The 72,089-nt window shown below is 37.7% G+C and overlaps 3 protein-coding genes across 6 annotated transcripts; all 3 read right to left on the reverse strand.

Annotated features, from left to right (window-relative positions):
* Positions 1-23,817: 23,817 nt before the first annotated feature.
* Positions 23,818-26,260, reverse strand: LOC113752035. The gene is made up of 3 exons (XM_027296178.1): positions 25,543-26,260; positions 24,994-25,483; positions 23,818-24,739 (listed from the first exon to the last, which is right to left on the reverse strand). The coding sequence occupies exons 1-3, from the start codon at positions 26,258-26,260 to the stop codon at positions 23,818-23,820; spliced, it is 2,130 nt and encodes a 709-aa protein (XP_027151979.1).
* A 5,451-nt stretch (positions 26,261-31,711) lies between these two features.
* Positions 31,712-32,680, reverse strand: LOC113752036. Its single transcript, XM_027296179.1, has 3 exons — positions 32,573-32,680; positions 32,375-32,449; positions 31,712-32,230 (listed from the first exon to the last, which is right to left on the reverse strand). Exons 1-3 carry the CDS (start codon positions 32,678-32,680, stop codon positions 31,712-31,714), a joined length of 702 nt encoding a protein of 233 aa, XP_027151980.1.
* A 23,110-nt stretch (positions 32,681-55,790) lies between these two features.
* LOC113754536 lies at positions 55,791-61,955 on the reverse strand. 4 transcript variants are annotated; one of them, XM_027298986.1, is made up of 14 exons: positions 61,867-61,955; positions 61,684-61,757; positions 61,540-61,585; positions 61,379-61,428; positions 60,631-60,807; positions 60,362-60,500; positions 59,672-60,003; positions 59,471-59,590; positions 59,268-59,395; positions 59,066-59,163; positions 58,878-58,969; positions 58,069-58,202; positions 57,475-57,573; positions 55,943-56,026 (listed from the first exon to the last, which is right to left on the reverse strand). In XM_027298986.1, the coding sequence occupies exons 1-13, from the start codon at positions 61,895-61,897 to the stop codon at positions 57,501-57,503; spliced, it is 1,494 nt and encodes a 497-aa protein (XP_027154787.1). In that variant the 5' UTR covers positions 61,898-61,955; the 3' UTR covers positions 55,943-56,026; positions 57,475-57,500. The 4 variants fall into 4 exon arrangements, with proteins under 4 accessions (XP_027154788.1, XP_027154785.1, XP_027154786.1 ...); XM_027298987.1 differs by lacking the exon at positions 57,475-57,573 and having other exon boundaries at positions 55,791-56,026; positions 59,268-59,359; XM_027298984.1 differs by lacking the exon at positions 57,475-57,573 and having other exon boundaries at positions 55,791-56,026.
* Between the last annotated feature and the right edge of the window lie 10,134 nt (positions 61,956-72,089).

Below are 72,089 nucleotides of genomic sequence, written 5' to 3' on the forward strand. Positions count from 1 at the left end.
TTCAAAATGCCAACAAGGGTCAACGTAGGATGGTCTTCGAACCTGGAGATTGGGTGTGGATTCACATGAGAAAGGAAAGATTCCCAGCTCAAAGGCATAACAAGCTCTCTCCAAGGGGGATGGACCGTTTCAAGTTGTGGAGCGCATCAATGATAATGCCTACAAACTTGATCTTCCAAGTGAGTATGGTGTGCATGCTACATTTAATGTTGCTAATTTGAGTCCGTATCTTGTAGATAATGAGTTTGATTTGGGGACAAATTGCCTTCAAGAGGAAGGGAATGATGATGGAACTATGGCTGATCGTGCTCCTAGAGGATTGGATGTTTCAACTTCAAGTGATGCTCAACGTGTTCCAAGTGGTCCAATGACATGGGCATGAGCTAAGAAGTTTAGAGAGTCGTTCCAAGGCGTAGTGGGAGATGCAAGTGGCATTCAAGATCTTGAGCATGAAGATTCAACAATTGTTATTTTTTTTTCTCAAAATTTTGTCTATTATTGAATGTTAAAAACGTCACTTAAAGAAACTTTATTTATAGCCTTACAACCAAAACCCTACTTTGACTTGGAAAGACTAAACATGACCTAGTTTCCTTTTTTTCCAAATTCTCCTTTTTTTTAACACAGAACATAACGAAAACTACCCATACCCAACCTATCTAACGTACATAATCCCCTAGCATCCCGGGGCATCGACTCGAAAGACAAAAATAACTGGAAACACCCAGTACTACAACCATGATTAGCCAAACTATCCACAATAGAGTTCGCTTCTCTAAAACAATGGCTAAACGAAGCCACCATATTTGCCAATGACCTAATCTCCCTCACATACAATCTCAAAAACAAGACATGACATACTCACCCCTTAGCATTGCCACCAACACTTGAGAGTCCAACTCAACCATAATCTGGGAGAAACCAAACATCTTGCAAAGCCATAATCCCAAAAGTAGCGTTTTCGTCTCAGCCACCATAGATGACACCGTTCCAAAGCAATCAAAAAATGCAAAAATGCATTTACTAGCAGAATCTCTAACAATACCTCCCCTACCTCCTCGTCCAGGATTCCCCTTCGTAGTACCATTCGTGTTCAACTTCACATACAACACTGGCGGCAAAGTCACCAAGAAGAAAAGCAACGTCGGACTAAAACCTAGAACCTAACAGAACAACTTAGCCCAACAACCTCCATGAAACTGAACTTGAGGAAATGTAGCAAGAAATATCAAGCAAATCTTCTCAGAAGTAGAGTCGCACACTTGTTTCACCATTAACAATCTAGAACCAAAGCGAGCTGCATTTCTATTCTTCCATAGATTCCAAAAAATTAGTAAAGGAACCAATGTAAATACCCACCTTGCGAACTTATTACGAGCCCTAAGAATCCACCAAGAAAAACAATGACTGCGAATGCAAGGTGAGTCATTAGAAATCCCTATTCTTTTCTGGAAAAAGTACCAAACACCACTAGCAATCTCTCCTGAAACAAAAATATGATTCAAAGGCTCTTGTGCCGACTGTAAACAACAATGGCAACGTGGGGACCAACAACATTGAATTTATACAAGATAACATCCATCGGCAACCTTCCTTTAAATAATCGAATTAAGAAAATCGAGATCTTAATAGGGAGACCTCGCTGCCAAATGTTTCCCAATAAACACGATTTCGACCGTGGCACCCGACACAAATCATATGCTGTAGCTATAGTAAAATCACCAAAATGGGACAACGGCCATTATATCACATCCAGTTCTACTCCAAAACAGAAATGTCGATCCCTCATCTCCTCTAGCACCTCCTCAGGGGCCACTGCAGACAGAGCTAACCAATCGAGATGACCAACCACAATAAAAGTATTAAATGGAATACGTGAAGCCCGATCAGGAAATCTCCAAGCCAAAGGTCCAAAACCTAACCAATTATCCCACCAAAACTGCACACGGCTTGACAATATATCCCAAAAAACATGCAACTCAACTAGAGATCTAACCAAGAGCATCCTGCGCCAAACAGGTGAAGCAATATACCCACGCTTAATCAAATTAGGATGACTGGACAGATAGTTTTTAGACTTCAAAAACTCTGCCCAAAGTGACCCACCACACCGGAACCTCCACCATAATTTACATGAAAATGCATTTACTAATGCTTACAGGTCCCTAAAACCAGCACCACCCTCTCTCATCAGTGCACAAAGCTCTCCCCAAGAGAACTAGTGATACTTAGGGCCATACTCCCCATGTCCCCATAAAAAACTTGAGAAAAGTTTTTTAATCTGAGCCAACACTCCCTTGGGTGGCGCCAATACTGCCAGTAAATGTAGAGGGAAAGATGCAAGTATATGTTTAATTAAAATAATCCGTGCACTCATAGAAAGCATTCGATTTATCCATCCTGTCACCTGGTATCCAATTTTATCCACCAACTCTGAATAATAATGCTTTAGATTCCTCCCTACAAACAAAGGACAGCCAAGATACCTAATGGGAAACTATTTGCAGACAAACCCGTAAGTTTACCCACCACTGGTTTCCCTCCCAGAGAAGCCTTTGAGAGCAGAGCACAAAGCAACTTTTGGCCACATTAACTAATTGTCTAGACATGCTCTGGTATTGTTGAACGATGTCCAAAACCTTTTTAATCGACTTTTTTCCAGCATCAAAGAAAATGAGGATATCATCTGCATAACTCAAATGCATGACCTGAGAACAGCCCACAGGGGTAGAGAACGGGACAAACTCCGGCATGCCTAACAACCTATCCAAACTCTGGGATAACACCTCAGCTCTAATAATAAATAGTGCAGGGGATAGCGGATCACCCTGGCGAATCCCACGAGATGATGAGAAGAAACCACACGTGTGAGGATTCGCAAATTCTCTTTATTTTAAATTTCTATTACTAGCTTATTTAAATATTTATTTGCCTGTTTGCTCCGAATATTTTATTTTGACCCTTTTAGACCCAATTTCATGGAACTATGACTTGTTTATATTTTTAAAATGACTTGTTACAAAATTTAAATTTTTGGAAAGCTCGTTTAGAGTGAATAGTGGATGCGCGTTTGGAGACAATAATCGATTCGAGAATACAATAAGTTTGGAAAATTGGAGACTTGTACATTAGTCTTGAAATAGGTATTTTTATGTTTAAGTATTCAATTATTAGTTAGTGATACTATCGTTATAAGAATTTCTTGGAAATTCCACTTTATCGCGCACAAATCGGAGGTACGCGTTTTCACGCGCGCGATTAATTGAGGGACTTTAGACCTTTATTTTTAAACTATTAAGAGTGAATAATAATAACATGAATGGAAGTACATTAGAAGTTTAGTGCACAAGTGAAACAAACTCGAAAGGAATCGAGCACGCGCGCGGAGAGAGTTGACTTTTGAGACAATTTGAACCACACACTTAAGCTTCTCAAGGAAGCTTCATTTTCAGCACAACTCTCTCTCTCTCTTCACTCAAGACAGCCAACCAACAAGGAGGAAGAAACCACCAAAATTCTTCTTCATTTCATCACTCAAAACTCACCCAAATCATCTCAAATTTTACACACAACTTGCAAATCACTTGGTGATCAAGCTAAGCTAGGAAAGGAGCTTCATCTCACGGTTTTTCTTGAGTTTAAAGTGACCGAAATTTTCTGCCTTAATCATCTAAGAAGGTATACAACGATCAACCTCTTAATTCTTGATTTATGGAAGTTATATTGCACTTATGAGCTCATAGATTCACATGGGTAGCTTTATATTGTTGGAAATCTTGTGAGTGGGCTCTATGAAATCCCACATTGGCTTGATGAACTGATTTGATGAGATTTGATGTTATTTATGTTGGATTAGTGCTTAATCTAGTGAAAATAAGTTGTTTTGTGGAAGAAGTGAAAAGGAAATTTTTACCGTTTCTGCCCCTGCCATTGCCGTGCACTTTGGTGCACATTTTTGTGGTCCAATTGACTTGTTTTTGATGTAAATGTGTAATATAGGTTGTGTATAAAGTTTCCTCAAAAATTTACGTGATTTGGATGGGTGAATATTGAGATTTCAAAAATTTGCCAAAGCTGGAAACGGGTGTCCAGAATGCTCTGGCAGTGTTTTTGTTTCGGCCATAACTTTTTACTCCGACGATGAAATCGAGGCCGTTTGCGGCACTAGAAACTAGACATTTCTAGTTTTCCAATGGTATAAAATGCATGCCCTAATTCCACCTGAGTGAGCCGTACCAACCTTGTAAAGTTGCCTGTTCTGTTTCTCGTCTGTACTGGAAGCCCTGTTCTGAGCCGCGACTTAATGCTCAAATATGAGCTAGTTGTGGACAGAATTTTAAAACGATTCCTCTAAGAAATTGTAGCCTTATTAATGTAATTTTCAACGCCACTGACCACACTCAATTCCGAGTTGAATTGAGTGAGATGTGGCCGAATTTCAGAATCGTCTTCGTGAAAGAAAACCCTTATTCTGGACTGATCTATAGCTAATCTTGATTTGGGACTTGTTATTCGAAATACTTGGTGTTAATCATCTATCAAACATATTTTGGATGTTTCCTAGACTTTGTCCTCATAAATGAATCATGTTCGAGGAATTTTCATTGGCCAAATGTTTGAGAAAAGGAAAACTAAAGTACAAGGCAGATTTGCCTTGGAAATTCTTGGAACTTCCATGGTTTTGTTAACTGACTTCCCGTGCGAGTTTTTACATGAAAATTTACAGAAAAATAGCTCTTAGATGGTAGTGTAATACTGCTAACTTTGGTGCCATTCCAAGTTCATTTAGATGCTCAACTAAATTATCAAAGCTCAAGCTTTAAACCTGGAAAACCCCTGTTTGAGGAGGAAATTTTAGTGACTTTGAGCCACTATATCTTGGTGCTCAAAACTCCAATTCTTGTTCCGCTTATTGTGTTGAAAACTTTGATTGTAACTCTAATTGAGTTCTAAATTTCAGAGGCTAGTTCGAATTGTGTGAATTTTACCGAATTTCCAAACCTTGCCGAAAATCAGCCCAAATCTGTTTTGGCATTCCAAAACAGCCAATTTGAGCCACATTTTGAATGTCATCCATTTAGAATCATGGAAAAGTGTTTTCTAGAAAATTTTAGTTCTTTGGAAGTAGTTTCCAACGGTACCAAATTTTCCAATTTTGGACTTTCGGAGAGTGAGTTATGATTTTTCCAAAAATGCCCCTAAATTCGATAATTCCTACCCTTTTGAAAAATTTTCGCGTGGGAACCATTTTCAAAGAATCCGGCTGTATATCTGGCCAGTTCTTGGCCAGATAGTTGGCTAGATTGGTGGTGAAATTTGAAAAAAAAATTGGGATGCTCTCTGCCTCAAATCCGGCCGGATATCCGGCCAGTTCTTGGCTGGATTGTGACGTGTCATGTCCAGTTTGGTTTCGATCGTTCGTTTGGAAAAGGATTTACATGATTTCATACCTACTTACTTCCATCTAATGAATTTAAGGATGAACATCAGATTTTCTTGTGTTCTTGAACCCACTTTAAAGCCTTGATTTACAAGAAATTTTATGTTCGTCTTCACGATATTTTCTAGATTGTACAAGTGTGCGATCTTCCGTGATAATTGGGGTTTATAAGTGATAGTTTATTATCAATTACTCAGGCACCCAAGAGGACCTTCAAGAGGATCCCACAGTGGACGCCTGAACCTTCAAGTGGACACACTTCCTTTTTTTCTTGTATTGGTGAGTGTCAAGTGTATGAGTACTTGATACATGCTTAACTATTATAGATGATTAGAGATTTTGAAAATGGAGTTGAGTGTGTACTTTACCGCACTCGTTCTCATTTGAAATGAATGAACCATGAATGACTTGATTGAATGAATTGAATGATTGAAATATATTGAATGCTTGAATGAAATGAAATGATATGCTATGGCTGCATACGTCACTGGAATGAATCTCCTCAACTCACAATTGAACATGGGGGACGCCCAACTCTCACTGGCCAACCTTGGACTCGAGCCGGCATGGGCTTGGTCGGGCTCCTTGGTGAACCACGAGAATACGTAAGCTTGACCTATTGAGAGGTCTTGCTTGGCATACTCGAGCACTATCGCCTAAAAAAAATGATAGGCGGGCCCGGTGCAGGGGTATGTAATGGTGAGCGGGGACATGATAAGTATGACTCTAAGGACTATAACCTACCCGATTGACGGAGTGTCAATTCGTGGAGGTTCTTGATCTTGCAAGTGGAAAATAGCTCCTAAGAGCTCCTATATCCTTGAATTGTTTCTGTTTACTTTTCTTGCTCGAATTGTCATTTATTTGAATATTATTGTTTTATTCGTTAATTGGGATTGTTACTTGGACAATGTGCTTGCATGTGTGTTCTTAGCCTCACGAGCGATTGCTCACCCCGTAGATTTGTTTTCCTTGACAGGAATGGGCATGGAGTAAGACTCGAAGAAACCCATGGGATGTACTTTTGTAATAGGATTTCCAATGGAACTGACTAGACATCTTGGTTGTTGTATATTTTGGGGAAATGATGTATCTTTTGAGAACCCGACATAAGGATTGGATGATTGTTATATATTGTTAAGTTTGAACGTTTCCGCATTTGCTTGCTTTACATCGTGGTAATGGCTAGTATCGTATTAAGCTTGAATGGAAATTGTATCGAGTCCTGGCGAGAGCTGAGCAGGCGTCCCGCGGATACCCTTTGGTTCGCCTTAGGGAGAAGTGGGGGCGTCACAACACGGCCGTCCATTCATAAGAATTGAGAACCGCGGTGAAGATATGAAGTGCCAAACCATGTCCAACCAAGTCTCTCCAAAACCAAAAGCTTGCATAACCTTAATAAGGTAAAACCAAGACGTACGATCATATGCCTTTGTCATGTCCAATTTTAAAATCACATTCGACCCCCTGAACTTTCGATTAAGTTCAGAACATAATTCTTGTGCCAAAAGAAAATTATCTGATACGAATCTCCCCTTAACAAAAGCACTTTGTTGAGAAGAGATAATTTTTGGGAGAACCCTTTCTTACCGAACAGCCAATAGCTTTGCAATAATCTTATATACAAAATTACATAAACTGATGGGCCGAAAATCAAAAAATGAAGATGGCAAAGCTACCTTAGGGATAAGAGACACAAAGGTTCCTGTAAACAAAACAGGAAGGTCAGCTCCCACCAAAAAATCTTGTACAGCTTTAACTACATCCTCCGATATAATCTCCCAAACGGCAGTGAAGAAATAGCCATTGCAACCATCTGGTGTAGCGGCACTATCCCCATTCATAGAAAAACCATAGATCTCACTTCCTTGCAATTAGGGATTTCCTCCAACCCAAGATTATCTGAAAGCAAGACCATCGAAGGGATAATCTCCCAAAGTTGGGAATTAACAGCAACCGAAACACTAGGATCAGAAAGCAACTGCCAAAAAAACTCCACACCAGCTGCATCAATATCATCTGGATCCTCCAACCACTCTTTGGTTGATGAACGAATCCAATAGATGTACGACTGAACCCTTTGCTCCTGGACCGTAGAGTGGAAAAATTTAGAATTTGCATCCCCTTCTTTTAACCATTTCATCCTAGACTTCTGTCTCCAATACTTTGCCTCCTATTTAACCACTAACTTAAGCCGTGCCTGAGCTTTTGATAATTCATTTCGAGCTTGCGAGGATCGACTTTGTTTTAGAACAATATCTTTCAAACGAACCTCCTCCTCCAAGTCTCGGACTCTATCAAAAATGTCCCCAAACACCAATTTATTCCACTCAGATAATGCAACCTTGACCGACCTCAACTTACAACACAGGACCTGAATAGGCCATTGATGCAAACATGAAGAACTAGTGCCCTTCCAAAAGAGTTGCAATCTGTCCAATTCGCATTGGTCCCTTTGCTCCAGCTTATTGAGTCAAATGCAGAGTAGTTTCATTAATAATTTTCGTAGCTATTGAAGTCGTTTGTTTAGGGTTATTAAGCTAGGGTTTATTTGTCATTTATCTTTCTGTTTAGTTGTTAATTTTCAACGTAATAATTCGGCCAGCAATATCCTTGTTTTAGCCAAATTCTAGTCATTAGTTTTAGGGTTAGTTAAGTCCAAATAGTATTAGGGTTTGAGTCATTGTAAGGCTATAAATAACCTAGTCTTTTCCAATGTTAAGTCCAAATAGTATTAAGGTTTGAGTCTTTTCCAATGTTTTTGGTCAATGAGAATTTTACAAAAATTATGTGAGTTTATTCACTTTCTCTCTCCAAGAGAGCCTTTCTTTAATACTTGAGAGTACTTGAGAGTATTCAATCTTGGCTTATCAAGCAAGAATCGCACCTATTTGTGGCACCATTCTACCAAACATCACAAGTTCCTTTAATCACTTTTTGAGGGTTAATCTGTTTGTTGGACTACGAGTTCCTCCAATCGCGGTTGGGTTTGTATCATCTGGTAATCAGAGCTAGTTGACAATTTCCAGGTTATATCCTTCTTGTTCTTGTGTCTCTTTGTGTCGTTCTTGATTCTAAAAAAAAATCGTACTGTTCATCGCTACTATTCATCGTTACTGTTCATTCTGAAATTACTGTTCACTCGTAAAATTTTTAGTTTTTTTTAGTCGCCAATCTTTCTCATATTGTTGTTTTGTTTGTGTCTAGAGTCAAAATTTCTGGTTGTGTCCTCCACCCGTGATTGACCTTGAAATTCTTGAACCTTCTTGAATTCTTGGGGTAAAACTTGAAGAATCTTGGGCTGCAAACCTCAATCTTGAAGTTCATGGAAAAAAAAGAAAAGAAAAGGGTTCTTGAAACTCTTGAATGAGTTCTTGAACAATCTTGAAGAAGCTTGAATTTTTTATCACCAATCTTGAATTCTTGCATTCTTGAAGGTTTGCCCTTACGTGATTAGCAAAAAGAAAAATTTCGTTCTTGAACTTCCAAGAAAATAACTTCAAGGGGGGCTAGGGTTTGAGTTTCCAAATTCAATTGCAACTCCTAAAACCAAAGTAGTCTTGAACCGAATTGGAAGTGGTTTCCTAAATTACCTAAAAGCTTCCAAAAATCGCTGGAGTGGTTGAACACCTAATTTCCAGCAAAGTAACAGTCCAAAAAGGGGTCAAACACCTCCCAAGTCAGCCAAGGAAGTTTCCCAAAAGGTTGGGCAAATCCTTGTCCAACTAGGTTTTCGTTTGGTCATTGTTTCCATTGATATTTTTGCTTGGATTTCAAGCTGATCAAATCCGTGTGTTTAGATTGAAATTCCAGCCATGCTAGGACCATCTTTCCGGCCTTATAATGTGTTCATTGAGTCACAAAAGAGTCCAAATCAAGTTGGGTCTAGTTAAGGGTTTCCTAATTCAATTTGGAGTCTTGGTTTCCAAAATTTTAGCTTGCTGAATCTAAATTCCAGTCCAATTTCTAGCAGCTTGGGAGTTATTTAGAGCCTTTTCTAAGTTTCTAAACTTCCGCAATTCATGAGTTTTGTGCCTTCATTGAGTCTACCAAATCTGGTTTGTTGAACCCATTAAATTCTGAAATTTCAGCAACTAAAAGGCAGTTCCTTACATACTCTCTTTATTCCATTTTTAGTCTTTATTTCCAGCTTTAACCAACCCCAAATTAGTCCAAATCAATCTTGGAGTCAAAGAGTCTATAAGTTTCCTAAGTTGAGTCACTAGTTTCCTAATTTGAGTCTTCCTTGTCTAAGTCAATTTTTTCAAATTCTTGAGTTGTCTTTAGCGAACAGAATCTGTTATTTTTTTCCAGCATACTTAGTGTCTTATTTTGAATTATTATTTAGTTCATCTCACCCCAAACTTCCAACATTCATCCGCCACCTTCTTGTGTGATTTCTTGGTGAAAGGTTTGATTGAATCTCATTGAGAAAATTCTGATTTCTTCAAGAGAGGTGATCAAGTGACTTGAGAAGTGATTGGTGAGATCATTAGAGTGTCATAAGCTTGAGTGATACACGAGAATAGAGTGTACATACGTGAGCTTGTGTGTTGAGAGGAAAATTCTTTTCTCTGTGAACCATCTTTGTAGGTCACGTAATCATACCTAGTGGAGTTGCATCTTGCTCATACAAACAAGAATTCTTAGAGAATGAGCCTCTCAAGAGGAGAGGTTCCAAGCGAACTACTTCCAAGTACTTTAGTTCCATGCAATCTAGTTCACAACATGAGTTTCGTTCACCCCGGGAGGAGATGGACTGTTACCGTGCTTTGTGTGCATATGAAAGGTATAAACGTGCTTGTGATGAGTATGAGAAGGAGCAAAGAAGTTTGTGTCAAGCATCTAAATCTAGGTCTTCATCAAGCAAATGAGCTTCATTTAAAGAGTATTGTGACAATCGAGTCATGGAGTCGAAAATTTCTCGAATTGAGTCAAAGCCTCGTGAATCGAAGGATGATTTTCGAAGTCGGACTAAAGAAATTTGTTGATTCTATGATGGGAGAAATTAGCCAAGTGATGAATTCATACTTTGAGCAACTTAATCAAGTGTCAACCGGTGGTAATAAAGGAAAAATTCATTCCAGTCTCTCGTTGATTGAAGAACCACATATGAACAAGTTGCAGTTGAGCCATGAACATGAGCTAGACAAAGAAAATCAACACTCAAGTGCAATAAGTGAACAATGGGCCGAGAAGAATGGAGTGGGCAAAGTCAGGAATAATTTGGCCTTAGTGAAGAGTAAAGAGGGAGAGTTGGCCATGTTTACAAAAGTTGAAAGTGTGAACATTTTGTTTTCTAACCGGCTAACATGTGTTTTGTTTTGTATCTCCTCTTTTGTGCAGATTAAACAAAGTCAAGTACAGTTGGTCATGTCATATTCCATTCCGAAGTCACTTGGACACTTTACGAGTTTCCATGAAGTTTGTGTGATAGCCCCACCTTTCCCTAGGGCGTACCCTAAGGATTACCGAACTGCCTGCCCATATCTCGGCAGGACTACTGAGCCGATAACACGCCTAACAAACCATAAGATGCAATAGGACTTCGATTAAACGCTCCAACGAATACAAGAAAAGTTCATGAAGGCCATAGAGACGTACAATCTCAGGCAAATACACTTAAAATACATGATTAAACACTTATAGATATACACTGGAATTTTTTAACAAGTTAACTTGAAATACAAGCCATAATATCCATACTTTATCAAAATACAATTAGGGTTTACTATTAAAGAGGAGCTTAATCAAAAGAATATCTATACTAGCTCGACTCTTTCTTCCACAAATCATGATCCCAAAATATTGTTCCCTGTAAGGAAAACAAAGGTAATGGGGGTAAGCTTTCGCTCAATGAGGTACCAACAGGTCAAGCAATTAGGAATCACGGAAGTACACTTGTGATCAACCACATAGAGATATCAAATAAAGAGAAAGGAACACCACAGTTAAACAGGAAGTGAAAAGATACAGATGGCTCTCAAGTGCCAATCTCCTTTTTTGTCTTACTTGATCCAACCCATTGACCCTCCGTCAACGTTTAAGGAAATGACCATGATCGTAGACCCCACTTTACACCAAATACCGTCCACCAAACATCCCCCTTACCGGGCCCGAATGCCTCAAGTAGAAACAGGAATGGTAATACTCGAGTATACCGATTAGTCAAGAAGATAACACTCCACTCGACAAATCAGGAGACCCAGGGTTCGTTACCTAATTGACCAGACCCTTGCCGGCTCGACTCGAGTAACTAGCCACAGGGTTTGAGTTCAAAAGTCACAGCAAGATCGTTAGATACAAGCCTCCAAATGACATCAAATCATGCACAAGTAATAGATTCAAATGTATACAGCAACCAGTCAAACAGGCGAGAGAAATGAGTGTGATAAAGTACAACCTTGTTTCGTCCAGAATAACAGAAGTCACAGTTATTCAAGTCACAAATTGCAAGTACAAGTAAACTAGTTATGCAACAAGTCATGCAAGTGGTACACTCACCAGTTCAAGCAAAAAGGACTTCAAAAGTTTCCTCCCGAGGTATGCCCTTGATCATCGGCACGTCCTAGAACAACCAAGGAAAAACAATTGAGACTCGACTCCAAAACCTAGTGAACAGAATTCACAATTGAGACTCGACTACGAGTCATATGCCTATCCAAGTGAACTACTAGTGCAAAGATACAAAAAATGCGATTTTGGGGCGAAAAGGAAACATGTGGACCTAGGGACACGAACAACCCAAAAGCCTTTCATTTCTATCCAAAAATCAACTCAAATTTGAAGGAAACAAGTATCCCCAAAAATTGGACAGCACTTCCCCGCAATTTCCTTACTTTTCCATCCTACAATCAATCACCAATCTCATCTCAAATAACCTCAATTGCACATGCAAATCATAAGCTATAAAACACACTTAATTAAGGCCACAATACCCTTCACATAAAGCCAATTAGTAGCTCCAAAAACCAACCACAATCAAATTAGAAAACCCTAAGCTGAAATTTATGCACACAAGCTAGAAATTTCTTTAGGCAAGTTAAACTAGCCTATAAAACCTCAATATTTCACATAGCAAAACTATCAAAACATGGACAACCCTCAAGCATCACATATGAGCAGAAAATTCACCATAAAAACTGAAAATTTCCATAACACCACTTCAAATCCATAATATTTCTCATAAAACTACATATTTTGCAACCCTAAACCACAAGTATGGTAGTATTATAAGCAAAAAGGGATTTCTTGGCAAAGTTACAATGTAACCTCAAGAAAGATGGTAACTTAGTGCTTTTCCCTCCAAAATCACTCCACCAACACCTTGAAATCTACCTTAGTTAGCACTTTTATGGAGTATTTTGCAAAACTAACGGTTGAAACTCAAGATTCAAGCTTGAAATTGAAGTGTAAAATGAAGTTTTCTCTCCTTGTTTTGCTCTTCAAGTTTCGGCCAAGCTAGGGAGGAAGATGAAGAAAATTTGGTCAATTTTTTGTTTAGTAAAGTTAAGTAAGACTTGGTTAAAGTCCAACTTCCAACTGGTTCGCGACACTTGGCCTTCCTAAGGTTTATGCTCATCTTCTTGTCTTCCAATGGTTAATCTATCTAGTTAATTTCTAATTATCTCTTAGTACTTTGTAAAATAATATCCCTTTATGCAAAACTTCACCTAGTCGTCAAAATTTATCGCACTTACCACACTAGTGGGTCCCACGTCCATAATAGGTTACTAACGTAACATAAACTAACTTAAACCAGGAAAATGATTTAAAAACTATACTCACTTATAAAAATATCTAGAAAATTAAGGTAATAAAATAAAATAAAGAAAATGCATGGGAGAAAATAAATTAAAAGCATATAACATAAGAAAATTTTTCGGGTCCTCACAATTTGTCTTCTAGGAGCTAAATCTCTTTGGTATCAATTCATGGAACAATGTCAATTCAAACTTGTCCACACCATTGGAGGATTGATTCGAGCACATCTTAAAAGGGAAATTCTAGATTTTACTTCTTGTTCTTTACCTATGGTTCATTCCATCATTTTTGCCTTATTTGGAGCATGTTACTAGTCCTAATTCTTGTCGTTCTTATGTAGATTTTGATGAGAAGTGTAAAGAACCAGCACTGGATTCTCAAGTTGAATCAATTGGTGGAAGGAATATTGAAGTGTCAAAAAGAGTTTTCACATTTAAATCTTGTTCTACACTGTGATGACCTAGAAATTTATTTTTCTCACCTCCCAACTATTTGCATTTTTTATTTAAATTATATTTTTATAAAGTTTGCATTCATTTAGTGATTTACTTGTTAATTGATAAATGAGTTTCTTTTACTTGTTTCTTTTAACTTTCGAGTGATTAATTTCTTAAAAATTGTTAATTTCATGAATTATTAGCGAATTTGGCCAAAACCCTGGAAGGATGTGAGGGCTCTAAAAATTTTACTAATTTTTTTAAAGGTAAATAATAATGATTAAAATATTTATATTATGTGCTTTTGCTAAATTCTTGGTATTCTCATTTATTAAAATGTCAATTTCCAACTAGAGCATGTAGAGACTTTAAACATAAAGAAAAATGATAGGATAATGTTGGTTGAGAGAAATCCAGTTTTGGATAAGACGTCGCATGAGAAGGCGACACAAAAGCGAGTAGGTGAGGTGGTCCCCTACCACACTTAAAAGGAAGAAACTAGACTTGAGAGTTCATTCTCCCTTTTTCCTTTGAGCCAACCAAAATTTTAGAGAGAGAGGGAGACTTGAGAGCTCTGCATTTCCTCCTCCATCTTGCTCTTGAAGATCACTTAAGAACCTATCACCCACCACAATTTTTCCTCTTCTTTTCCTTCTCTTCTTGTTGAAGGAGAGAGAGAAAGTCGAGAGAGAGAGAGAGACACCATCCATCTTGCTCCTTATGGATTTGTGGAAGAAATCACCCAATCAACCTAGAAGATTTGACCTTTCTTGAGGAAATTTGAAGGGTGAAGCTTGGAAAAAAATTTTGAGGTTGAATCACACTAGATCTAATTAGATCTTGAGGTAAGCACCAAAAATCACCCTTAATCTTTAATTTCTAGCCATGGGTATGTTAGATTAACTTGATTTAAGTAAGATCTATGGTAGATCCAGTAAATTTCTTGAAATTATATCTCTAGATGTTCTAGTGGTTAAAATGCTAGACGAGCTCTTAATTTGTTGGTTGGATTTGCTTCGAAATTGTCTTTAGATGACCAAGGGCTAATGATTGATGAAGCCCATATGGATTTGAGTGAGTTTTGTTGACTAAATGGTAGTTTTGTTAGTGAAAATGGAAGAAATCCCCATTCCCACCAAGTGTTTGATCTTTGGTTGAGGGTTGTTTATATGCAAATTTTTATGGTTTTTCTTGTTAATAATCTTGGCTAAATATTGTTTGATATGTTCATGGATTTGTTATGGGAAAATTGGGAAGATTTGATGGGAAAAATATTTGGAAAGTTCTTGTTAGAAAGTTTGCAAAATGGACTGAAACTTTGGGTGCATTTTCAGTCAACTTGTCAGATTTTCTGGTATTATTTGAAAATGAATTAGAGCCTAAATTTTATACCGTTGGAAAGTCCTTTGAATCTAGTTTCAATGCAACCAACGGCATTCGATTTCGATTTTTCTACATTGAGTTATAGTCGTTTTCCCGAAGCTGCTCAAAAGCCCTGTTATGTCAGAATTGTTGAGACGAAACTTATTATCTTTCTTTACGTGTTTATAGGAGTAATTGAAGACCGTGTTACCGATCCTAACTTGGATTCAGAGCTTTGATATATTGGTGAGTTTCCATACATGTTATATGTCTTGAATTTGTACACGTGACATTAATGTGAACTTGATATTACGATTGAGATGTATAGTGTTTTGAATGAGGTGATGATATATTTATCACACTCGTCATCCCTTTCTTGAATAATCTTGTACTTGCTTGAACTTAAGTGATCGTATTTGTGTTTGTACTTATGCTTGACTTGTAAGTGCTAAGTGGCAGCATGTACCACACTCAATCGGAGTGGGAGGTGCCTCTCATACCGTCTCAATGCCTCTATCTTGATTAAGTCAATTGGAGTGTCATCTCGTCGACCCTAGTGCTGAGCGGCAGCATGTAATACACTCAATCCGAGTGGGAGGTGCCTCTCATACCGTCTCAGTGCCCCTACCTTGATTAAGTCAATTGAAGTGTCATCTCGTCGACCTTAGTGCTGAGCGGCAGCATGTAATACACTCAATCCGAGTGGGAGGTGCCTCTCATACCGTCTCAGTACCTCTCTCTTGATTAAGTCGATTGGAGTGTTATCTCGTCGACCCTAATGCTGAGCGGCAGCATGTACCACACTCAATCCGAGTGGAAGGTGCCTCTCATACCATCTCAGTACCTCTATACTCGAGTATTACCACCACTATTTCTATTTGGAGTGCGGGCCCGGTAGGGGGAGTCGTTGGAAAGAGAATGGAGTTAAGTAGTGCTTTATTGGACTGGTTACATTACATTGAAAGTCAATGGAGTGTCGACTACGTGAAATAAGATCAACCTTCGTGGAAATTAGCTCTTGAGAGCCACCTGTATCCTACCCCTTGATATTGTTAATCTCTTTTTATTTGTGTTGAATTTGTGAACTTGAAGTGTAATTTGAACTGTTTTATGTGTATGCATGCCTTTTTGGGAACTTACTGGGCATTAGCTCATTCTTTCAAATTTGTTTTCCTTAACAGGAATTGAGAACCCGAGTGAAGCCGCTGTCAGTTAGGGTGTGATCTTGTTTCTTCTGTATTATCTTTTGGGTTGTTAAATTTTGAATTCGATATTTTACAAGCTTGTAAGATGAATTTTGATAGTATCTTTAGTACGTTGGATCGTATTTTATTAGTTGGGTTGTAAGTTGAAATTAGTTATGATATAAGCTGTGAAATTGTTATTTTACGTACGTTGGAAGTATTTTATTCGATTGTATGAGTGAGTCCTGGCGCGTGCTAGGCAGGCAGCCTGCCGAACCCTTTGGTTCGCCCTGGGAAAAGGTGGGGCTGTCACAGATGGTATTAGAGCTTTAGGGTTTAGATCTTTGTAGTGTATCCTAGGCTTGAAGTTTAGGATGTCGGACTGTGGGATTAACTTGAATATTACATGAACTGGAGAACCTACTGTATCTTAGTGGTTAAAGAGAATTGTTACTTGAGAGTTTCTTATATGGGATTGGTGGAAACAAAACAGAAAAATTATGTGGTGTTATATCGAAAGGAAACATTATGTGAGAGATTAGTAGTGAAAGATTGAAAGAGATTCGAATTATCTTTGTACTTGTAGGAATTGAAGGAATCGGTGCAAATATTGGTATTAGCTATAGGAGATAAGAAACCGGGATTTGCTAGTTAATACCACATATGATGGTTTTGAACCACAACAAAAGAGTTTTCAAAGGAATAAAATGCATTTTCCACCTATTTACCTACTGGAAAATTTTCGCTTTACTAAGATGTACTAGTTTTATTTTCAAACGATGGTTGAAAATAACACATATGTGTTCCAAGTACTTTATAACATACCAATCTAGACAAGTATGTGAATTTCACTTGATTTTTAAAACTAGAAATTGGTGAGCAATTGATGAGTTTTGTTGGATTTTTATATATGCTGGACTCGAAAAAGAGGTTGAAGTTTTCTAACCAAGTTTTCCAATTCTTGATTGTACACAGATATATTCTCGCACCTGAATTTGCCTATGCTTTGAACAAGAAATTCTTGAGTTTTTGGAAGAATTGCGAACTTGGGCTCTGGTAATGTAAATCCTAGACTTGATGAGATTTTGTTACTTTGATTGCTCTTCTTACGTTTTCAAAAAGCTTATCCGAGATTTGAATATGAAATTCTTGGTTTTCAAGGAGAGAGCCTATCTTCAGGGGTAAAAACTGAGAGAGCTTTGAAGATGTAGAGTGATTGCATCCGAGAGCCTGAAGTTAGTATGATAGAGGAGCAAGAGTGTACGAATGATTTCATGAATAGTTCTAGAAGTTCCATAACTGCATTGACTAAAGGGAAAGACAGCTAAGAGATAAAATGGAGAGACTAAAGTTTGATAAAGTGTAATGGTGAAGGTTAGGACATGAAGGATCTGAATGTTAGATCTAAGGCTGAATAAATCAAAGAGATTGAAATTATGAAGATTCTCGTGGCCTAGGCAAGTAAATCCCTGTTTAGGGTTTATTTCGAAGGTTGTTCGATTTGAAATTTGATGCTTGTCTTGAATGTGTATTGTGTTAGCACTGCAGACTTGCTTAATTTCTGATATATTTGGATTTGTTATTTGTTTGCTTGTACCTGTTGTGATCATATGCATCAATCTTGTGAAATCTGATAATTATACTTTGGATTATGATCGACTAGTATTACATTTATGATTATGTGATCCTTGTCCTTTTATACATACATTACCTTAGACTTGTGTGAGAAATGGAAATCGGAGAATGGCATTGAGGATCTAGATAGTAAAGGAGTCCGGTTTAAAGATATATGTTAAATACATTGGTGTCTAATCATGATGTGAGTTAGTCATTGTTTGGGTTGCGAAGTAACTTGATGATTCACTTTAGTCCATGGGACGAATGAATGTTAGCAATGATGACTTAATACTCTATTTACGCTTGAACATAATGGTATGTGTATGAAGATAATCCGGCTTGAAAAGTTATAAACTTTCACTTATGTGTTGGTGAAAGACTTTTGTCCTATGATTAGTAGTTAAGGTTAACTGATCCATGAGTAAAGGGAATGTAAATTGGTTCTTCGAGTCTTACACATAAGTTAGATAGTTTATGGGACGAAATTTAATCTATCTTTTGACAATGGAACCTGTTACACCTGACTTTAAAAAAAATAATGATGAATTCAAAAATTTTCAATTCGATAATATATTTCTTTGCCTTTCTACGCCTTTTAGATACTAATATTTAAACTTGCTATAAATGTGCTTGTAAAAGTAATTTAGAATTTTCGATCTTGTTTTTCTTGTTTAAGTTATTTGGGTAATTCTCTTGTACGGTATTTTCATGAAATTTGAGTTATTAAGATCGTATCTTTTATAAAAGAAAAGGTTTTAACCAAGTATTTTATGTCCTCTCCATCTTACCTTTCCACTTTAGAGTTAACTAAGAGAGTCTCTTTGCAAACAACCAGGAATTTAAGAATTTATTCTTACAAGCATTATTCTGAAAATTTTATATCTTTCTCTTAAAAACTTCAAACATTTTTTATTTTTGTTATAAAGCTATATTTTCTCTTTGTGGAGAGGAATAAACCCAAAAGGCTTATTATATCTTATGTAAGATTTGAATTTATCGGAGTAAGTGACTAGGGGACTATGATAAGATATTATTGAGTTTAAAGTTCATCCTTTGGTGTTTTGATATTTGTATACATTTGTATTGAACTGGATGTAATTTTTTTTTTTTTGAAATTATTGATTACTTGAGATTTCTTTCTAGCCGTTTTAAAAGATTAATAGGGTTAAGACTCAGTAGGACAAAATTACTGCGTTGTTAAGATCTTATAGAATTTGATATACGAGACATTAAAGTTCATTGAGAGTACTTAGGAACCAGTGGGATATTGAGGTAAGGATTACATGATTTGTTCTTGGATTGGAATACGTAGATTGATAAATTTCTTGAAGTGATTTTTATTACTTATGATTGGCTTATTATGAGGTAATTGAATTTGCAAAAAGCGTGAAAAGATTATCAACCTGCTCTTCATGAAAAGATTAAGGATACACGACTTACGTGATATCTAGTGTGGAATAGATTTTACAATTCTTAAGAGTGGGATGCAGAAGAAATATTTGGAGTTTTCGAGTTAAGGCATGAATTTCGAGTACGAAATTCTTTTAGAGGGGAGAGGATGTGATAACCCAGAAAATTATTTTTCTCACCTCCCAACTATTTGCATTTTTTATTTAAATTATATTTTTATAAAGTTTGCATTCATTTAGTGATTTACATGTTAATTGATAAATGAGTTTCTTTTACTTGTTTCTTTTAATTTTTGAGTGATTAATTTCTTAAAAATTGTTGATTTCATGAATTATTAGCGAATTTGGCCAAAACCCTGGAAAATGTGAGGGCACTAAAAATTTTACTAATTTTTTTAAGGTTAAATAATAATGATTAAAATATTTATATTATGTGATTTTGCTAAATTCTTGGTATTCTCATTTATTAAAATGTCAATTTCCAACTTAGTTGAATTGTTATTAATAATTGTCCGGTTATCGTTTGGCTAGCATTCAGTGTGAAATTTTGGAGTGGTGACGTGAAATTTAGTCTTAAGATGAAATTTAGAGCATGTAGAGACTTTAAACATATAGAAAAATAATAAGATAATGTTGGTTGAGAGAAATCTAGTTTTGGATAAGAGGTCGCATGAGAAGACGACACATAAGCGAGTAGGTGTGATGGTCCCCTACCACACTTAAAAGGAAGAAACTAGACTTGAGAGTTCATTCTCTCTTTTTCCTTGAGCCAACCGAAATTTTAGAGAGAGAGGGAGACTTGAGAGTTCTCAATTTCCTCCTCCATTTTGCTCTTGAAGATCACTTAAGAACCTATCACCCACCACAATTTTTCCTCTTCTTTTCCTTCTTTTCTTATTGAGGGAGAGAGAGAAAGAGAGAGAGACCAAGAAAGTAGGGACACCATCCATCTTGTTCCTTGTGGATTTGTCGAAGAAATCACCCAATCAACCTAAAAGATTTGACATTTCTTGAGGAAAATTGAAAGGTGAAGCTTGGAAGGAAACTTTGAGGTTGAATCACACTAGATCTAGTTAGATCTTGAGGTAAGCACCAAAAATCACCCTTAATCTTTAATTTCTAGCCATGGGTATGTTAGCTTAACTTGATTTAAGTAAGATTTACGGTAGATCCAGTAAATTTCTTGAAATTATATGTCTAGATGTTCTAGTGGTTAAAATGCTAGTTTAGCTCTTAATTTGTTGGTTGGATTTGCTTGGAAATTGTCTTTAGATGACCAACGGCTAATGATTGATGAAACCCACATGGATTTGAGTGAGTTTTGGTGACTAGATGGTAGTTTTGTTAGTGAAAATGGAAGAAATCCACATGCCCACCAAGTGTTTGATCTTTGGTTGAGGGTTGTTTATATGCAAATTTTCAAGGTTTTTCTTTTTTTTAAAAAAAAATAAAATAATTAGAATTAAACCCATGAGGTATAATCCTATTGACCAAGATGAATTCAAAAAACAAATTAAAGAATTATTAGAAATTTCTTTTTTTTTTTTGGAAATTAATTATTATTAAACCAAAAGAGGGAAAGCGTTACAGCACGGAATTATAGGTTGGGACCCTAAATCTGCGAAAAGACGGATAACCTAGGTTATCCAACCGATATTCACCCCTAGCCATTATAGGCAACCCAGCAACACTCTCATAAATACAGACCGAATGAAGAGGATGAGCGGAGCCTGTATTGGCCAATACATCCGCGACCTTGTTCGCCTCCCTATAGCAGTGAGTGATCTGAAGCCTACCCTGAGTCACCTGTTCAATCTTCTCCACCTCTCCCTTGATAGACCACGGACACCGGTAACTTTGGGATAGAATCCGCTGTAACAACAAGGAGTCCGTTTCAACCACCAAATTGCCCATGAAACCCCGTTGTACACATAACTGAAGCCCTCTCAGCAACGCTCTGGCCTCTGCTTGCATGCTGGTACACCTCCCAAGGAAGCCGGAGAACGCAAATACCATGCACCCCGTAGAAGTTCGTAGGATCCTCCCACCCCCACTCACTCCTGGGTTACCCTTCGAGCACCCATCAATATTGAGTTTGACCACGCTAGGGCCCGGAGCACACCATCGAATTTTTCGGATGAAGAAAGCGTCAGGCCGACATTCCACCAACTCGAAGAACGTAGGCCACTCCATCACCCGTTGCAACTCCCCAAATTGTAGACAATACGCATCCTTTAAATCCCGGAAGATGGCCTGGCAGACACCAACAGGATTCGGCACCGTTCCATTAAATACAGCTTTATTCTTAGCCTTCCACATGTGCCAGCAGCTGAGACTGGGTAAGAGTCAAAACACAAACCCAAGCCGCTCCGATTTCACCTGTCCGAGCCACCAACTACCCATCCAACCACGGACGTGTCCAGCAATCGGAGCCAAACCATACGTCGGCCCAAAAAACCTCCATACCGCAACCGCTAGATCGCCCTCCAAGAACAAGTGACGAAGGGACTCAACATTCGATAACCGACAACAAGAGCACTTTGAAGCAAGCTGAAACCCGCGCGTCGCCAGGACGTCATCCAGTAGCAGGCGATTAAGCAATAAGCGGAGCATAAAGAAGGACACCTTTAAGGGCAATTTTGCATGCCATACCTGCCGGAACAAGAGAGAAGGCAGCTTCGTCTCACGGATCTCGTTATAGGAGGAGGACAACGAGAACTGACCCGAACTCATCGCAATCCAAATCATTCGATCAGGGGAATTCCCACACGGTACCACCATCGCCAGCACCTGCTGGACCATGTCGATTGGCAAAATTTCTGCCAACCTCCACGTAACCTAGTCCCCATCCGCCAGCACGTTGGAAAACAAGACATCCCCCCTAACCTCCACTCTAAGGTAGAGGGCCCCATGCCCAGTCCAATTATCATACCAGAAGTTGCATCGACCATCACACAGGTGCCAACCAATACACAATTCCGCCAGCCCCCTAATATCGAGGAGACGTCTCTAGGTTGCTGAACATAAGGGAGACATGGAAATCTGACAGGGGTGGAGCCCCTTGCAATACTTGGACTGAAGGAATCTCGCCCACAAAGAGAGACCGTAGCGAAAATTCCACCACAACTTACAAGAGAAAGCCTTATACGTGCTACTTAGTGAGCGAAAACCCGCCCCACCTTCCTCGGTGGGGTAACACAAGTCCCTCCACCGGATCTAGTGAAATTTCTTTTTCTCGTCCCTGCCACCCCACAGGAAGTCCGCACATACTCTGTCAATTACCCGAAAGATACCTTTTGGCATGACACTCATCGCCAACAAATGAGTCGGGATGCTGGACAGGACATGTTTAATCAAGACAATTTTCTCTCCATAAGACAGAAGTCGTGATTTCCAAGAAAGCACCTTATCCAGGATCTTATTACACAAGTCCGAGAAATAAGCCTCCTTGGCTCTACCAACAAACACCGGGCCACCCAGATAACGAACCGGGAAATCATGTTTTCGAAACTTTGTTATCCTCTCAATCACACCCTTTTGAGCCACTGTTGTCCGAGGATGGACTAGGTAGCCACTCTTTTGCACATTAACTAATTGGCCAGAGTCGTTTTGGTACCATGCCAGGATCTGCATAATTCTCTTTAAGGACGCCGCCCCTCCATTGGCAAAAATTATAACATCATTTGCAAAGGCCAAGTGAGTAATAGACAGGCAATACCGTGGGACCTTGTAGCCCACAAATCCCGACTGAAATACAAGCGACTCTAAGCCTCGGAAAAGCACCTCCGAGCCAATAATAAATAGAGCGGCGATAATAGGTCTCCTTGGCGTAACCCTCTAGAAGACTTGAAGAAGCCATATGGCACCCCATTTATAAGCACAAAGAACCAGACATTGAAAATTAGCCTCCACACCATGTCAATGAATCCCTTTCCAAACCCAAATCGGCGCAAGACTGCGATAAGGAATCGCTAAGAGACCCTATCATACGCCTTAGCTATATCCAGCTTAAGAGCCAAATTCCCCCCCCTGCACCTCCTGCCCATATCTGATATCAACTCCTGCGCCAACAAATAATTATCCAATACGGACCTTCCCTTTACAAAGCCACTTTGGTGGGGAGAAATAATCCGAGGGAGCATGTCTGTCAGCCGCCCTACCAGAATACGAGATATAACTTTATTCAAGAAATTGCAGACACTGATAGGACGGAATTGAGAGAAATTCTTCGGGTTCAGGACATAGGGAAGAAGCACAATGGACGTCGCCGTAATAAAACACGGGAGCTCTGCACCAAAGAAAAAACTCAACACCACCCTATAAACATCTTGAGCCACCACCCCCCAGGCAGTCGTAAAGAATTTCCCTGAAAACCCGTCTGGACCTGCGGCACTGTCTCTATCCATCTCGAAAATCACCTTCTTGACCTCCTCCAAGGAGGGAGCCGCCTCCAAACCCACATTATCAATATCAGCACTCAGATTAGGGATCACAAGAAGAAGCTGGAACCCAGATACCGGATCGACTGAAAACAGGCGACTAAAGTGATTGACAGCTTCCTGCCCTATCCCGTCAGTATCCATCACCCACTCCCCCCTGGCATCCTATATCCTATGAATTGTCGCTCGAAAACGGTGTTGCTTGACTACCGAATGAAAATACCTGGAGTTACGATCCCCATGTTGCAACCACTTAACCCTAGCTTTCTGGCTCCAGAACTGCTCTTCAACAGCAAGTAGCCTATGCAGAGAGGCCTGGGCCCGTTGAACCTCCAAATGGGCCTCAATGGATAGGTTAGACTGTACCCTAAGCTCAGCCGCCGCTACCACCGCCTCTCCCTGTTTAATATTCTCAAAGATATCGCCAAATACCTGCTTGTTCCATAAGTGCAGGGCACGGGATACATTCTTTAACTTCCCCCAGACCACACAGAAAGGGGAACCGGACACCTCAATTTGCCATGCTGTCCTTACCACATCCAGAAATCCCACCTTAGAAGGCCACACGTTCAAAAATCGGAAAGAACGACACCGGGGGGTGGGTTTAGGAATGAAAGATAGCAACAGCGGGGCATGATCAGATGGAGCCCGCACCAAGTGGGATACAGAAATAGACAAGGAGAAATTTAGACACTCCTCATTGATTAAAAGTCTATCCAGACGTTTCCAAATGCAGGCACGCCCGAATCTATTATTACACCAAGTGAAACTATGACCAGAGAAACCAGCATCAAACAACCCACCGTCACTCATAAACCGAGACAGTTCAACTCCCTCCCCGGGCCTAAAGTGCCTCCCCCCTTTCTTTTCACTGGCTGAGAGAATAAGATTGAAATCCCCAACAACGTACCATGGCCCTTGCCCTGGCCTATCCCGCAATAGGCCCTCCCAGAGCCGTTGCCGGTCAGACATCAGACATTGCGCATGAACAAAAGAGACTAGAATAGGAGTAGGGAACTGAGGATGTGCCCAGCGAATAGAGAGGTGTTGATCCGACTCCCCAACTAGCTGACTAACAAAGGGGACCCTAAAGAAGACCCACAGATCCCTTGACGAGTTACACATAACAAAATCAAAATTTAAGCGTAAGCGAATAGATTCGACTGTATCCCTTGATAATTTGGGTTCACAGATCCCCACTACCGATAGTTTGTGTATGTGAATCAGTTTTTTTAGTCGTCTAAGATTAGGAGGCTTAGATATCCCCCAAATATTCCAAAAACATCCACTAATCATGAGATAAGACATGAAAAGAATTTTTGAGATTTTTTGGCTACCGACCTCAGTTCTCTATCCGATGGGATCGTGGCCCGAATTCCTCGCCCCTTCACCTTTTGAAACCTAGGATCGAGGGTGGAGACTTGGTCAAGGTGCAAGTTCTCAGTCACATCACGTGACTCCACCCCCCTACTGTGCTGCCCACCTAACCCCCGCGGCGAAAGACAGCCTGCACTAGTGATACTGCCAGTAGAGACACCCGTTTGCACCTCCTCGTCCTCTTCCTCTCCAAGGGCAGCTGGACCGTCACTTAAGACTGCCCCAGCAGCACCCACGTTCTCCTCTTCACAAACCACCCGCGTAGCAAGGTCTATGATGATCGTATCAGCCGCTGCAACAATTGCATTCTCCACCAGTTCGACAGCCGTACCCATGCTGTCCAGCCCCTGTCGTACCTCCTCTCCCTCACACCCATCATCCAGCGTTGCCCCACCAGTGTCCTCCATCGCAGGCTGCCCAACAAGGTCCTCACTCCCCGCAGGATTATTTCCCCCTGTTGGTGCAGGAGTAATCCCCAGCTCAGCTCCCTGATCGATCACCCCCCCAACGCACCATCGCGTGATGGCAGCCCCTTCCCCTCATCCGGTACTTTCTTCTCCCCACGAACTGGGTGCAGCTCTGGGTTTTTGACATGGCACTCGGACTGGCTGTGGCCTTGACGAAAGCAGTGGCTATAATATTTCGGCACGGTTTCTGGGTTAAGCGGCTGCCAAAACCCATGGACATCTCCAAGTTGAATCCAAATACGGGAAGGAAGCTCCTTCAGTAAATCAATTTCAACGCACACCCGAGCTACACTCGGTCTAGACAGAGCGGCGATCGCAGTATCGATGAACAGAGGACGCCCCAGACACGATACAATCTGAAATAAACATTGCTTATCGAATAAATGAACCGGAAGTTTGGGAAGGCCAAACCAGACAGGAGTTAGCGAGGATTCCTTGTCTATGTGGAAGGAAGTCGTCCATTTAAATACGCGCATCACACTTCCGTGGATATACCAGACATTTCGCGTCCAAATTCGCATGAAATCTGCCTCATTATGGAGTCTAATCAAAACATGTCGGCCATCCAGCAGGTCAAAGGAGTAAGAACCCTTTAAGTCCAGTGACAGGAAGAATTTTCTGATATCTGCCATGGCAGGTCTGGTGCGAGAGAACTTGCCCACGAGAGCAAATTGGAACGGTTGGGCTACAGCTTCAATGGCGTCGCGGGCGAAGGAAATTGCTGGTTCCCCACAATGGGTTGATAGTGTCGCTTCAACATGCATTCGATGCTGGGAAGAAGAAGAAAACAGGTCGGAGAAAGACTTTGCCCGGAAGCCAGGGGAGCCGGACGGCTGCCCACTCCCGCCAGGAGGCTAGGCACCCACTGCCGCCATTGGAGGTTCACCAGAAACAGCCAAGGTCGCTATGGTCACGTCGGCGGCTAGGGTTTTAATCACATAGAGAACCAGCTTTCTCTTTCGTTATTATCTTCTTTAACTATTAAACCAAAAAAATCGTTGTGAGATCTGAAAAAAATTATTAAATGCTCGTATAAAGGGAGACCATTAGATATTTTGTTTGATTTTGGTGTTTTACATTTTCTAGTTGGACCAAGGTTTTTCTTGTTAATAATCTTGGTTAAATATTGTTTGATATGTTCATGGATTTGTTATGGAAAAATTGGGAAAAATTGGGAAGATTTGATGGGAAAAATATTTGAAAATTTCTTGTTAGAAAGTTTGCAAAATAGACTGAAACTTTGGGTGCATTTTCAATCAATTTGTCAGATTTTCTAGTATTATTTGTAAATAAATTAGAACCTAAATTTTATACCGTTGGAAAGTCCTGTAAGTCTAGTTTCAAACGCAACCAACGGCATCCGATTTCGATTTTTCTACAATGAGTTATAGTCGTTTTCCCGAAACTGCTCAAAAGCCCTGTTATGTCAGAATTGTTGAGACGAAACTTATTATCTTTCTTTACATGTTTATAAGAGTAATTGAAGACCGTGTTACCGATCCTAACTTAAATTCAGAGCTTTGATATATTGGTGAGTTTCCATGCATGTTATCTGTCTTGAATTTGTACATGTGACATAAATGTGAACTTGATATTACGATTGAGATGTATAGTGTTTTGAATGAGGTGAAGATATACTTTATCACACTCGTCCTCCCTTTCTTGAATAATCTTGTACTTGATTGAGTGATCGTACTTGTGTTTGTACTTGTGCTTGACTTGTAAGTGCTGAATGGCAGCATGTACCACATTCAATCCGAATGGGAGGTGCCTCTCATACCGTTTCAGTGCCTCTATCTTGATTAAGTCGATTGGAGTGTCATCTCGTCAACCCTAGTACTGAGCGGCAGCATGTAATATACTCAATCCGAGTGGGAGGTGCCTCTCATACCGTTTCAATACCTCTATCTTGATTAAGTCGATTGAAATGTCATCTTGTTGACCCTAATGTTGAGCGGCAGCATGTACCACACTCAATCCGAGTAGGAGGTGCCTCTTATACCGTCTCAGTACCTCTATCTTTATTAAGTCGATTGAAGTGTTATCTCGTCGATCCTAATGCTGAGCGGCAATATGTACCACACTCAATCCGAGTGGAAGGTGCCTCTCATACCGTCTCAGTACCTCTATACTCGAGTATTATCACCACTATTTCTATTTGGAGTGCGGGTCCGGTAGGGGGAGTCGTTGGAAAGAGAATGGTGTTAAGTGGCGCTCTATTGGACTGGTTACATTACATTGAAAGTCAACGGAGTGTCGACTACGTGAAATAAGATCAACCTTCGTGGAAATTAGCTCTTGAGAGCCACCTGTATCCTACCCCTTGATATTGTTAATCGCTTTTTATTTGCGTTCAATTTGTAAACTTTAAGTGTAATTTGAACTGTTCTACGTGTATGCATGCCTTTTTGGGAACTTACTGGGCATTAGCTCATTCTTTCAAATTTGTTTTTCTTAACAGAAATTGAGAACCCGAGTGAAGCCGTTGTCAGTTAGGGTGTGATCTTGTTTCTTCTGTATTATCTTTTGGGTTGTTAAATTTTGAATTCGATATTTTGCAAACTTGTAAGATGAACTTTGATCGTACCTTTAGTACGTTGGATCGTATTTTATTAGTTGGGTTGTAACTTGAAATTAGTTATGATATAAGCTGTGCAATTGTTATTTTACGTATGTTGGAAGTATTTTATTCGATTGTATGAGTGAGTCCTGGCGCGGGTTGGGCAGGCAGCCCGCCAAACCCTTGCATTCGCCCTAGGGAAAGGTGGGGCTGTTACAGGTGGTATCAGTGCTTTAGGGTTTAGATCTTTGTAGTGTATCCTAGGCTTGAAGTTTAGGATGCCGGACTGTGGGATTAACTTGAATATTACATGAACTGGAGAACCTACTGTATCTTAGTGGTTAAAGAGAATTGTTACTTGAGAGTTTCTTATATGGGATTGGTGGAAACAAAACTGAGAAATTGTGTGGTGTTATATCGAAAGGAAACATTATGTGAGAGATTAGTAGTGAAAGATTGAATAAGATTCGAATTATCTTTGTACTTGTAGGAATTGAAGGAATCGATGCAAATATTGCTATTAGCCATAGGAGATAAGAAACCGAGATTTGCTAGTTAATACCACATATGATGATTTTGAACCACAACAAAAGAGTTTTCAAATGAATAAAATGCATTTTCCACCTATTTACCTACTGGAAAATTTCCGCTTTACTAAGATGTACTAGTTTTATTTTCAAACTATGGTTGAAAATAACACCTATGTGCTCCAAGTACTTTATAACATACCAATCTAGACAAGTATGTGAATTTCACTTGATTTTTAAAACTAGAAATTGGTGAGCAATTGATGAGTTTTATTGGATTTTTATATATGCTGGACCCGAAAAAGAGGTTGAAGTTTTCTAACCAAGTTTTCCAATTCTTGATTGTACACAGATATATTCTCGCACCTGAATTTGCCTATGCTTTGAACAAGAAATTCTTGAGTTTTTGGAAGAATTGCGAACTTGGGCTCTAGTAATGTAAATCCTGGATTTGATGAGATTTTGTTGCTTTGATTGCTCTTCTTACGCTTTCAAAAAGCTTATCCGAGATTTGAATATGAAATTCTTGGTTTTCAAGGAGAGAGCCTATCTTCAGGGGTAAGAAATGAGAGAGCTTTGAAGATGTAGAGTGATTGCATCCGAGAGCCTGAAGTTAGTGTGATAATGGAGCAAGAGTGTACTAATGATTTCATGAATAGTTCTAGAAGTTCCATAACTACATTGACTAAAGGGAAAGACAGTTAAGAGATAAAATGGAGTGACTAAAGTTTGATAAGTGTAATGGTGAAGGTTAGGACATGAAGGATCTGAATGTTAGATCTAAGGCTGAATAAATCGAAGTGATTGAAATTATGAAGATTCTCGTGGCCTAGGCGAGTAAATCCCTGTTTAAGGTTTCTATCGATGGTTGTTCGATTTTAAATTTGATACTTGTCTTGAATGTGTATTGTGTTAGCACTGCAGAGTTGCTTAATTTATGATATATTTGGACTTGTTATATGTTTGCTTGTACCTGTTGTGATCATATGCATCAATCTTGTGAAATCTGAAAATTATACTTTGGATTATGATCGACTAGTATTACATTTATGATTATGTGATCCTTGTCCTTTTACGCATACATTACCTTAGACTTGTATGAGAAATGGAAATCAGAGAATGGCGTTGAGGATCTAGATAGTAAAGGAGTCCGGTTTAAAGATATATGTTAAATACATTGGTATCTAATCATGATGTGAGTTAGTCATTGTTTGGGTTGCGAAGTAACTTGATGATTCACTTTAGTCCATGGGACGAATGAATGTTAGCAATGATGACTTAATACTCTATTTACGCTAGAACATAATGGTATGTATATGAAGATAATCCGGGTTGAAAAGTTATAAACTTTCACTTATGTGTTGGTGAAAGACTTTTGTCCTATGATTAGTAGTTAAGGTTAACTGATCCATGAGTAAAGGGAATGTAAATTGGTTCTTCGAGTCTTACACATAAGTTTGATTGTTTATGGGACGAAATTTAATCTATCTTTTGACAATGGAACCTGTTACACCCGACTTTAAAAAAATAATGATGAATTCAAAAATTTTCAATTTTTTTTTGAATCAAACCATAATACTTTATTAAACTCGAAAGCAGGCTAATGAAAGCTTACAACGCTTATCTAACCCATCTCCTACGAAAATTAGGAAACCCTAAGCGCTCTAAAGCCAGTTCTCCCTGAACATTACAAGACAATGCTCGAAGACTAGTAAAGTCCCTCTCCTGCTCCGAATCAGCTCCCAGGTTAGCTAGGCAATCAGCGGGCTTATTTGTCTCTCTATAGTAATCGTGATCCCCTTGAAGTACTGCTTATAGCTGAGCAACTCATCCATCTCGTGTTGTAGTCTCCACGGACAGCTGTGACTCTCTTGCAGAATCCGCACCAAGCTGAGCGAGTCAGACTCGACATGCAACTCATGCAAACCCTGAGCAACACATAACTGCACCCCAAAAAGCGTGGCCTTGAGCTCCGCATGCAAACTTGTCAAGGAACCAAAGAAGCAAGAATAGCCGAAAATGAGCTTCCCTTCCCTATCTCGCACCACACCTTCGCCCCCACTAACCCCCGACTTCCCTCTAGAACATCCATCTGAATTCAATTTGTACCCTGCCGTAGGAGCCACTCATGCCACTTGAAGAATAGAAACCCTCCATCGCATACCCACCAAAGACGAGTGAAAAGCATCCCATGACCCAAAAGAACCTTCTATCTCTGGAAAGCGGCACTAACATAATTCACACAGGTGTATGAATACCTGATGTGCCACCTCCGTACACACCACCTTCCTCCCCTAAAAAACCCCTTTGTTTCACGCTTTCCACAACTCCTAACAGACCAGCATTGGGAGTATCCGATAGACGAACTTGAGGTACTCATTGTGCCCCCGGTGCAACCACCATCGAAAGACCAGATGACTCAACGAGGAAACCCCAGCCAAATCCCCTGGACTTTCCTCGAAGCGAATCCAAACAGCCTTGGCTAACTCCCCCGTGCAAAAGGTGTGCTGGATCCCTTCCTCATCCGGCTCAGAGCAACAGCAACACCTAGACAGTCCCTGTACCCCAAACCTCCATAGCATATCCATAAGGGGAATACGCGACCACAAAAGCCGGAGCATGAAGAAGGAAATCTTGAGGGGGCAACCTTGCAGCCAAACTTGTGAAGCTATCCAATAGCAATTAGACGACTGTATAACAATAGAGTAAGCCGAGGCTACCGAGAACGCACCATCAGCCGTTAAAGCCCAGACCATCCTATCCGCACCTCGAGAGGCAGGAGGAGAGACCTTCACCACTTGTCTTCCCAGCTCCGGCTCTAACATCTGATTAAGAAGCCGCATATTCCATTAGGCCTGAGTGACAAAATCCGACACCATATGCTCATGAAAAATATCTACACGATGACACAACGCTCCTGTACCCATCCAATTGTCATATTAGAAATCCATGGAACCCTCCCCAAGGACCCAGCCGATATGCTCCTCCGCCAAATGTTGGACCAACCTTAATCTCCGGCAAGTGTAGGACTGTGAAGAGACCTCTTCTGCCAAACACGGATGCACCCATTTACAATATTTCACTGTTAGGAATTGTGCCCATAGCGATTTCCTCTGCCGAAAATTCCATCAAAGCTTAATGGAGAATGCATCATACACCTTAGCAATACTACGAATTCCGACCCCACCTGCTTCCGGAGGCCGGCATAACTCCCCCCAACTTATCCACTGAAACCTAGGGCCAACCTCCGATGAACCCCACAAAAAGTCAGCCATCACCTTTTCGAGAGACGCAAACACTCCCTTTGGTGATGATGCTGCTGCTAACAAATGGATCGGCATTGAGGACAGCACGCTTCTTAACAATACCAGTTTGCCCCCAGACGATAGGACTCGATTTTTCCATGAAAAGATTCTAGCCGTTACAGCATTGCAGATATCCGCGAAACAATGCACTCTTCTCCTTCCAATATATAAAGGACATCCAAGGTATTTGATTGGAAACGACTTGTGCAAGAAGCCCGTAACCGATCCGATCATTTCTCGGCGTTGCGGAGGCAACTTGGGGTGCACTAAAAAACAACTCTCCTGACAGTTAACCTGCTGGCCCGACAGCGAACAATACCCATCGACTACCATCTTGACCAACTGCATAGAAGCTTAGAGGCCGCTAGTGAAAATGACCACATCGTCTGCATATGCCAAGTGCGTGACCATAGGGCATCCATTCAGAACTTTAAAGGGACGGAAACTCCTATGCACCGCCAAGGCATTCAGAGAACGGGAAAGTACCTCTGCCCCAATGACAAACAAAGCCGGCGAAATCGGATCTCCCTGGCGCAATCCGCGGGTGGACTTGAAAAACCCCTGCGGCGATCCATTCACAATGACGGAAAACCACACATTTGAAATCAACCTCCATACCATATCAATCCAAAGCCCGTTAAACCCAAACCGCCGTAGAACTTGTATCAAAAACAATCACGATACCCTGTCGTAGGCCTTCATCATATCCAACTTGAGCAACACATTCCCTCCCCGGTTGGGTTTCTTAATATCACTCAACAACTCTTGAGCTAAGAGAAAATTGTCCGCCATCTATCTTCCTGGCACGAAACCACTCTGCTGCGACGAGATAATCTGAGGAAGAACTCTAGCCAGATGGACGGATAAGAGTTTGGAGATGGCCTTGTTGATAAAGTTGCATAAACTTATCAGTCTGAATTGTGTAAAATCCTGAGGGCAGAGAACCTTAGGCAACAATACAATGGCAGTAGTGGTAACACTTTTCGGCAACTCCACTCCACAAAAAAAACTCCCTATAGCTCGATGAACATCCTCAGCGACCACCTCCCAAGCAGCCGTGAAAAACTTCCCTGTGAAGCCATCCGGACCCGCAGCACTGTCCCCATCCATCGAGAAAATGACCTCCTTTACTTCGTGAATTGAAGGGACCTCCGTCAGCCTGTTGTTCTCATGATCAGTGATAACCCTCGGAATGACCTCCAACATGTCACTGGATGCCCTTCCCACCTTCTCTGTAAACAATCCATGGAAGAAAGCGACGGCCTCAGCACAAATACTTGCCTCATCGTCCGCCCACTTGCCATTCGTCCTCCTAATTCTATGAATAATCGACTTTCGCCGCCTTTCCGTCACTACTGCATGAAAGAAAGCCGTATTCCTGTCACCGTCCGCAAGCCATTTAACCCGAGCTTTCTGCCTCCAAAACTCTTCTTCAATCACCAAAGCATTGCGCAATCGAGCACGTGCCTCTTGTAGGTTTATCAGCAACTCATCTGATGGATGGTCATCATGGACTATTTTTGCCTCTACCACCTTTTGTTCTGCCGACCGAATCTCCAAGAAAATATCCCCAAAAGAACTCCTGGACCATTGGCGAAGCGCCTGTTTCATCCTCTGGAGCTTCTCCGATAAAACCTTGAGAGGCGAACCAGGGAGGGAACCAGACCAACACTTTTTAACCACATCTAGGAAATCAGGTTTTGTTCTCCATACATTCAAGAAGCGGAACGGCGACGGCTTACCATCCAACCTCGTCACCGCAGATAATAGAAGTGGCGCATGATCCGACGGGTCCCTCCCCAAATGTTGCACTATGAAATCACTTTCCATCCTCATAGCCACCGAGTTGAGCAACAGTCTGTCTAATCGTCTCCAAACCCTAGCCATACCCTGCCTATTATTGCACCAAGTGTACCTAAACCCCGAGAAACCAGCATCTCCAACCTCTGCTAATGACATAAACCGTGCTAATTCCACCCCATTAGCCTGCCTGAATGGAGCGCCGTCCCGTTTCTCCTCTGCATTCAAATAACATTAAAATCCCCCACCAAAAACCAGGGCTTAACCTTCTGCTTCTCTCGCAATAGCTGTACCCATAGTCCTTCCCTCTCCTGGGCAGTGCACTTTGCATGAACAAATGAAAAATATATCTCCTCAGGCAATAATTGGGCAACCACGCCCAGCGTGATGTGCTGGTCCGATTCCCCTACTGTATGACAATTAAACGAAGACTTGAACAATACCCAAACACTACCTGACTGATTTGCAACAGCCAAATCCATTCCCACCTTCACTCGGATATAATCCAGGTTCAGTAGAGATGTCTTAGGTTCACAAATCGCCACCAAAAACACCGAATAAAGTTTAAATAGTTTACGGAGCCTTTTTAAATTAGGGGCATGAGAGACACCCCGTATATTCCAAAAAAAGACATCTAATCATCAGATAAGGCTGAAAAAGAATTTTTCGAAGCAATTGCTTTGGAGCATAAAGTACGATTAGACAGAATATTGACCTGAATACCTTTTTTCTTTGGCTGGGACAGTGCACAAACCCCATCTTGGCGCACCATTGATGATATTACGTTAGGCTCCAGGTTCAACGCAGCAACGGATAGGCCCTCACCACCCAATGACACCGTTTGAGACTCTCCTCTCGGTGACAGATTACCTACCCGCCCTTGCACTGCTCGAAGCTCCTCCTCTCCTGCCCAAACATCTACAAGACCCATGTGAATCTCTGCCGCTCGCTATTCTGCAGATCCCATGCGCACAACACTACCGCTAATTACTTGCTCCTGGCTCGATTTCTTCTCGCCCAATAACACCACCTCAACTCCTTCAACCGCTATTTCACCAGTACCGCAGAGCTCTTGCTCCTGGTTCAACTCCTGCCCACCCAACAACAACACGTCCTTGATAGGAGCCGCAAGAGGTTGCTGAACAACCTCATCCGCTACCACTGCTTGCGGCTCCGCCAACGCAGTCGTAGCACCAGCAGACTGATGCTTGGACATCCCAACACCAACCATCACTGCTTGAGGCTCCGCTAGCGCTTCCGTCCCAGCCTGTTCACTCTGCGAACCCATGCCCGCAACATTCATCGCTGCAGCCTCCTCAGCTACTGCTGTGTTTGCCGAGCCGGACGCCACCTTGTCGGCTTGGATCCCCCCTCGCTGCCTCTGCCTGGGCCTGATGCCCCCCTCCGCAGGCTCCCCAGTCCCCTCCCCATCTCCCCCCACCTTGACAGGCCTCAGCGCTGGGTACAACACATGGCAACCCTCCTCCGTGTGCCCCTGCCTGAAGCAATGGGAGCAATATGAGGGAAGGTTTTCCGGCACCAGCTCCTGCCAGAAATTGTCATTCTGTCCATTCCCAATCCACACCCTCAAAGGCCTGTGCTTCATCAAATCCACCTCCACACAGACCCTTGCAATTCTAGGTCTCGAGACCGCCAAAGTTGCAGCATCAACAAACAGAGGAACGCCAACCACCTCCGCAATTTGAAACAGTGTTTCCTTATAGAACAAATGTAAGGGAAGCTTGGGCATCTGGAACCACACCGGGACAATAGACGGCTCTTGATCTACATGAAACGATGGAGTCCATTTAAAGACCCTCATCGGATGGCCATGAACATACCAAATCCCCCTTGCCCACACTCTATGGAAATCAGCATTAGAATGGAACTGCAGTAGCACATGGCGTGCGTCCAACAGGCCCACAGTCGTTGGGTCACGCAAATCTAACTTGATCAGAAAACCACGTACATCCTCTAGCTTCGGTCGACCCTTTGAGAACTTGCCCACCAATGCAAGTCGGTATGGAGCAGCAAGTTTCTCCATGGTTGCTTGCGAGAATATCAACGCTGGCTCTCCTTTGTGTGTGCAGGGCATCGCTTGGATGGACAGTGATGGCGTGGCTAAGTTGCTGGAAAACAATGCAGCAAAAGACTTACGGAGAAAGATTGGAGATGAAAGTGCCTAGCCCCCAGCAGGAGACTGGAGGTCCTCCATGGTCGCGGCCATGCAAACCCTAGCAGCCGCCACCAACCCTAGAAAAATATCTAAAAAAAAAAATTTCAATTCGATAATATATTTCTTTGCCTTTCTACGCCTTTTAGATACTAATATTTAAATTTGCTATAAATGTGTTTGTATTTATAATTTAGAATTTTCAATCTTGGTTTTCTTGTTTAAGTTATTTGGGTAATTCGCTTGTACGGTGTTTTCATGAAATTTGAATTATTAAGATTGTATCTTTTATAAAAGAAAAGGTTTTAACCAAGTATTTTATATCCTCCCCATCTTACCTTTTCACTTTAGAGTTAACTAAGAAAGTCTCTTTGCAAACAACCAAGAATTTAAGAATTTGTTCTTACGAGCGTTATTTTGAAAATTTTATATCTTTCTCTTAAAAACTTCAAACATTTTGATTTTTGTTATAAATCTATATTTTCTCTTTGTGGAGAGGAATAAACCCAAGAGGCTTATTATATCTGATGTAAGGTTTGAATTTATCGGAGTAAGTAACTAGGGGACTAAGATAAGATATTATTGAATTTAAGGTTTATCCTTTGGTATTTTGATATTTGTATACATTTGTATTGAACTGGTTGTAATTTTTTTTAAAAAATTATTGATTACTTGAGATTTCTTTCTAACCATTTTGAAAGATTAATAGGGTTAAGGTTCAATAGGACAAAATTACTGCGTTGTTAAGATCTTATAGAATTTGATATACGAGACATTGAAATTCATTGAGAGTACTTAGGGACCAGTGGGATATTGAGGTAAGAATTACATGATTTGTTCTTGGATTGGAATACATAGATTGATAAATTTCTTGAGGTGATTTTTATTACTTATGATCGACTTATTAATGAGGCAATTGAATTTGCGAAAAGCGTGAAAAGATTATCATCATGCTCCTCGTGAAAAGATTAAGGATACACAACTTACGTGATATCTAGTGTGGAATAGGTTTTACAATTCTTAAGAGCGGGATGCAGAAGTGATATCTGGAGTTTTCGAGCTAAGGCATGAATTTCGAGGACGAAATTCTTTTAAGAAGGAGAGGATGTGATGACCCAGAAAATTATTTTTCTCACCTCCCAACTATTTGCATTTTTTATTTAAATTATATTTTTATAAATTTTGCATTCATTCAGTGATTTACTTGTTAATTGATAAATGAGTTTCTTTTACTTGCTTCTTTTAACCTTCGACTAATTAATTTCTTAAAATTTGTTAATTTCATGAATTATTAGCGAATTTGGTCAAAACCCTAGAAGGATGTGAGGGCTCTAAAAATTTTACTAATTTTTTAAGGGTAAATAATAATGATGAAAATATTTAAATTATCTGATTTTGGTAAATTCTTGGTATTCTCATTTATTGAAATGTCATTTTCCAACTTAGTTGAATTGATATTAATAATTGCCCGGTTATCGTTTGGTTGGCATTAAGTGTGAAATTTTGGAGTGCTGACGTGGAATTTAGTCTTAAGATGAAATCTAGAGCATGTAGAGACTTTAAAGAAATAAAAAAAATGATAGGATAATGTTGGTAGAGGAAAATTTAGTTTTGGATAAGAGGTCGCATGAGAAGGCGACACATAAGCGAGTAGGTGAGGTGGTCCCCTACCACACTTAAAAGGAAGAAACTAGACTTGAGAGTTCATTCTCTTTTTTTCCTTTGAGCCAACCGAAATTTTAGAGAGAGAGGGAGACTTGAGAGCTCTCCATTTCCTCCTCCATCTTGCTCTTGAAGATCACTTAAGAACCTATCACCCACCACAATTTTTCCTCTTCTTTTCCTTCTTTTCTTGTTGAGGGAGAGAGAGAAAGTCAAGAGAGAGAGAGACCAAGAAAGTAGGGACACCATCCATCTTACTCCTTGTGGATTTGTGGAAGAAATCACCCAATCAACCTAGAAGATTTGACCTTTCTTGAGGAAAATTGAAGGGTGAAGCTTGGAAAGAAACTTTGAAGTTGAATCACACTAGATCTTGTTAGATCTTGAGGTAAGCACCAAAAATCACCCTTAATCTTTAATTTCTAGCCAAGGGTATGTTAGATTCACTTGATTTAAGTAAGATCTATGGTAGATCTCGTAAATTTTTTGAAGTTATATCTCTAGATGTTCTAGTGGTTAAAATGCTAGTTTAGCTCTTAATTTGTTGGTTGGATTTGCTTGAAAATTGTCTTTAGATAACCAAGGGCTAATGATTGATTAAACCCATATGGATTTGAGTGAATTTTGTTGACAAGATGGTAGTTTTGTTGGTGAATATGGAAGAAATCCCCATGCCCACCAAGTATTTGATCTTTTGTTGAGGGTTATTTATATGCAAATTTTCATGGTTTTTCTTGTTAATAATCTTGGCTAAATATTGTTTGATATGTTCATGGATTTGTTATGGGAAAATTGGGAAGATTTGATGGAAAAAATATTTGGAAAGTTCTCGTTAGAAAATTTGCAAAATGGACTAAAACTTTGGGTAGATTTTTAGTCAACTTGTCAAATTTTCTGGTATTATTTGAAAACGAATTAGAGTCTAAATTTTATACCGTTGGAAAGCCCTTTGAGTTTGTTTTCAAAGGCAACCAACGGCATTCGATTTCAATTTTTCTACATTGAATTATAGCCGTTTTCCCGAAACTGCTCAAAAGCCCTGTTATAACGCGACAGCTTTCCTGTGCCTTTGTGATTGTTATTTTTTATCACGAAAGTGTATGAACTGAATTTCGATGTCTTCATAAGAAATGTATGGTTATATCTTAGTTTCGAAACGCCATAAAATTCATCTCAATCCGATAAGTGTATCTCCAATTATGATCAAAATGCCGAGAGGTGTCAAAGCTGTCACTTTGATTTTTCTCCTTTGCACTCTTTCCTTCACTTTTCTTGGTTCAATTTAACATTTTTCACTTCATTTTATACCTGAACCATTGAGCTAACATGTTCATGGATTTTTCCTTTGAATTAAGTTTGAAAAATATTTTAGATACATATTATTTTCATAACTTGAGCCTAAGTGTCGAGTTCAAGTGAATTTGATTTAGTTTCGCGAATTGTTGAGGTGAAACTTATTATCTTTCTTTACGTGTTTATAGGAGTGATTGAAGACCGTACTATCGATCCTAATTTGGATTCGGAGCTTTGAAATATTGGTGAGTTTCCATGCATGTTATCTGTCTTGAATTTGTACATGTGACGTAAATGTGAACTTGATATTACGATTGAGATGTATAGTGTTTTGAATGAGGCGAGGGTGTACTTTATCACACTCGTCCTCCCCTTCTTGAATAATCTTGTACTTGCTTGAACTTGAGTAATCGTACTTGTGTTTGTGCTTGTGCTTGACTTGTAAGTACTGAGCGGCAGCATGTACCACACTCAATTCGAGTGGGAGGTGCCTCTAATACCGTCTCAATGCCTCTATCTTGATTAAGGCGATTGGAGTGTTATCTCGTCGACCCTAGTGCTGAGCGACAGCACGTACCACACTCAATTCGAGTGGGAGGTGCCTCTCATACCGTTTCAATACCTTTATCTTGATTATGTCGATTGGAGTGTTATCTCGTCGTCCCTAATGCTGAGCGGCAACATGTACCACACTCAACCCGAGTGGAAGGTGCCTCTCATACCATCTCAGTACCTCTATATTCGAGTATTACCACCACTATTTCTATTTGAAGTGTGGGCCCAGTAGGGGGAGTCGTTGGAAGGAGAATGGAGTTAAGTGGTGCTCTACTAGACTTGTTACATTACTTTGAAAGTCGACGGAGTGTCGACCACGTGAAATAAGATCAAGTTTCGTGGAAATTGGCTCCTGAGAGCCACCTGTATCCTACCCCTTGATATTGTTAATCGCTTTATTTATTTACGTTGAATTTGTGAACTTGAAGTGTAATTCAAACTACTTTACGTGTATCCATGCCTTTTTGGGAACTCACTGGGCGTTAGCTCATTCTTTCAAATTTGTTTTCTTTAACAGGAATTGAGAATCCGAGTGAAGCCGCTGTCAGTTAGGGTGTGATCTTGTTTCTTCTGTATTATCTTTTGGGTTGTTAAACTTTGAATTCGATATTTCGGAAGCTTGTAAGATGAACTTTGATTGTATCATTAGTACGTTGGATCGTATTTTATTAGTCGGGTTGTAAGTTGAACTTAGTTATGTTTTACGTACGTTGGAAGTATTTTATTCGATTGTATAAGTGAGTCCTGGCGTGAGTTGGGCAGGCAACCCGCCGAACTCTTTGGTTTGCCTTGGGGAAAGGTGGGGCTGTCACATACACCTTCTTACCATTTAGCTAATAATGTCCCATTGCTTCTTTATCCAATTTCTAGTTCGAAACAAGCTGAAACTTATTTCGTTTTTGTAGGTAGTAAAACTGTCCAAAATTTTCCAGCTTTGACTAAAGAGTTGCAACCTGATTTTATGCTTGTTCCAGCTACATGTTGTGATGTTTCATGCATATTCACACGTCCAAATGCTGGTCACCATGAGCTCATTTTATCAACTCCAACTTGTGCAAATTCATGTGATTCGTATGGAGTAAGCTTCACTTCATTGCTGCCACTTATATTGGGTGATGCACACAAGTGTGTCAATCAAGATCCGAATGTTGTTCTTACCTCACTGGTTCATGCTTCTACAGATGTGCAACATGATTGGTTCATTGTTCTATCTCCAGATGAGCCAGTTGTGCCAAATCAGCAACAACTAGGGTCGAATTATACCACCTTGCACAACCAGATTCGGGATTTTTCTAGTTTCAATAAGCATCATTATGAAGATCCTTATCTTGTGCATGTGAATGGTAAGCTGTTGCATAGTTTTATACCTATGACTACTAACTAAGTGATTTATTGTGTAGGTGACAATATGACAATCCATGCCCGAAGGCTAATTAGAGAGGTTTGGATTGCAACCTGGAATTTTCACAAACCTTACACAAGCTCTTTCCTACCTTGGCTCATGTCTTTGTTTGAGAGTCTCATGAAGCTGACCAAACGGCAAAAAGATGTAAAAAAATATAGTTTCCAAACAAATTTTTGCAAGATGGCAAGCTATTTTGTCAGTTTTTTATTTTGAAATAGAATTTATAAAAGGAGAAAATAATTCCCTTCATGATTTTTTAACAAGAGAATTTTTACTGGGCAATGGATCAAAAGGGGATCAGTTTGTAAAAATGATCCAAAAACATCATTATTCCAAACAACAGATTCAAAAAGAAACTCTGCTAACAACCCATCGATTCATTTATTATACACCTCAAGAAAGAATTCAACCTTATCATCTTCATAGATATCCAGTAGTATATTTAAAGTCTTCAAAAGCCATTCTTTCTCTCAAAGAATAATGTTATCTTATGAGGAGAAAGATTAACGAATTTATTATGATGAAGCATTGGCTTAGCCAGAGCGGTCAAAACAATTCTCATTACAATACATGGATCAGAAAGGAGAAAGAAAATATGAGTAGTGTTATTTGTTAAATTTGCAAGAAATATGGATTCCAAAGTAGGAGGTTCAAAACCAAGGACTCCAAAAGACTATGAAATGTCAATCACTCAAATTTCTATAACTCTTAATAGATTCCAATTACTTCAAAACTTTCCAACTTTAAGCTATATTCAAGTAGCAAAAAATTCAACTTCTTCAAAAGCAAATCCAAGTTCTTCAAAACATTCCTCACCAAATAAATCCAATGAAAGTTCCACCTATTTCACAAAAGCCTTTCACTCAATATATTACCCTAACCAAATTCCAAAAAGTACCACCACATCGTTCACTTACAAATCTTACTCAAAGATTATTTCACTCAAAATGTTACTAGCAACCAGATGATCCAGCAAAAAATTTAGAATATTATGAGTTAATCCTCACAGACACTCAATCAGTAGAAATTTATCCTATTCCAGACAAAGAAAAACCTGAAATGATTAGCCATTCCAAATGTATAATAAAAAAAGTCTGTTTACCTAGTGAATAGACTTCTTTTTAACCAAAAAAGTCATTCTCGGTTAGATTTATTCCAGATGGATTCACATACCAAGACTATAAGATGACTTGGTATCGTGCCTTTTTCTTTAGGCCATTCAATCATTCTTGATTTTTTACTTTCAAAGAAAGTTGCAGCAGGAAATTTCCAATTTAGTTTCATCATTGGTGGAACTGGTTTGGACCCAACAAAGAAATTTTACCTCCAAGAGCATTAATGGGGTCCCAGACCTATCTCAAAAAAGCCACAAGAGAGGTATATTCAAAGCAAATTCTGTTTTATATTGAATTTAAAGTTCCATGGATTTTTTGTTGGAGCTTTAAAATGCCCCAAGAGTTGGAAAAACTACTCCCAATGTCCCTAGTTCGAGAATTCAAAATCAAATGGTGGGGAAGATTCAAATTAAATTTATGTGATCAAGAAAATGTTATCTAATTTTTAGAAACAGGAGAAAAACTCAAATGGTCAGTTCATCAATTTCAAAAGGAAGCATTCCAAGAACTCCTCAAAAAGAAAGAACAAGTATCACCATCAGATTTGACAATAAATGAATTCCTACTCAAGAAGATGATGCAGAATCTCGAAATATTACAAGAATATATGAATTATCTACAAAATCAACAAAAGAAGACAGATGAGTCAATATGTTCCTCATCAGATTCCAAGTTTTATCCATTTGGTAGACCATACGCACAAGACCCAAATGACGTATAAATAAAAGGCGTTGGCCATTTTCAAAAGAAGATAAGATGCAATCTCCAAAGCACCAATAAAAAGAAGATAAGAGTGTCGGCATGCAAATTCAAATGAACCTCAAATGCAAGTAAAATTCAAATGTAATATTTTGATAGCTATAAATAACTATCAAAGGATAAGAAAAGGGCATCAGAGTGTTAGAGAAAGCAAGCGCTCTTCTCTTCTAAAAAATTAATAAAGTTCTGAAGTTTGCATTCAATTACGTTGTTTAAAAGGATCAATTTTTAAAGCTTCCCCAATTCTTAAAGCTTCTAACTCCAAGTAAGTATTGTAAGGATCAAAAACAACCAAAGAGGATGGGAATTAGGTTATTTAAAAAGCTAATCAAGTTATGAGACACTTTCTGCTCAATATGAAATTTACCCTTTTTTCTAAATGATCACATAATGAATCAATCAATAAATGAACAAAATCACTTGAGAGAAGTAGAAGATATAAGCAATTTAAAGATCACAAGACAACAATAAATAAATAAAAAGGGAAGAATTGCAAACCAATTGACTACCAAGCTCCTCTTGAGCTTGTAGATCAATTCAAACAAACTTTTTCAAATTGATGAAATACAACCAATCTTTTGTACAAAGAAATGCTCACTTCCTTGCCCCAAGCTCCACTTGGTCAACGTAGGAAGTTTTACTATTCCTCAGGACAACCCTCACAGAGCTACACTATTGAAGTATTCACTCACAAATGAAAAGCTTACAATGAACTTCACACTACCAAGACTACAAATCTTCTTTGGAGAGTGTTTTCTCACTAAAACTACTCTATATCTTTTGTATCTTCAGTGTGCAAAAGTTGCTTGAAGTTTCTGACCATACTCTATTTATATGAGACCAAGAATGTGTTTCATTAATGCTTCCAACGGATAGAAAGCAGTTGAAGATTCAACTAACCGTTGGGAGTATCGGACGTCCAGTACAGCTGATGCTTGCGTCTGACAGCAGACAGTGAGTTTGAGAAATCATTTTAATTCTTCCGGACGTCCAGTGATGGAGTTTTTCATGTGTCTGAAGTGCTGCATTGTTTGTCGGACGTTCAATATTGTCTTCGCAAGTGTCTAACAGCTTTCAACTTCCTTTATCTTTTTCAAATGCTCTTGTTCTTTGAATCATATTTGTTTCATAGTTGAAAGTATTTCTTGAAGAGATATTATTATCACCCATTGTTTTGTAAATATCAAAAACTAGGGACCAAGGTCAACATTCTCCCCCTTTTGGATGATGACAAAACAATGGATGGAAAAAAGAAAAAGATTGAGCATAAGCTCCCCCTCACTCATTGGATCAAAAATTTTTAAGTGTCAAACTTGTAATCTCAGAATAACTCCCCCTTTCACATAGCATCCATTTCTTCCCCTTTTTGTCATCATAAGATGAGAGTAAAATCCAACAACCATAATCTTAATGTAGTTGCCATAACAAAGAATCCAAAATATCAATCAAAAACAGAGAAATGATACCAGAATTCAGCAATCACCAACATACCAACATCAATCATCAGCCAAAAACAGAGAATTAATACCAAAAGAAGTACCAAACAGAGAAATATCAACTAAAATACATTAGCAATTCAACTAGAAACCATCAATGTTAACCAAGATCCATTAGTACAGAATACTTGAAACATCAAAAGAGAAAATACAAAAGATGCATCCTAATATGAAGTGCAAATGACCCTAGAATGCCTAAAGTGTAATCACAAAATTTTGAAAAGTCACAACATTTAAATTCCGAACAATTGACACTTCTAATTTTAACAATATTTAAACCAAACCGATTTTGAACTTTTACAAATAGGGAAACGAATTTTTTTGAAAGTATCATCTTTGTGAGCAAGAAAAATCATCCAAGTGTATCTAGAATAATCATCAATAATGACTAAACAATATCTCTTACCACCCAAACTAGCAATTTGTGTAGGACCAAACAAATCAAAATGTAAAAACTCCAATGGTCTTGAGGTAGAAACACGTCATCTCCAAATGTCACTATGCCGCTAGATTTTGGCTTGAATTTGATGAATTGTGATGGATCATCGGTCATGTGTTTTGAACATTCACTGTCTATGAACCACTTTGATTCCTTAATAATGTTCACCAGATTCACATACTCAAGAGTTCAAGAACTAATATATGGTACCCATCAATTTTTGGGTCCTTGAGAGTTAGCAACATGTCTAACTATCCACATGCATTTCATGCCTCTTCTCATGTTCTTTCTCACATAGCAATCACTTTTCATGTGACCTTTTTGACAACAAAAATTACACATAATCAAAGAGTTATTTATATGAACAGGTTTAATAAATCTTACTTGTTTTCTCTTATAAATAGTAAATTCATTTGCACCAGAATTTATTTTCTTCTCATAAGTGCCAATATGAGACTTTGTTTCATTCATTTGAAAACAGTCTTGTTTTTTATGTTGGAGCAACTCATTTAAATTATCGATTCTTCTTTTCAAATCACTTTGTTCCTTTTTTAACATTTCATAAAGCCTTATTTTTCTATCAAGTTTATTTTGTAAATCAATCTCATTCTTTTTCAAGAAATCATTTTCAGTTTTCAGCTTCTTATTTTCTTGAAAAAGGCGTGTATTATCCTGAAGAAGAAAACTAATTTTGTGTTTTAATTCTTTGTTTCTAGTATAAGATTCTTTCAAACTATCATGCAACTTTTTAATGAAAGATTCAAGATCATCACCAATTTCATCATCACTTTCAAATTGAGGATTAGAAATCGTTATCTCATTATCTTCAATGGCCATAAAAGCCAATTGAGCAGATTCTTCTTCCTCTTCAATTTCACCATCAGAGTTGCACTCATTCCATATGAATTGGAAGTTGTTGAATCTTGATTTTCTTCCTTCTTTCTTCTTTTTCATTAGACACTCAGTCATGTAGTGTCAAAGTTGACCGCATTCATAGCATTTGTCAGTTTACTTTTTATTGGCCTCTTGTTTTCTTTTGTTTCTTGCATTGTTGTATTAATTTGAAAATGAATTGTTAGGATCTTCTTTTCTGAATCTTCTTTTGTTGAGAATTCTCTTGAAACTTCTTGTGATGAGAACAAGATCATTGTCGTCAACATCTACATTTTCTCCATCCAAGAAAGTCGAGTCATCTTCATCTTGAGATACTTTTAGAACAATACTCTTTCTCACATTTGCATCCTCTTTCTCTTGTACCTTAGTCTTCAGTTCCAGCTCATAAGAGATTAGAGAATTGATAAGGGATTCAATAGGCATAGAATTCAAATCTTTAGCTTTCTCAATGGCAGTCACCTTACTTTCCCAATTCTTGGACAAGGCATCCAAGATTTTTCTATTTTTCTCTCCTAAGGAGAATTCCTTTTCTAGTACCTCTAAATCATTAATGAGATCATTGAATCTACAATATATTTTGTCAATATTTTCATGAGATTCCATCTTAAATGATTCATACTTAGTAACTAATATAGATTTCTTTTGTTCTCTCACATTTTCACTCCCTTCATGAATTTCTCTCAGTTTGTCTCAAATCTCTTTAGCAGACCTACACCCTTTGACCCTAATGGATTCGTTAGAATCTAAAACACTATACAACACATTCATACCCTTGGCATTCAAGGTGAGGTGGGTTTTATTTTCACCAGTCAATTCATTTCTGATTTTTGGTCTTGATCTATGTGTAACTTCATCTATAACAATGGCATCATATGGACCTTTATTAACAATAAATCACAGTTCAATATTAATAGATTGCAAGAAAATAATCATTCTTTCCTTCCAACTCACATAATTGGATCCATTAAATATTGGGAGTCTGGTGAGAGATTATCCTTCAAAAAATATGGCATTGTTGGTTGTCATTTTACTCCAAAATCGCTTGAGTTTAATCTCTAAGAGACCAAACTCTAATACCAATTGTAAGGATCGAAGACAATCTAAGAGGGGGGAATTAGGTTATTCAAAAAGCTAATCAAGTTATGAGACACTTTTTACTAATATGAAATTTACCCTCTTTTCTAAATGATCACATAATGAATCAATTAATGAATGAATAAAATCACTTGAGAGAAGTAGAAGATATAAGCAATTTAAAGATCACAAGATAACAATAAATAAATAAAAAGGGAAGAATTGCAAACCAATTGACTACCAAGTTCCTCTTGAGCTTGTAGATCAATTCAAATAAGCTTCTTCAAGTTGATGAAATACAACCAATCTTGTGTACAAAGGAAGGCTCACTTCCTCCTTACCCCAAGCTCCACTCGGTCAAGTTAGAAAGTTTTACTATCCCTCAGAACAATTCTCACAGAGCTACACTATTGAAGTATTCACTCACAAATGAAAAGCTTACAATGAATTTCACACCACCAAGACTACAAATCTTCTTTGGAGAGTGTTTTCTCACTAAAATTACTCTATATCTTTTGTATCTTCAGTGTGCAAAAGTTGTTTGAAATTTCTGACCATACTCTATTTATATGAGACCAAGAAAGTGTTTCATTAATATTTTCAACGGATAGAAAGCAACTGAAGAGTCAACCAGCCGTTGGGAGTATCGGACGTCCGGTACAGCTGATGCTTGCGTCTGACAGCAGACAGTGAGTTTGAGAAATCATTTTAATTCTTTCGGACGTCCGGTGATGGAGTTTTTCATGCGTCCGAAATGCTGCATTGTTTATCGAACGTCCGATGTTGTCTTCGCGAGCGTCCGACAGCTTTCAACTTCCTTTATCTCTTTCAAATGCTCTTGTTCTTTGAATCAGATTTGCTTCATAGCTAAAAGTATTTCTTGAAGAGATATTAGTATCATCCATTGTTTTATAAACATCAAAAGCTAGGGACCAAGGTTAACAAGTATATCAAACTTTATCTTTAAATTTCTTAAATTTAAAATCCTGGGTTTGGTTCTTTCTTTTTTTTTAACGCAAACTTCAAAAAATCTGAAATTGCCCCATGCTCTTAATTACTTGGGGTACTTGTTAAAAATTTGAAATTGCACCACGCTCTTAATTTTGATTACATGAAGTCTTTGATGCTCTAAAACCTACTAAAATCATAAAATATAATCTAAATTACTAAATTAAGTACATAAGTGTAATAAAAGAATAAAATGTAGGAGGAATAAAATATAGAAAATTGATACTCATCGCCTATTCATGTCTTCTGATATTCAGGAGTTCAAAGTGTAGAGGTAGTTTTTTGGTGCTATGTTTTTGGAAACATTTATGACAGTCTTTTGACTAATTGGTGGCATTTTTGTCAAAACTTTGCATCTAGATGTCCGCACAACTTGATTCTTAATCCACTAGAATTTGACTCAATTTTCTAAAGCTTCCCTGTTTTATATCAAAGATAAATAGTCTTTCTTCATAGAGTTATTTTGCTTTTAATTCAATGGCAGAACTGTTCAAATGCTGTTTTGAAATGGATCTTGTAAAAAATGTAAATCTCCAATTTAAAGTGGTTTTTAGGAATATTGTAGGTTGTAATAGCTTTTCTTTATGTTTTTCTTTGTTAGGGATTTCATTGAAGATACAAGGAAGATGAAAGAATTTCACACCTATGTTGGACAAGATTTTCTTTTCTTTCACATTTGACCTTTTATGAATTTCACTTTATTTACTTTTAGGATTTTTCTAACGAATGCCCATTGGACATCCGTTAACACACCTTAAAATCACCTAAAATACTATATATACACATACTAACAATTATTACCATTTCTTGCATTTATATACTTTCCCTATTTAATCTTACCTCATTTCGTTTGTATTTATTTACTTTCTTGAATTAATCTTACATTTTTAAAAATATGACACCCAAAATATATCTTAACAAGTGCTCCGTTAGAAAGGCCCTTACTTTTATTGTGTTTTTCTTTATTTTAAGCATATGTTGAGTTAAATTACTTCTTCCCAAAGTTAGATGAAATCTATTGTTCTCTAGTTAATGATCTTTCTTTGGTTGATTGTTGAATCTCATGTAGATGCTATTTTATGTATTTAGAAATACTCTACAATTTAAAGACCGTTGATTAGGAAGCATCTAAGATATTAGTTAATGTACAAGTTGCTAATTAATAACCCACCAAACTAGGGAAGCACTTTGACTGTAACTGTATAATTTCTTGATCTTAATGAGTCTATAATAAGGTTTAGATCATGAAAGTACATTAAATCTATTTATTGATATAATTGATTCACTAGTAGAAGCAAGTTTCGCAATATTAAGAGATTTATCATAGTTACCGCACAAAATTTAATTAATTAACCATGATACAAATTTATGGCTGGAACAATTAAAGAAATCTGGACCCTAAGAACTGTTCTCTTGTTAAGTCTTGTTTTAATTAATGTTATCATTATGCTGTTTCATAATCTGAATAATAAAGGAGTTTGATAAACATTGGTAATTGGTTGAACTTGGCTATGAGATTCACGCTCAAATCCTCCCTATACTCTCATATATGAGCTATGCAATTATAGAAAGATAAACAGAACTAAGTTATCTTCACATCAATTATACTGGATAAACAGAACTAATTTATCATCACATCAATTATACTGGATATACACCTCAGTGTGTTGATGTCTAAGTAGCATATAATAGTAGTGTTCTAGAATCATTAGTGCTGCACTTATCTACATTATAAAAGGTGAACATTGATTGGTAACCATATTTCAGTTTGCATTAATGAATAAGAAATCATGTCATTCCTTCGGAACCAGAGCTAACGCTGCTTCTGAAACCATTTTATGCTTAATGTATTTGTTCTAGGCACTATTGAGAAGGATTCACCGTCGAAAATTTGTAGCTGAGGTCCAATTCAAGGATGTTACTGAAGAATACTTACCGGCAATTTGTGCCAAGTTAATTTAACACGCTATGGTTTGAAGTCAGCCGGTCCATCTGAACATACATATGTTTTATTTCAGCCCAACAATTAGAAATATTTGTGATTAATTCTTTATGCAGGCATCATGCTATCCATTTCAGGAATAGCATTTTGTGATACTAATCGTACCCTATTATAAAGTTTGAGTCAGTCCATTTCCAACTAGATCACCACTCAACTGTACTAAATCTTTTGATCATGATTAAAGGCCATGAATCCATAATTCTTGGAATTTATGAGATAAATGTGATTCTTGTAAGAGATTAGGCGCTCTGATGAAAGCTTTTGACATCTAAAGATGTTTTGAATAGATGATAACAAAACTGTGGAGAAGAAAGCCAAGCTATTTTGACAGATGACCCTAGATAAGAATAATTATCGGGCAATTATCCAAAGAGCCACTAAACTTTTAACTTGGAGCACCTTCAACCATGCTAGTATTAAAAGTTTAAACTTACACATGAATTCAATAAAATCTATATTTCTAACCATTCCAATTATTTCTTTAGTTAAAATTGATAGAACCAAAAAGATGCACCATGCAAGAGAAATGCTAGAGTCATATTTGTCAACCTAGTAAATTATTTTTTTTGGTTCTCTTTCTTCATTGCCTTTTCTTGCTTTTCCAAACCATTTCCTCCCGAAACCCTACATCTGCACCAAGAAAAAAAATATGAACCATCAAATTTAAATCTAGCTATGTTAAATTCTTTTTTTTCTCGTTGTTTACAGCTCAATTAAATCTGTCTTGGTCGAAGGTAATTGGGAGAAATGAGGGATGCAAAGAAAACTCCATAGAAGATTGTTTGGAAGCCTAAAAGGCATTCTCAAAATTAAAATTCATGCCACCCAAAATCATTGAATTATGTAGTCTTGAGCTTAAGGGTATGCATTGAACATAACTATAGACACCAAAATTTTAATTTTATTTAATTTAAATTTTAGCTTTATTTCTTATTATTAATTCTTGTTTTCATTCTATTTTTATTTTATTTATTTCAATTAATTAAGTTTGCAAAATGATAGTTAGTGTATTTTTGCTTATTTTTATAAATTAGGTTCATCATTTGTATTTTTAAGATATTTTTGCATTAAATTTCTAAAAAGGAAAAATTCTCACAAAAAATTCAAAAAAAAATTGTTTTTAATCCTTTTAGATTCAATTTCTTTAAAATAAATGAAAATTTTGCAATGCATTTGCAATTAGGAATTAACATTTTTGTTTACCTAAATTGATTTTGAAAAAAAATAAAATATAATAAATAAATAAAAATAAGAAGATAGGTAGAGGGTATGCATGGTAGACAAGTCTGTTAGAGGAGCATTAGACAAGGGTGCTAGGGAAGCATGAGACAAGTGTTTCTATTTTTCTTTTGACAACACATGCAAGAGGGGAGGTAGGTGGCAAGACACTTGTTGGATAGGGAGAATTTTGGAAGGAAAATTGGAAGAAAAACTGGAAAAAGGAAATGAGAAATAAGGAAAAGAGGCTACGGGAAAAGGAGGAGAAAAAATTGAGAAAAAAAAAAAAGGAGGGTTTTGGGGTTTGAAAAAGGGAAGAAAGAATAGAGGCTACAAGCAGGGGGAAAGCTGGGGAAAAGGAAAGCAACAAGGGAAGGTTTCGGCTGGGGGAAAACAAAAGAAGAAAAAGCAAGAGAGAAAGGGAAAAGGAGAGAGCTACGGGGAAAGAAACAAAAGCAAGAAGGAAGGATCTGGAGGGAAGAACAGAAACTTCAGATAAAAGATAGAAAGGAAAGATAAAGAGTGGGAGAGAGGAGAAAAGAAGGACGATCGAGTAGGAAAAAAGAGAAAATTTGCTGCAAAAATTCATCACCAGGCTGACGAACCAGCCTAGTTTCGTGGAAAATTCTGAAAAAGCTCTTAGCTTTTTGAGTGAACACTTGATTTCTGCACTATCTTGGCAAGGAATATTCGAATTTCATTCAGGGATCTCCCCAAAACAACCTCTTTGAGCCTCTCAAATTGGGACCCAAAATAGCATCTCCATCAGCACTGAAATCTTCTGCAACACAGTTCTTGAGTTGCATTTTCCAGAACCGCTCGGCTTCTCAGGGCATTTTACGTTCATTTAACAGCTTTGGCGCTCTCAGGTAATTGTGGACTCTTGGTTTAATACAATTTTCATAGAGTTTTGGGTTCCCTATGCATGATGTTCTTCCTTTTCTAAGTTTCTGTGGTTGCCAATGTTTGATGACGATGACTGTGGTTATGCTTGGTAATGTTGTTGTGCTGTTGATAAGCTTGGTGGCGGTCCCTTTGTTCATTTAATGTGAATCTGAACTAAGAATTCAATCGAGGAGCCATTAATAGATAGTGTTTCCCGCATATGTAATCTGATGAACTAAAGGTCGCGTCTTTGGTCCTTGTTTGTGTGTGTAATTTGGGTCTAAGAATTCTTAGGAGTGCAAAGTACAAGATTCGAGTTTGATTGTTGTCTTGTCTTGGCTTGAAAGTATGGTGCTTGTTTGATTTTGACATGAAAACCCAGAAACTTGAAACCAATGAACGAACCTGGGGCTTGCAAGTTTCTCCTCAACTCGGATTTTTCCTTTTGTGTGTTTAGTATTACATCTTGGTGAGGGGTTTAGAGAGTTTGACAAGTACTTGAGATTGGATTTTTGTTAAGATTGCAGCATGAGATTCCCAAGCTTGTTTCGAATGAACCCAAAACCAGCGAAGAAGAAGAATAGCTTTCTGCGAAGAAGATGCATGAAAAGTTTCATAAATTGCGCTTTAACCCCTCAAGTTTCCCCTTATTCTACTATGGCTCAGAAAATTGGAAAGTAAAATCAATTTTGTCCTTTTAACATGATATCTTTCTTTGGCATGTTTTAATGTGATTTTTGGACAGATTATTCATGAGTTTTGGGGATGAAATTTGAAAGTTTAACAATTTTTGATAGATTCATAGTTTTTTATTTGGATTTTTGAAAAATGATTTAGGTTTGGGTAATATTTTTTGTTTGGGGTTTGGTGAGAGGGTTTTGATTTATTTTTGTGAATTTTAGCATTTGGCTTTGATAGGCTTCATCTTAATCCCTTAATTTTATTTTATTTTAATTTAGGCCCTAACATTTGTAACAATAATGATTTGACCCCTAAAACTTCTTTAATTGTTTCAATTAGGTCCTTCCATGTTTTGATTTCTTGAATATGGGTTGTTTACTTTCATTTAAATGTTTTAATTGTTCAATTTCATGTTTATTTTCATCTCTTATGATTATTTGTTAATTAAAGTGGTACCTTAATCATTTTTTTCGTATTGGAGAGTAAAAAGAGAGTAATTCCATTTCATTAGGTCACCGATTCAAGAGAGGTATATTCTACTCATTTATTTTGATTTTATTTGACCATATGTGCTCCTATGTGATTTTATGTGTGTAATTGCATGCTTTTTAAATGCTTTTATTTTATTTTATTTATTCATTTAGTTACTTTTTTGTTTTAATTTTGTATATTTATTTTAATTTATTTTTTATCATTTTAAAGGCATTTAAATGCCAAATTGTAATAGTTAGGTTATTATTTTATTTCATTTCATTCTTTCCCCTTTTAGATTGTAGTTAGGACCCCCCGAATGTAATAATTAGATCTTTATTCGCTTTTATTTTATGTGTGTGTTTGCATGCTTGTGTGCCTATGTGTTTACTTGCTTTCTTAGGATTGTTGCATCTAGATATCATGATTATGTATTATATGCTATATGTGATTTATGTATTTATTTGTTTTATTATGTTTTACATGATTTATTTGATTGTAATAAATGCATGACGTCACCACACTAGTCCAACGCTAGTTGTAGCCCTCCTTTCTAATTTCTCATTAATCCAACGCTAGTGAGAACTTATAGACATGGGTTAGTCCAACGCTAGACTCTTGGGAACCATCCACGTGCTAGATCATGCTTGCGTGACAATCACAACATTTCATACATATTTTTCTACTTTTTAGGGTTTTTATCATTTTGCATGGCATTCCCCCTATATGTATATCTCTTATCACATATTCCTTCTATATGTATATCCCTTATCCCATACTTCCCTTATATGTATATCTTTTATCCCATATTTTTCATATATGTATATTCCTTACCCCTATGTGTGGAACATGGCATTTAGGACTTGCATTCCATTTAAAAATTAGAACTAGGTTAGTACATTTTATTTGATTAGATTAGGGAAATTAACCCCTCGAATATGGGATATGGACGAGTATGACTTTTTGTCTTTAACACACTCGTATTCCCTCTATTAAAGGAAAAATTGAAATCACGAGTATTAGTTTCCCCCGCACCCATTATACATTCCCTTAGGTCGCGTATATTTGTAAATTATTATTTCTTTCTTTTTTCGAGTCTCATTTGTTGCAAACTTCGTGACCTTTTTAAAGAGTCACTTGTGGGCGTCGCAATTAATGCGATTTGCACCAATCAAATTTTGAAGAGACATTCCAACCCTTCCGATATACATTAGGTCTCGATTTGCATTCATATAGTGACATCCAAATGTGATAATTTTTTATGTTAAATTAAGAAAATTTTTGACTAAATCACGCAACTGACCTTGATTAGGTTGAAAGGGTGCCTTGGATTTTATCCTTGCCTTCCCTTTTTTCAACCGTGACTCCCGATCCCTTTTCTCTGATTTTCGAAGATTTAGAGTCATTTGAAAAGGGTTTTCTTAAATTTTTTTTAATTTAAAATTCATTTTAACTAGTTTGGTACATCTTAACTCTATACCAAGTGGCGACTCCTATTTTTTATTAAAAACCTTTTTTAAACTATTATTTTGAACCAAAATTGTCGCACTTTAAGTCCTATTTTAAACCCATTTTCTCTTTATTTATTTTTAAAAAATCAAAACTCATTTTCACTTAAAATTAATCAAAATCTATTTTATAAACCCATAATTATGGGGCACGACAATAACTTGATTTTCGAGTTATGGCACTGCTTCGTACTTTCCTTCTTGCAAAGCTTAGCAGGAAAAATTCTTGCGGGTTATCCTCAAAGATCTCTTTCAAAAAAAAAAGTGTCATTCGAAGAACTAAAAAATGTAATTAAAGAATTGTTGAAGTAAATCTCTATGAGAGTTACCCAATTGTGGTGGATACAAGGGCAGGAGGTGGCGACCGTGGGGCAAGTGTTTGTAGGCCTGTCAATCGGGCCTAATGAGCCGGGTTTTGATGAGTTCAAACTCAGTTCATTTAATTTGAATCATTTTCGGGATTCGGACTATGAGTTTCGGGTTCGTAAATGTGAAACTCATACTCAACTCACATAATATTCGGGTTGTGAGCCTTAATTGGGTTTAGCCCAAACTCACTTATTACTCCTTAATTTTCTTAATATAATTACTATAACTATTAAGTTGTAAAACTAATTTAACATTTACAAGACTATAATATTAAAACTAAACATGAACAAATAATAGTTCTTAAAACGTATATAAACCAAAAATTTTTCAACAATATTTATATTTAATCCATTCAAAATGCATGAAAAATAGTAATAAAACATGCGATCATAAGCCAATACATCTTTAAAAGTTGAAACTTTTTTTATAATCTTGTGATTTAAATCCAAATATGCTTGATGATTTTTGTGTTTGTAGACAAAAAAAAAATCAACCAATATTATGCCAATACAAAAATTTACTCAACCAATAAAAAAAATTAGAGATTTAATTATGCATTACCAATATTGACTCTCAAGAAAGCTCATGAAAGAGTTTTTAGATGTATTTTTGTGTTTTGTAATTTATGTATATATTTAGTATTTAGTAATAATATATTTGGATATATAATTATACATAATATCAAAATATAAATATTATATATATAGGTAATTAAAAGGCCGGACCTATATCGGGTTTAAGCCTAATAAGGCCCAAACTCGGCTCACATTTAATTCGGACCTAATTTTTAGGCTCAGACTCAGACCGGCTCACTAAATGATCGGGCTCATCGGGCTTTCTGTCGGGCCGAACGAGCCCAGCTCGGACTGGCCCAGCCCCATTGACAGTCCTAAGTATTTGGGCATGTTGGGTTAGTGGTGGAGGCGTGAAGAAGAAGAAGAAAATTTTTAAAACTTTGACATTGGCCAATTAAATTTTTATAAACTCGCTATTTGACCTCTGCAATAGAGCTGTGCTAAACAAATCCTTGGTTTTGCAAGTGCCTCACTCCTCTTCTCGTTTCCGTCAAGTTTTGACAGTAGAAGCCAGATGCAATGGCAAGAAATATATACTTTATTGAGTTCAGTGGGTAAGCTTAAACTTTTAACAGTTGGAGGACCAAAAGCATACAAAGTTAAAAGTTGAGTGGTTATTTGGGCAATTTGCTCTAATTTATCACTACACTCTTCATGCTTGAACCATTTCACCTTTTATAACCACGTATTAGCTCAGCTTCACAATGTATACAATAATATTCAACAAACAGGCAAATTCTCACAGGCACCAAGAACCTGCGCAAGAACAAAATTGCAAATGATTCATCAATACTCAAAATTGCAAACGATTCATCAATTCATATGCTGTGAAAACAAAATCTGTCATCATTATTTTTTTTTCATGGCCATCATCATCAAAACTGTTATTTGTCAACTTAACTTTTTCACAAGAAAATCACACGCCCAAGCTAATGCATTAGGACGAGAAAACAACAAACTGCCAAGAACATAAATAGAAAGAACATCCCCAGACGTAACCGGGTAAAGAAGAAAATATGAAGATAAAACCACACACTTCAAGACCAAAACAGCAACACGTTCATGCTTGATTTATGGCCTAAAATCCTACCAATGCCAGGCATTAGACGCACCAAAGGAATCAAATCATAGTTGACCTTTCAAGCAAACCAAGAAACAGACTATCAAATCAGTTAAAAATAAGATCTAAAATTAGATAGTCTAGAGAGAAAAATTCTATTAATAGCTGTGACAATTACAAGTTTTTGACATCTTGCAACACCTCTTTTTAATAATTTAAGACTTCTTCACACCATCAATGTACTGAATTTCGCACCTTTTGCTCAGACCATCAAGACAGCAGAAGCATATATCAAATATTCTGCACTAAAACGCAGTTTAAGCACCCAATAATGAAATAAATACTGTCCAAAAGGCAGAAACATTTCTCAACCTAAACCTAGTGACGCCACTAATTTGTAGAAACCAATACATGCCAACACAGTGCTGCTTTTTTTTTTTTGGCCTAACAGAGCTCAATGTGTTGGCTGCTGAAGCAGCTGCTTTAACTTCATCTCTGTTACGGACAAGGATTTTGGAATGTGGACAATTAAGTGGATTCATTATCACTAGGATGTTTAGTAACAAAAAAATCTTCATCAAAATGGCCATTGTGTTTATGTTATAGATAAGATTAATAATCTCATTAGACTGGTTTGTGGCACTTTGACACATATCTTTCGAGAAGCTCATTCCTTGGCAGATTCTTTGGCACCTTGGGTTGGATCTTCAGAGCATGTTATGCACTCACTGGCTGCTTTGCCAAGGAATCAGGGACTACTCAAGTTAGATAGTGCCAATTATCCCACTTTTAGATAATTTGTTCTATAGGAAGCAGTACTCTTCATTTGAATGTGTGACATATATCTATGAACTCTTTCACATGCAGGAATGTCAATTTGTTTTGTTTTCTTGCCTAGAAACCAAAAAAGAAGATAAAAATATAACCTTATATGTTAAAGTAGGAACAATAAACTTAGCTGACATTAAATTGCCTTTGCACGGATCTGAAATGCATTAACTAGTACCACAAAAAACCTAGAGAGCATTACTTGTGGAAACTCTTCATTTGCAAGATATGAAAACATGGAGCAAATAACAGGATAAACAAATTTAAGCATGTCTCAAAACAAATAGGATTATGTAAGAATTAAGCAATTTACTACCTGCTTGTTCTATTAAAAAAATCTTATCAGGAAGCAAGTTGGGAAAAATATGTAGACAATATTACGACCTCATCTTTCACCTCAATAAATACCTCCTTCCTGCAACAGACATATCACAACAGCCAAATTTATGTTAATCTAGTGTACTGTCAGGAGATACTCTTACCACTGCTCAAAATGAAGTAAAAAGGAAACAGATGTGATATAGAAACTTTTAGAACAAGTTCATACCACTGCTCAAAATTAAGTGAAAAGGAAAAAGATGTGATATAGAAACTTTTAGAACAAGTTGATACTTTTCCAGGCAATAGTCGAACGGAAGGGACCCCGTTACGCCCATTATGCAAAATTTGTTTTCAATTAGCATTCAGATTAACTATCAGCAAAATTTTTCCATGGACAGACTTCCACCATGAACCTGTTATACCAAAAGTTTGAAAAGCCAAAAATGTAAAATCTTTTGGTAGACGTAAAGCCTGGAAAAGTAGCATTTCTCAACACCAAAGTGGTAGAATATCATGAACAATGTTCCCCCTTTCCTTAATTGGTATTTGCTAATAATTAAAAGCAAACAAATAGTTTTCAAGTTCATACCAAGGTGGCTGTATGCGAATTAGGTTCCCAACTTCAAGTGCAATATCATCACATACTCTTGAGCTAAATATGACCATCAAGGTTCTTCCTCCAATCTGCTTTCTTTTATGGAAGTTATTGACCAAATCCGGGATCTGCTCAAGAATTATGATCTGATTAATATCCTTTAGAACATTTTAAACAATATTGCATTGAATATAGTTGTACGGTGAAGGAACAGATGCAACATGATTTTTCAACTATATAACTGATTAATGGTTTGTTTATCTAGCTTTTATATAAGGGACAGATAACCCACAACAAGAATACAGGGAGCAAGTTCAGATAAGCAGAACAATGAGATTGTCATCAATACATTTGTTTTCTGCCATATGACCAACTTCATTTGTCAAACATATCCGGGGGAGCTGTCTGATTCTATTATTTATGGTTTCTATAAATAAAACTCCAACATAGATGAATCTAAACTCTAAATTCTGCACCATTCGGTGTCCTCAGCTAAAGAACCAAAGCTAAATCCCCTTTTGTAAAAACCGGAGTCCTCATAGAAATCTAGCAACCATAAATGGCTAGTTCAGAAGTTTCAAAACTTCTATCTCATGTTGATTCTTAAAGCAAAAATTTTCATGTGTGGTATTATAATTTAGGAAAGGAAATGCAACTCCCTCTTACATCATATTACTTCCAACCAACAGACTAAATGACAACTCAGAAACCGCAAGGAAACAGAAATCACATTGGACATGCAAACAGAAAAAAGAGGCCGATTGAACAGTATTCGCATCATTACTGTAGGTAGGTAAATGTACCTCTTCATGTCGTACAAGAGAACAACAACAAACAGTAAGCTTGGCCTCAAGACACCTAGACAGAATTCGTATATCAATGCAGCTTCTTCCATCTGAAACAATATAGCTCAATCACTGTAAAAGACCAGCAATGGTTATGACCTAGGAAGGAAACATGCACAAATTGAATGGAAAACGAGGGTCTCTGCCTGTTGAAATAGCATTTAAATTAGAGCTCTCCAAGAAGTCTATATCTCTTTCTTTCTCACTCTGCATCACCTGCTGTAACTTCTCAAACAACCCAGACCTGCAAGTGTGTCAAATGGAGTATGAAGAAGCAGACAGGAATTAACGTGAAATTAGTAATGACATAAATGTAAACTCTTGAGAATAGGTAGTTCCATTACTCACCCAGATTGTCTGTGAATTTTGACCTCTGATGTCATATGGTTCCGGGATATGCCTCCCAAAGCTTCATGAAACCAATCGGCCATGGTTTGTCTCTGAAAGCCAGGTTTTGGGCATCGCAAAGAGGCACTCTAAAGCAAGAGTTCCTCAATGACCCAACAATTTTTGCAAAGAATAATAGACTAAAGTATTCAACAAAAAGATACCTCATCATCAGCTGAAGGTTCACCATTCAGTAAGCTATCCACCTGTATGTTTATACCACCTTGCGGATAGACACTTCTAGTGACAGAAAAATGTGCTCTTCTTCCTCGCAACCTACTTGGCTGAAAGACATCTACTATAGAAATCTATCAGGGAATTGAGAGGAAATAGAATTCCCAAAGGAAAAAGATGTAGACAACTACCATTTCATAACTTCCTAGTGGTTGACCACTTTTCTCCTGTAAATCATCCTGGAACTTAGCCCCTGAATTCTCGCTGCAATCATGATATATTAGCCCACCAAATGGGATCATATGATTCAAAGGTTGTTCTACCTCTCCTCCTTTGAAAATCTCAAGGGCCTCAGCCATTGATTTATGCAAATCTACATTTGTACTACTATCTGACTTTGTACCATGTGGGCAGTCAGTAACTGAATTGTCAATGTCATTTACATCACTGACAACTAAAGGAAAATCTTCTTTCTGTGAGGGGAAATGTAACAAATATTTGGGCTTCAATTTGATCCGGCTATCTGCAGCAGTTGATGATAAGCATTGAACTAAGTATCACAACTGTGAAATGTACAAAAAAACACTAAAAACTTCTCAGAGGGATCCTACGTGGTCCAGATGAGAAACTTATCATTGATCTAATTACATTAATGACTACAGAAAGTAAAGATAGATAAACAAATAATATGTACACGCTTGTTAATAAAATGGGGGTGTTCACATGGAAAGAGTCATGTAAATTTGGAATGGAACAGAAAGCAACATAAAGAACTCACTTTCCATTCCAACCAGTTTATTGGTATCCACAATTTTGTAGAGTTACATTACAAAAGCATGCATAATATGTACAATTAAGTGCCTAGTATCTCAAAGTAGTACCTTTGGAGGATTTCTTTACTTTGGAAGGTAAAGCACTATTATTCAACCGGAGTAATGCCTGAACTTCTCTATTTGCTTCAGACCATGTATCTCTTGCCTCATATCTTATTACATTCCCAACAGCAGGCAGACTAAATCTCTGCAATTTTGAACCATTCATTCAATCAATTGCGTATTGAAATTACATTTAATATCAAAGCTTGAACTTCTAAGTAAGATGGATTATCGTAAACTCCAGTTATGAGGCATATTATTATTTACCAACACACCTCAACATTAGACATGGTTTCTTCATCTGAATTGCACATAGATGCCACTCTTCGATCATGGATGTTTTCTTCATCCAATTCTAAAACTGATGACGCTCTTAGATGATGAACAGTATCAGCCTCGTCGTTGAAGGCAGGAAATTCGATCTCATCCTCAATACATATAGATTTTTGCCTCTGAAGTGAAAAATAACCACAGAAGCAAGCTCAAAAGATCAGATATCCTACTGAAACTTCAGAAACTTCCATTCTAGCTTTCAATATCATCTTTACATTGCCAGTCAAATAATCCTACGTAAAATAGTTAAACTCCAAAAGCCCTTTTCATTCCTTTGGGATATTTAAGGCTTTCATTAACTCTTTCTTTTTTCTTTTTCTTCTTTCTTCTCTTTTTCCCCTTGAGTAGCTTTTTTCATCTCATTACTTGCTCGATAGAACTCTACAGTAACATTCAAGATATGTGCACACAGTAGAGCATATTCAATATCCATTCTCAAGCCCTAACCCATTGAAAAAAGACAATAAATCAAAGAGTAGCATTTTCTTCTGCACATTAACCACTATATCTCCTACAGGACTGCCTACAAATACCGTCTAATAAAATTGATTTCCTCAATATTAATTAGGCAGAAGATTGTCACTAATTCTTCACGAAAAAAAGAAGAAGAAAAATCTACACTTTTCAGAGAGGAGGCGCGGGGGGGGGGGGGAAGGGGATGAGAACCATAGAAAGTGAATCGCTCGTTACCTCTTCACAAGAAATTACTGCGTTGATTCCATAATCAAGCTCACATGCATCTGCTTCAGCATAGAGTAATCTCACAAATTTCTTGTATATGAATTCTCAGCATTTATTCTCATATAATGAATCAAAATAATAAAAAAAAAATGAGGGAAGAAATGCTAAACCTTTTCGAAGCATCTCAAGCTGGGAAAGAACTTGCATGCTATGACCCTTCAAAACATGTAATCGAAATTCATAACAACAACAATTTTATGGATAATAAAAATCTCAATCGAAAATTTAGAACTCAACAGCAGAATCAAATCAACCTTGTTCTTCTCGAGACGGCCGCTCAAGGAAATTGCACAACTGTCGGAGGAGTCGCAGCTCAAATCTTCCTCTTCTTGAAGAAATTGAAAGGTAAATGCAACTCAGAAAGAATCGTATTGAAAATCGACAGAAACTGGGTCTGATTTATTTGGAGGGTAGAGGAGGGGACGGCGGGGTTATACCTGAAACATTGGAATCCATTTTCGAAAGCATGTTATTTGAAATTCATTTATGCCGTTCGAGTTCTTCAACCATATAGACTAAGGCTTAGTTTGGGAGTTTAGGATAGAAAAGAAAAGAAAGGGAAAGCTTAAGTTATGAGAGAAGAGAAGAGATTGTTATGTTGTTTGGGAGTTTTGAGAATTAATGGAATGATTTTGGATATGGAAGTCATTAAATATTTGTTCAAAGCATTTTTAAGGACAAAATAGGCTTCATTTGGGAGTGAATGATTTGGATAGAAAAGAAGAGAAAGACTGATTTTCCTTTGTTTGATAGTTTTAAGTAAGAAAGAAAAGAAAGGAAATGGGAGGATGAATAGTGACAAAAATGTTTCCTCCCAAATTGGAAAGAAATGGAGAGAAAGTTTGGAGAAAACTTGTTAATTTTTCTAAAATGCCTATTTTGTCCTTAAAAATGCCCTGAACAAATATTTAATGACTTTCATATCCAAAATCATTTCATTAATTCTCAAAACTCTCAAACAACATAACAATCTCTTCTCTTCTCTTCTCTCATAACTTAAGATTTCCCTTCTTTTCTTTTCTATCCTAAACTCCCAAACTAAGCCTAAGTGTGGAACCCCCTTGCCAAGTAGGTATAGTCGTCCTCCACGTGGTGAGACAGGATTGGCGCAATGGTGACGTGGTGTCAATCATATAGACTAAGTGTGGAAGCTGGCGCGAATTGATTGGTTGTCAATTGTGCTTGTTGTACCTGATTCTTCCTCTCCTTCGTTCGTTGTCCCGTCTTTCCTTCCTACTGTTTAGTTCTACTGTGGTTTTCTGCAGGTGTTCGATTGAGATTGTCAACTACCTCTCTGTCCGCTCATCAGGCTCCTCTCTACCAGCTCTAACCTGCTTCTTTCTTTTTTTTTCTCCTTCTTTCTCCACCACATATTGGTGTTGTTTCCACTCCAAATTTTATCTTTCTCGCACCTGATTTTCCCTCTCCTCTCTCCTTCCTTCGTCTTTCCTTCCGTTTGTTTTTGCTACTGTGTTGCTTTCTCCCTGCTTCTTTTTCCATTTTCCTCCACATCCCGAGGCTGCTCCCACTCAAAAATTACTGTCTCTTCGCAGTCCTTGCACGTCTTCCCCACCTTCTCTTTGTTCTTTCCTTCTGGAGGATTAGGTGGCTATCATCATGAAGCATGTTGCTTCTCCTCGTTATTTCTCCCCACAATCAGGTATTTGGTATGTTGGTTCATGTTTCGCTGTTGCTGCGGCTCCTCATTCTTGCCCATTCCATGGTGTCCGGTGAGTTCTGATGCTCTTTTGTTGATCTATTTTACTCTTACTTCCACATTTCCCCCTTTTCTCCTGTTCACCGACCTCTGGTTTAGGTTTTCTTTTTTCGACGATTGTTGGCCATTACAGCTCCAATCAATCAAATCCTCTTGGTTAGAAATAGTTGAGCTTAATTTTGTTTGCAGATAAGGATCATATATCTTAATTTTGTTTGCACATTTCCCCCTTGAATTGTTGCTGAATCAGTGTGTATTTCCCTTTTGTTTCTCTTTTCCTTATTACCTTTTATATGCTGCTCTTACTCTGCTGCTTCTATACCCTTGTAGCCTTTTTGCTTTCTTTTTCCATAATTTATTTATTGTTGCCTGTGCCTTTGTAGAGCTATTTCTCGTTCTATCATAAGTTTTCCTTTGGTCAGCTTTTTTACTTTCGATTCTGTGAGGACCCGGCAAATTATCTTATATTTTATTTTATTTCTTTGAATGCATTTTCTTTACTTTAAATTATCGCCTTAATTTTCTCGATATTTTTATAAGTGAGTCAAGTTTTAAAATCATTTTCTTGGTATAAGTTAGTTCATGTTAAGTTTGAATTGCATTATGGACGTAGGACCCGCTAATGCGGTGTGTGTGATAAATTTTTGAAGATTAGAAGGAGTTTTGTACAAAGGGATATAATTTTATAAGGTGCTAAGGGATAATTAAAGGTTGACTAGATGTTTTAGTAATTGGAAGACAATAGGATGGGGATTAACCTTGGAAGGACAATTATCACAAAATCCATGAAACTTTGACCTTGACTTGGACTATTCTTAGCCTTTAAGTAAAAGAAAATTTGACCAAAAATTTCATTCCCTTTTCTTTCCTCTTGGCCGACCTATTGGAGAAGAAAAGGAGAGAAAATAAACTCCATTTCCAACCTAGAAATTCTTGCTTGAATCTTGAGATTTCACCATAAGTTTGCAATCCAATTCATATGAAGTAACTTCAAAAAAGGAGAAAGACCTTGGGTGGAGGAATTTGGGGAAAAAGAAAACTTTGATTGCTCTTCTTCATAGGATTAAAGGTAATCATGGCTTGAAACCATTTCTTCTCTTTTAACTTGCATATGAGTAGTTTTAGGGTTTGATTTTGGTAGTTTTCATGAGAAATTTCATAGTTTGTGTAGTGATTTGAAAATTACAGCTTTTATGGTGAAATTTCAGCCCTTATATGATGCTTGAGCTTGGCCATGATTTTATACCTTTGCCATGTGAATTATCTAGCTTTTGTATGTTAGTTTGGCTTACTTAAGGAAAATTTCAGTTTGTAGTTGAAATTTCAGCTTAGGGTTTACAAAATTCAACTTTATTGTGGTTGATATTTGAGCTATAAACTTGCTATATTTGGATGATTTTGTGGCCTTAAACAAGTGTATTGATAGCTTATGACTTGTGGTTGTGATTGAAGTTAAATTGAGATGTAATTTGGTGTAGAGTTTGGATGGAAAAGTAAAGAAAACAAGGGAAGGTGCTGCTGAAAATTTTTCGCAGGGAACCTTAAGCAGTCACACTTTCTAGGAAATTTTAATGCTTTGAGTCTATTTTCCATCGGTATAAAGTTTATAAATTTTGGACTTAAGAAGCTTGAGATATGATTTTTCAAATAGTATCACGCAAAACTGAAAAAATTCTGTTTTCCTAGAACTGTTCTTATTTTCATTTCCAACTTTAAGATTGGAGTTAGAAAACTATTTTGAGTTTGGTTTATGAGTGGAATTGAGGTTTAAATGAAAGGAAATGAAGTTTTGGAAACCTTAATTTCTTCATGTATTTTGGCTTTGTATTGCTAGTCTTTTAATATAATATATGACCGCAAGACTCGAGAGAGTTCAAGAGGACGAACCAGGGTTAAAGTGAAGGGTTGCAATTGATTGGTGAGTGTTCCAACTGCGTGTTACATGTTCATTGTTGTTAGAAATTGCTAGGTATTTGAATTATCACCGTTATAGGCAAGTGTGTACTTTATCGCACTTGACCTAACTCGACTAAACTTTTGATATTCTGTTAAAACATGTACTGGCCGTTTTGCTATAACTAGAATGTGGCCAGAATCCGGCCACTTTCTGGCCGGATTTCCAGCCGGATTCGAGGTAGTGAGAATCAAAAGTTTTTATGTTTTCCCTGACAATCCGGCCAATATTTGACAGGATTTGCGGCCGGATTTGCTACCAAAATTTCTGACTTTCTGCAGTTGTTCCTCCAGTTTTCTGATTTGATCAGGTTTTCGCAACCACCCCGTTTTCAACTGTTTAGACTTGAAATACTTGAAACATGATATGCTGAATTTATTTGTGACTTGAACCTGTTTAGGCGAGTGTGCTCTTATGTACATTCAATTGACCTGATATGACGAAACAATTGATATCTCATTTACGCATGAACAAGTAATTTGATTTGTATATGACCTGTATATTGATTTGAAATACTTGAGAATGTGAAGTGTTGGACATTACTTGTGACTTGATTATTGGCGAGGCGAGTGTTTCCTTATTCGCCTTCGACCTCCATGAACTTGAATTAATTGATCCTGCATGCGGACTTGCATGTTTATGTGTATGTTTGTAAACCGGCTGCATTCTTCTTTTAGCGGTTGAACTGTAGACCAACTGCATTTCTCTTGTGGCGGTTGAATAGTAGACCGGCTACATCTTTCTTGTAGCGATTGAATTGTAGATCAGTTATATTTCTCTTGTAGTGGTTGAACTGGGCCTTGGATCTTATCCGAGATGTCGGGTAAGTGGAATCTAGGGTTACTCATGCGTATGCGTGAATGTAAGTTGGTAACGGCTGAATTGAGCTCTCGTTGGACCTCTTGCTTTAGACCAGGCTCAGAGCAGTCGGGTAAGTTGAAAAATCTTGGGTAAAGGACAAGTTCCTAACCTGTTTATTCTGGACTGGAATTCATCACTTGATCGCTGATATTACTGAATACGGAGCGTTAAGTGACAATTAACATCTCCAATCATTTACTGCGTAAGCGTTGGATAATAGCCAATGACTCCACTCTTGAATATCTGAATACTTGGGGTTATAAGCCAGATCCTGATGTCGCGCCCCATTTTTAAAATGCAAAATAAAGTGTTTTATAAAAAATGAATTTTTAATTAATTTTTTATTTGAAAAAATGAGTTTTTTTTTATTTTTTTAGAAAAATGAATAAAGAAATGGGCCTAAATGGGACTTAAAAGTGTGATGATTTTGGCCCCAAAATAATAGTTTAAAAAGGATTTTTAATAAAAAATAGGAGTCGCCACTTGGAATTGAGTTAAGGTGTACCAAATCACCTAAAAATGAATTTTTTAAAGAAAAAGTAGAGAAAACCCTTTTTAAATGACTCCAAATCCTCGAAAATCAGAGAAAAGTGTTCGGGAGTCACATTTGAAAAAAGGGAAGGTAAGGATAAAATCCAAAGTACCCTTTCAACCTAACCTAGAGTTAGTTGCGTGATTTAGTCAAAAAAAATCTACTTATTTTAATCTAAAAATTTATCACATTTGGATGTCATTATATGAATGCAATCCTAGACCTAATGTATATCGAAAGGGTCAATATGTCTCTTCAAAGTTTGATTGGTGCAAATCACATTAATTGTGACACCCAAAAATGACTTTTTGAAGAGGCCACGAACATGCAAAAATATGAGACTCGAAGGAAAGAAAAGAAAATGGTAAAATACAAATATATATATATATATATATATATATATATATATATGACCTAAAGGAATGCATCATAATGAGTGCGGGGGGCTAAAATTTGTGACTAAATTTTTCCTTTTATAGAGGGAATACGAATGTGCTAATGTTAAAAAATCACACTCGTCCATATCCCATATTCGAGGGGTTATTCATATCTAATCAAGCAAATGATCTGACATAATTCTAATTTTCTTAAATGAAATGCAAGTCTAATGTTATGTCCCATACATAGGATACATAATATACATATAGGGGAAATATGGGGTAAGGGATATACGTAATATACATATATACGTAATATGCATGAAAATGTGGTGATTATCACACAAATATGATCTAATGCAAGGACGGTCCCTAAGAGTCTGACGTTGGACTAACCCATGTCTATGAGTTCTCGCTAGCATTGGACTAGTGAGAAATCAGAAAAGGGGCCACAATTAGCGTTGGATTAGTGTGGTGATGTGCATTTATTACAATCAAATAAATCATATAAAACATAATAAAACAAATAAACATATAAATCACATATAGCACGTAGCACATAAGCATGATATCTAGATGCAAAACCCTAAGAAAGCGAATAACACATAAACACATAAGCATGCAAAACACACAAGACAAATAAAGCAAATAAAACCCTAACTATTACATTTGGGGGTTCTAACTACAATCTAAATGGGGTAAAGAATGAAATAAAATAATAATCAAACTATTACAATTTTGGCATTTAATTGTCTTCCAAATAATTACAAATTAACTTAAAATAAATATACAAAATCGAAACAATTAAAGTGACTAAATAAATATGTCGCGCCCCACTTTTTTGGAAAAAATAAAATAATTGTTTTTTTTGTTGAATTTTATTGATTTGGGAAAAATGATTTTTTGTTGATAAAAACAAAAATGGGTCTAAATGGGACTTTTGAAAATGCGACGATTTGACCCAAGGAAAATAGTTTAAAAAGGGTTTTTATATAAAAAATGGAGTCGCCACTTGGTATAGAGTTAGGGTGTACCAAGTCACCCAAAAAAAAATGAATTGTTTAAAGTAAAATAGGAAAAAGTAAGAAACCCTTTTTAAACGACTCCTAGTCCACGTAAAACAAAGAAAAAGGTTCGGGGGTCACATTTGACGAAGGGGAAGGCAAGGATAAAAATCCAAGGCACCCCTTCGACCTAGCCAAGGCTAGTTGCGTGATTTAACCCTTATTTTCCTATATTTTCTACCCAAAGTATGTATTGCAAATTGGATTTGACTAATGAATGAGAAATGCAATCCTAAATCTAAGAAATGTCTCTGATGAGGCTTTTGATCCCATTCACATGAATTGTGAAGGTCAATAAGGAAAGACCTCATAGAAAATCACGAACGATGCAAATGAGGACTCAAATGAGAGTGTAAGTGTGCAAAGTGTGGAAAAAAGGTGCATGTGTGCAATTTGAAAGTGTTTGTGTGCAAATGAATAAAAATATGAATGCTCGTGTGCAAGTGAATGAAAATAGTAAATATATAAGTAAAATAGGTGCAATGTGTGAGGTGAAAAGTAAAGAAAGTGAATAAGTGTGAATATGCCATGTGGATTTAAAATATATAATTAGTGAGGAAAATAGTGAGAAAATAATATGAAAATGCATGAACTTAGAGGAATGCATCAGGTCGGGTACGGGAATGACCTCTAGTTTTTGTGATTTTAATTTTCCCTTTGATTAGAAGGAAAAACTAGCGTGCTAAGGCTATTTTGAAGCCACACTCGCTCGTTTCCCTTACCCAAGGGGGTTTCTCAGGCAAATGGACCCTATAACTAGCATGAAATGCAAAGGTCTAAAATGAAAGGGAAAGGTTAGAGGGACATGCCAAATGCCATAAAACTAAAAAAAATGCATGAAATGTAGTGAACATGCAAACATGTACTAACGAGGGGAAATCCCTAAGGGTCTAGCATTGGACTAGCCCATTCTATGAATTCCGACTAGCGTTGGACTAGTGGAAACGTACATTCATTCATCACATTCATTCAGGCTGTGGAAAGCGAGTAGACATGCCAAACACTTATAAACACATAGCACATAACATTTAGCATGCTCGACTAGATGCAAGGCCCTAACAAAGCAAATTAACACGTAGTAACTAAGCATGCAAGACACATAAGACAATTAAATCCCTAACTATTACATTTTCTAGCTAGGCACACGACTTTGATAGGTCTTCATTGAATGCTCTTCCAAACCCTATCTATTACAAGCCAAGAGGTGTACACATACCCCATTAAGAATAAATTAAATAAAAAGCAAAAGTAAATGACATAAATAAAAGAAATTAAAGAAAGGCTAGGAAAGCAAAGTAGACATGTATTTCTCATAACACGTAGGAGCACGAAGGGTCGAATGAAGTGCAAATGAGGGATAGAGTGTACCTCCCTTGAATTGATGCCTTAAATGGAATGAAATCACTTATTTATCCTCCAAAATAAAAAAATGGTCAAGGTACCAATTTATTTGGGAAAATTAAAAGAAATGCGCAAATACAAAGCTCACTTAATCGTAAAGCCTCTAAAGTCATGACTTAAGTGCAATTGACAAAGCATGGTAGTTAATTGAAGCAAAACAAACAATGAAATTGCAAAAACTAAAGCTGCCAAGGCCCAAATTGATTGATTTCCAAAGTTTCTAGACCATAACAGAGTTTTAGGGAACTTAGGGGCTGAAAACAAAGCCAAGGTCAAGCAATCACATAGCAATCACATAAGCATGGAATTGACCGGTTAGAAGCATTTAAATGCCTAAGCATTCCATATTCATGAAATAAGGCCCCAACTATTGTGATTAAAAACATCAAAACATCCAAATTCCACATAAAGCCAAATTATCCCATAAAGTTCTTGAAACCCTTTGAACTCATCCTAAAAAAAAACTTACAAGAGTCTAACCAAAACATACCAGCAGCAGTGAAGACTATAGAGTAACAAGATTGATCAAAATAAGTCAAGTAATTGGGCCATAGTGCATTGCTGCGAAATCAAAGGGACCCAATTGATTAAATTTTCAAAGTTTCTGGGCCTTAGTGGCTTAAGGGGAGACTTGGGGGGGTTCAAAGGCAATTTTGAAACAATTTCCATGCAGGTTCATGCAACAAGCGTAAGAAACTTGTTTCTGCAACAATCATTTTTTGCCGAAAGCTTTCTGCAGCCCAAAACAACATTGCTACTTTCATCTCCACAAAACAAGCGTCAACCTCAACACAAACTTAATCAAAATTCTTTCAACTCAAACTAACTTCATTTCCGCAAACAACTTCAACATTCAATCAAACCAAAGCATAAAAGAAAAGTCATGCAAATGCCATGAAGAAAATTTCTGCTATAACCATTTCATTTGTCCAAACTCTGGATTAAGCAATCAAAACAAATAAAACTCACATCCAACAAGCAAAACATAGAAGGAAATTATATACAACACTTATGGAACTCTTAGGCAAGATGGAAAAAGATTGCTGTAATTTTATTGATTCACTTTGAGTTGAGCGCATATGATATAGCAAGGGTGAAATATCTTGAAGACTTTGCTGGACAGCCTCAATAATAGCCTTTGGTATATAAAAATCCTCCAAACACACACTAAACCCCTCGGAATACAGATTTTCCATCAACAAGGGTATCAAAAAAAATTGAAGAATCTTAACACCTCCTTAGGACCTTTTGAGAAGAAAATAGATGTAATAACATCAATAAAAGTAGGCTGCAATAGATCCCTATTAAAATCAAATTTGACCAATTCGCTACTGTAAGTCAAATATCTTTCTCCACTACACTCAAAGGAAGCAGGAAATGCAGTCTGGCCGAATTGATAAAAAATGCAGCAGAATTTCTGGCGTGAACTTTGCAACTCAAATATTTTAGATGTTTAAACACTCAAACTCAACACCCAATCTTCCATTTCCTCTCTTCAAAACACAATTAAACATGCAGCTGAAGTACAAACTCAGAAAGCAGCCATGGAAAGAAACAGTAAGAAGAAAAATGCAGCAATTTTCTTGTTCATTTTTTTTTTCTTGCTTAACCGAGCTAATGAGCTGCATGCAAAGCTTAAACGCCTTGTTATTAACTAGCTAATCATAGTTATAAGCTCAGATTATCACAAGTAAGCGAATTAAAGGTTGCATTTCCTAATCAAGCTCTCGGCTGATTCCATACTTGAGCATAACAGAATTTCTTTTCCTAAAACACTTATCCGGCTATCAAAACTCAACATGCAAAGCTATAACTAGCTTAATCAACTCAGATTTTGTTAGCTAATCACCGATTCATGCTCAGATGATGTCAGGGAAACAAGAATTAAAGCTGCAACTCCTAATCTACTCTCGGCAGAAACATTCTCTTCCAAAATCAGATTTTCCCCTTATTCAATTCATCATCCGAACACCTAACCTTCACATGCATGGCCATAAACAATTTAATCTACCTCTGATCAACACTTCTCAGCCCAGAAAATTACCTCAGACCGAAGCTCACTCACACGATAGAGGAACTGAAATTTTCTCTCCTCTCGGCTCGCTTGAGGCTGGATGACTGGTCCTGGTGATGTTGCAGCTGCGGGGTGTTGAGGTAGGTGGTGTAGTTGGAGGTGGATTGAAGCTGGTTGAAGGTGCGACAGGGACTGAAGCTCACGCAATGCTGCTCTCCTTTCTTCTCCCTAGCTCACGGACAAAGCAAGAAAGAATTGCAGCTCGCGGTTCCTTTCCTTGCTCTCGGTTGTATGGTGCAGCTCGGCCTCTCACTCTCTCTCAGTCGATGATAACAAGGCAGAAGATGAAGTGAAATGCTCTGGTATTGTGGAATGTTGGAATTGCTGGAAACGGTTGCAGCTGGTTGAATGGAAGTGCAGAATGGGTGGAACTAGCTCACGGTTTCTCCCTAGCTCACGGATCAAGCAAGAAGAGAATTGCAGCTCGCGGTTTCTTTCCTCTTCGATACACACGAGGTGGAGGTAAGATGTGGTTGTCCAGTAGTTGTGTTCTGAGGTAGTGGAATGGAAAAATGAGTGGCCCCAGTTAAGAGCTCAGCTCACACGATGGTTTGCTGCAACATTTTCCTCTCGGCTGGCTATGGAAGTAAAGTATGGCTGGCTGAGTTTGGTTTGCGTAGGCTAGCTGTGAAATTGGTGGGTGTGGTTGAGCTTAGCTGGTGGAGGTCTTGGAAGTGCAG

Source organism: Coffea eugenioides, chromosome 11 (assembly GCF_003713205.1).
Source record: "Coffea eugenioides isolate CCC68of chromosome 11, Ceug_1.0, whole genome shotgun sequence".
Lineage (NCBI taxonomy): Eukaryota > Viridiplantae > Streptophyta > Magnoliopsida > Gentianales > Rubiaceae > Coffea > Coffea eugenioides.

Excerpts from the sequence above, each read along its gene's own strand:
- LOC113752035 (XM_027296178.1), bottom strand. The coding sequence starts at position 26,260 with ATGCATGTTGAAGCGACACTATCAACCCATTGTGGGGAACCAGCAATT. Across the intron at positions 25,484-25,542 it reads GGGGCTGCCATCACGCGATG|GGGGAAATAATCCTGCGGGG; the intron begins GTGCGTTGGGGG and ends CTGCACCAACAG. Across the intron at positions 24,740-24,993 it reads CCATCGGATAGAGAACTGAG|GGTCCCCTTTGTTAGTCAGC; the intron begins GTCGGTAGCCAA and ends GGTCTTCTTTAG.
- LOC113752036 (XM_027296179.1), bottom strand. The coding sequence starts at position 32,680 with ATGGCGGACAATTTTCTCTTAGCTCAAGAGTTGTTGAGTGATATTAAG. Across the intron at positions 32,450-32,572 it reads TGATGAAGGCCTACGACAGG|GGGTTTTTCAAGTCCACCCG; the intron begins GTATCGTGATTG and ends GGATCGCCGCAG. Across the intron at positions 32,231-32,374 it reads TGTTTGTCATTGGGGCAGAG|TTGGTCAAGATGGTAGTCGA; the intron begins GTACTTTCCCGT and ends GCTTCTATGCAG.
- LOC113754536 (XM_027298984.1), bottom strand. The coding sequence starts at position 61,897 with ATGCTTTCGAAAATGGATTCCAATGTTTCAG. Across the intron at positions 61,758-61,866 it reads AATGGATTCCAATGTTTCAG|AAGAGGAAGATTTGAGCTGC; the intron begins GTATAACCCCGC and ends AATTTCTTCAAG. Across the intron at positions 59,591-59,671 it reads CACTAGGAAGTTATGAAATG|CCAAGTAGGTTGCGAGGAAG; the intron begins GTAGTTGTCTAC and ends GATGTCTTTCAG.